Genomic DNA, 72,089 nt, shown 5'->3' on the forward strand with positions numbered 1-72,089 from the left:
GGGCCCCTGTAAGCAGTCCGTGGACAGTTAAATTTTAGGCTAATAATACATCATTAATAGCTGTAATGTACATCAGTGTGTTGTATTGTGGCCCCTGTGTGGTGTACAATAGTTTTTACCTCATAAAACCACTGTAAATATGAAATATGACCCATTAATAGATCATCCACAGACATCCTACAGGAACCCTGTAGAATAAGTTACAACCGGGACTTCACCAACTTTGGTGAGAATCCGGAAACGTTACGGCAATTCAACAGCTGAAAATTTAGAAGTCGAAAACAGCATCCCACCTGTAACTTTTCTGACAGGGCCCATGTAAACAGTCCGTGGACAGTTCAATTTTAGGCTAATAATACATAATTAATAGCTGTAATGTACATCATTGTGTTGTATTGTGTCCCCTGTGTGGTGTACAGTAGTCTTTACCTCATAAAACTGTAAAACTGTAATTATGAAATATGACCCATTAATGTATTGTCCACAGACAGCCTACTGGGACCCTGTCAAATAATTTACAGGTGGGACTTCACCAACTGGATCTCACCTGTAACTTATCTGACAGGGCCCCTGTAAGCAGTCCGCGGACAGTTCAATTAGAGCCTTTCCCTTCAGCTTCCCACCATAACAGACAAAGTGCTGGTCCGAGGTCCTGAAACACTGCGTTCTGTCTATGTTAGCATGGAGGGCGCATACTGGACAGAGCAGTGCCAAGGTTGGGTCTGCCTCCTCCAAGGGCAGCGCTTGCAGGTTCACCACCTGGTTTAGAAAGGGAGTGGTGGGAACCTTGGGCACGTATCCAGGCCGGGGTCTCAGGATCACGTGAGAGCAGGCCGGCCCTAATTCCAGGCACGCTTCGTCAACCGAAAATGCCTGCATGTCCCCTACCCTCTTGATGGAGGCAAATGCAACCAGGAGCGCTGTCTTCATTGACAGGAACTTAAGCTCCACTGTTTGTAAAGGCTCAAATGGAGCACTCTGCAAGGCAGTTAGAACCACTCAGAGGTCCCAATAGGGTACGAGAGGAGGGCTAGGAGGATTCAGTTTCCCCGCTCCTCTCAGGAACCTGATGACCAGGTCGTGCTTCCCCACGGACTTACCTTCAACTGCGTCGTGATGTGCGGCGATAGTGGCAACATACACTTTGAGGTTGGAGGGAGACAGCCTTCGCTCCAACCCATCTTGCAAGAAGGAAAGCACGACACCGATCAGGCATTTTCTGGGGTCTTCTCGGCGAGAAGAGCACCAGGTGACGAAGAGGTTCCACTTCAACGCGTAGGCATGTCTTGTGGACGATGCTCTAGCGGAAGTGATGGGAGCCACCACCGCTAGTGGTAGGGTACTCAAACCAGCCTCGTCCTGTCCAGGAGCCACACGTGGAGGTTCCACAGATCGGGACGAGGGTGCCATAGGGTGCCTCGTCTCTGAGAAAGGAGGTCCTTCCTCAGAGGGATTGGCCAGGGAGGTGCTGTCGCGAGGAGTACCTGTTCGGAGAACTAGGTCCGAGTGGGCCAATGAGGTGCAACCAAAATGACCTGCTCCTCGTCCTCCCTGTGCAAGAAGGCTCACTGGGGGAAACGCATATTTGCGGAGACCACGCAGCCAGCTGTGGGCCAGTGCGTCCGTGCCGAGCATGCCCTCGGTCAGGGAGTAAAGCAGGCTGCAGTGGGAAGAGTCGTGGGAGGCAAACAGATCTGCCTGTGCGTCCCCGAACTGTTCCCAAATCAGCTGAACCAACTGGGGATGGAGTCTCCTTTCTCCAGGAAGAGGCTGAAACCGTGAGAGCTCGTCGGCTAGTCTCGACCGCAGTGTCGCGATGGTCATGTTCCCACAGTGAGAACATGATTCATCCACAAAGGCTGCCTTAGCGTGATCTACGCCCAAACACGTAAGGCAGCAATTATGCCCATCAAACTCGGAAACAGTCCGACCGCAACCAGAAGTGCACGGGCGAGACATCTTTAAAAAGACGTGCCACACGCAAGCTCTTTTGTGAGAGGGGAACTCCGCAGAGTGTTGAAGCGACCAGGGAGAAACACAAGACTGGCAGACCACTGCACAGATCAGCAGGCAATGTGAACTCGCTGGAATTCGCCATCACATCAATTATATAAGATCTTACCTCAGAGAGAAGGGCTCGTCGCCAGTGACACTGTTGCTCATGTGATGCTCATACTGGCACCAGTGGATCTAACCCGAGTGGTCCTACTCCGTCACCTCAGGCTCTGAGAATGTGAGAATGCCACAGTCGCCACTATCACAGGCCCATGCAACTTGAGGATCACAGGACAGTTTACCAGACTCTCTGTAGTAAAACTGCATCTGCCAAGAAACACATTTAACAGATATCTTTTTTTAGCACTGCAAATAAGCCATGCAAAATATTTTAAAGAATGCTTTCAAAGACTGGACCCCATTGACTTTCACTTTGTTTAAAATAAATAATAATAACTTATTTTGTGCTTCACAGTAGTGAAGGGTGAGTTCTCAGTTATGTTTAATTTCAAGTAAAATAACAGAAATAGAAAAACAAAAATTCATTACTATAGCCTGTTAACTCTCAGGGCCCTATCTTGCACCCAGCGCAATTGAATTTGTACACCGACGCATGTATCATTCCTATTTTGCACCCGACGCACAGCGGACTTTTCCCTCCACAGACGCACGTCGGTAAATTAGGGAATGAACTTGCGCTCCCGGGGACGGTTCAGCGAAAAGAGGAGGGCGTGTTCCGGCGCAAACGTTCCCTGGTGCAGTTCTAGAAAACAATTCCACCACAGACCAGGAAAAACCTAGTCTAAAGTCAGTGGCGCGTTTTCAGTGGCACGTTCAGATGCTATTTTAAGAGCGCATGCTTTACAATAATGTAGCGTGTGCACAACGCGCATACACTTTGTGTATGAGCCATATTTCATCTTTCAAAATGTATATTTTCATATTTCTACTGCGTAAATTTGATATAATAATTATTTTTGTTAATTAGTAATTTACTGTTGAATATATTTATGTGGTTTATATTTGTTCTTCAAAAATACAAAAATGGTGTGCACATCCCAAACACCCAGATTGGGCGCAGGTGCAGGACAACTGAATGATATAGACAAATAAAGAAGTGTGAAGTCCGCACACTGAAAAGTACTGCTCCCAAAAAAAAAAATTATTCAAGCAATATTTGTATTGCATATACAGTGCCCTCCACAATTATTGAACCCCCTGGTAAATATGATCAAAATTGGCTGCAAAAAATAAATCTGCATCGATTATCCTTGTGATCTTTCATTCAAAAAATTTGCAAAATTCTAACCTTTCATTGAAGTAAAAGAATTGAAAGTGGGGGGAAATCACATTATGAAATAAATGTTTTTCTCCAAAACACGTTGGCCACAATTATTGAAACCCTTTTATTAAATAGTTTTTGCAATCTCCTTTTGCCAAGATGAGCTCTGAGTCTTCTCCTATAATGCCTGATGAGTTTGGAGAACACCTGACAAGAGATCAGAGATCATTCCTCCACACAGAATCTCTCCAGATCCTTCAGATTCCCAGATCCATGTTGGTGCTTCTCCTCTTCAGTTCACTCCACTCATCAGGTCAGGGGACTGGGACGGTCATGGCAGAAGCTTCATTTTGTGCTCCACAACAAATTTTTGTGTTGATTTTGATGTTTGTTTTGGATCGTTGTCCTGAAGGAAGATCCAACCACGGCCCATTATAAGATTTCTAGCAGAAAGCATCAGGTTTTGATTTTTTATCTGTTGATATTTGATAGAATCCACAATGCCATGTATCTGAACAAGAAGTCCAGGACCTCCAGCAGAAAAATATGCCCACAACATTAAAGATCCAATGGTATATTAAATTGTACACATGGGGTACTTTTTATCCTTGTGTTCACCAAACCCATCTAGTGTGTTTGCTGCCAAAAAGCTCTGTTTTAGTCTCATCTGACCACAGAACCCTGTGTTGTTTGAAGATCCAGTCGTGTCTGACAATTAAATTTGCTGGAATTTGTTTTTGGATGAGCGAGGAGTTTTTTTTTTAAAGCCTCCCAAACAACATGTGGGGATGTAGGGGTTGTTTGATAAATTTTTTTTTAGGCTTTCTGACCCCCAAGACTCAACTAATCTCTGCAATTCTCCATCTGTGATCCTTGAAGAGTCTTTGGCCACTCAAACTTTCATACTCGCCATGCATTAAGACAGTATAGACACACGTCCTTTTCCTGGCAGATTCATAACATCTTTAGTTGGTTATAACTTCTTAATTATTGCCCTGATGGTCAAAATTGGGATTTTCAATTCTTTAGCTACTGTCTTACAGCCACTTTCTAGTTTGTGATGCTCAACAATCTTTTGCTACGCATCAGAACTATATTCTGTGGTTTTACTCATTGTGATGGATGATTAAGGGGATTTGGCCTTTGTGTTTCCTCATATTTAAACTCCTGTGAAACACGAAGTCATAGCTGGACAGTTTCATGTTCCTAGTCACCCTGGTGTACTAAAAAAGGTAAACATTAATGGGAATATACTTCAGAGATATTTTACTCGTAAAAAATTCTAGGGGTTTCAATAATTGTGGCCAACGTGTTTTGGAGAAAAACATTTATTTCATAATGTGATTTCCCCCCACTTTCAATTCTTTTACTTCAATGAAAAGTTAGAATTTTGCACATTTTTTGAATGAAAGATCACAAGGATAATCGATGCAGATTTATTTTTTACAGCCAATTTTGATCATATTTACCAGGGGGTTCAATAATTGTGGAGGGCACTGTATTTGTATTATATTTGTCCTTACCACGCATGTTCAGTGACGTCTATTTGGTAGCACATGTAAAAAAGTTTGATGCAATAAGTGCAGATGCACAGTGGGAGAACACAAAGCTTTTGACCGTTTGTTATTATATAGCATATAATATAGCAATTGTCTCACAAGTATAGTATCTCTACAAATAAGTTGTTGAGTAGACATCGCTGCGCAAGAGGATTGTGCTGTATGTAAGGAATGTGATTCTTTATTGACTTGGAAGAATAAACAGTGATAAAGGAACTATATCGATTTCGAGTGTGAATACAAGACAAGAAGATACACTTCAAAACTTGTGGAATAAATTAAAGACGTTCACATGTCCCATACACTTTGCCTCTCTCATCTACACACAGACGCAGCAGTTGACATTTTTGCAAACCATACATTTACATTTACATTTATTCATTTAGCTGACGCTTTTATACAAAGCGACTTACAATTGCTATATATGTCAGAGGTCGCACGCCTCTGGAGCAACTAGGGGTTAAGTGTCTTGCTCAGGGACACATTGGTGTCTCACAGTGGATTCGAACCCGGGTCTCTCACACCAAAGGCATGTGTCTTATCCATTGCGCTACCACCACCCCTACATAATTACAAGGAAAAATATTCCTATGGGATAATAATAATATGGGTTTCTCCCATCCCCATTCAATGTCACTTTTCTGTCTTTTACGGCCCTGACAAGAACGTCGGTCTCCTCGGCTGTGAACCGCTCCTGGTGTGCGTCTGGCAAATTCGCCGTTATAATAGCAATCCGCCATGGAACAAACACGCCTGCTCTTAAAGGGAATGTGAGATGATGCTCTGATTGGTTTATTTCACGTTACGCCCAAACCACACCTATGAATAATGAAGCTACTTCAGACCAACTCATAGATTTGTGTCGGGCGCAAGAGTCATTTATCCCGCCGGTATAAAAGCAACAGCGCCCGAGATCCGCCCACAAAGTTACTTGCGTTTCGCGTTTGATACTTGCGCTTCAGATCGTTAAAATAGGGCCCTCGATGTCAGATAAGCGAAAACTGTGAAAACTCTTCCAACTTTTTTACTTTTACATTTTTCGAAGCTGCTTTAACTTCTTCAATAGTCTGCTGGGTCTTCTTTTAAAAGAATCAACCTTAATATATATTCTAAAGCATTCATGAATTGCAACCCTTTAAGTTCAAATCCATGCTCAAAAAAGGGGGTGACAGTTAACAGATTAAAGAGATTTGAATGTATTAACCTGGACTTTCCTCCACTTTTCCACCTGGATATCTGTTTCCAGGCATGAAGGTCATCGATCCCCCATAGAAACTGAAGGCTTGACCCACAGAAATGGTCAAGCTGATCAGCAGCAGTAGCACAGCATGTGCCATAGTGTTTGATGAAATCACACTGTGAGTAATGCGGTAAACACAGATGACTACATGGACTACAGTTTGACTGGTTCTGCCAGCTGAAAACAAGCACATGAAAATGTGTCTGATCTTTCTGATCACACGTGTTAGTTTCCGTGAAATCCAAAATACACGGATATCAGCTTTCTGTAGTTGTTTCCTCGTGTGTGTGTAAATGATACTGATTAACATGGACAACATGTTCTACATACCTGTCAGGAAATTGAAACATAGTTAGTGATATACCAGATAGGTGAGTGCTTCTCAACCGATGGGTAATAACTGAAAAATGGATCACAGGTCAGGTAGTTTCTCCTTGAACTGCCACCTTACCGTGGTGGAGGGGTTTGAGTACCCGAATGAACCTAGGAGCTATGTTGTCTAGGGCTATATGCCCCTGGTAGGGTCTCCCAAGGCAAACAGGTCCTAGGCGACGGGTCAGACTAAGAGCGGTTCAAAACCCCTTATGATGCCCAAAAAAAGGAGGACCGTGACGTCGCCCGGTATGGCGCAGCCGGGGCCCCACCCTGGAGCCCGGGGTTGGGGCTCGTATGCGAGCGCCTGGTGGTCGGGCCTCCCCCCATGGGGTCCGGCCGGGCTCAGCCCGAAGGAGTGACGTGGGGCCACCCTCCCGTGGACCCACCACCTGCAGGAGGGACCGTAAGGGGCCGGTGCTAAGTGGATCGGGCGGCAGTCGAAGGCGGGAGCCTAGACAATCCGATCCCTGGACGCGGAATCTAGCTCTAGGGACATGGAATGTCACCTCTCTGGCGGGGAAGGAGCCTGAGCTTGTGCGTGAGGTTCAGAGATTCCGACTAGAGATAGTTGGGATCACCTCTACGCACGGCTTGGGCTCTGGAACCACACTCCTCGAGAGAGGATGGACTCTTCACCACTCTGGAGTTGCCCATGGTGAGAGGCGGCGGGCTGGTGTGGGTTTGCTTATAGCCCCCCAGCTCAGCCGCCATGTGTTGGAGTTCACCCCGGTGAACGAGAGGGTCGCTTCCCTACGCCTTCGGGTCGGGGATAGGTCTCTCACTGTCGTTTGTGCTTACGGGCCGAACGGCAGTGCAGAGTACCCGGCCTTCTTGGAGTCTCTGGGAGGGGTGCTGGAAAGTGCTCCGACTGGGGACTCCATCGTTTTACTGGGGGACTTCAACGCCCACGTGGGCAGCGACAGTGACACCTGGAGGGGCGTGATTGGGAGGAACGGCCCCCCTGATCTGAACCCGAGTGGTGTTCTGTTATTGGACTTCTGTGCTAGTTACAGCTTGTCCATAACGAACACCATGTTCAAGCATAAGGGTGTCCATCAGTGCACATGGCACCAGGACACCCTAGGCCGGAGGTCGATGATCGACTTTGTGGTTGTTTCATCCGACCTCCGGCCGTATGTCTTGGACACTCGGGCGAAGAGAGGGGCGGAGCTGTCAACTGATCACCACCTGGTGGTGAGTTGGATCCGATGGCGGGGGAGGAAGCTGGACAGACTCGGCAGACCCAAACATACTGTGAGGGTCTGTTGGGAACGTTTGGCCGAATCTCCTGTCAGAGAGATCTTCAACTCCCACCTCCGGCAGAGCTTCGACCAGATCCCGAGGGAGTCTGGAGATATTGAGTCCGAGTGGACCATGTTCTCCACCTCCATTGTCAACGCGGCCACTCGGAGCTGTGGCCGTAAGGTCTCCGGTGCCTGTCGAGGCGGCAATCCCCGAACCCGGTGGTGGACACCGGAAGTAAGGGATGCCGTCAAGCTGAAGAAGGAGTCCTATCGGGCCTGGCTGGCTTGTGGGACTCCTGAGGCAGCTGATGGGTACCGACGGGCCAAGCGGACTGCAGCCCGGGTGGTTGCGGAGGCAAAAACTCGGGCCTGGGAGGAGTTCGGTGAGGCCATGGAGAAGGACTATCGGTCGGCCTCGAAGAGATTCTGGCAAACCGTCCGGCGCCTCAGGAGGGGGAAGCAGTGCCCTACCAACGCTGTTTACAGTGGAGGTGGGCAGCTGTTGACCTCGACTGGGGATATCACCGGACGGTGGAAGGAATACTTCGAGGATCTCCTCAATCCCGCCGTCACGTCTTCCATTGAGGAAGCAGAGGCTGAGGGCTCGGAGGCGGACTCGTCCATCACCCAAGCTGAAGTCACCGAGGTAGTCAAGAAACTCCTCGGTGGCAAGGCACCGGGGGTGGATGAGATCCGCCCTGAGTACCTCAAGTCTCTGGATGTTGTGGGGCTGTCTTGGCTGACACGCCTCTGCAACATCGCGTGGCGGTTGGGGACAGTACCTTTGGACTGGCAGACCGGGGTGGTGGTCCCTCTTTTCAAGAAGGGGGATCGGAGGGTGTGCTCCAACTATAGGGGGATCACACTTATCAGCCTCCCTGGGAAAGTCTATGCCAGGGTACTGGAGAGGAGAATCCGGCCGATAGTAGAACCTCGGATTCAGGAGGAACAGTGTGGTTTTCGTCCCGGTCGTGGAACACTGGACCAGCTCTATCTCTACAGGGTGCTGGAGGGCTCATGGGAGTTTGCCCAACCAATCTACATGTGCTTTGTGGATTTGGAGAAGGCATTCGACTGTGTCCCTCGCGGCGGCCTGTGGAGGGTGCTCCGGGAGTATGGGGTCCGGGGCCCTTTGCTAAGGGCTATCCGGTCCCTGTACGACCGGAGCAGGAGCTTGGTTCGTATTGCCAGCAGTAAGTCAGACTTGTTCCCGGTGCGTGTTGGACTCCGGCAGGACTGCCCTTTGTCGCCGGTTCTGTTCATAATTTTTATGGACAGAATTTCTAGGCGCAGCCAGGGGCCGGAGGGGGTCGGGTTTGGGGACCACACGATTTCATCTCTGCTCTTTGCGGATGATGTTGTCGTGTTGGCCTCATCAGACCAGGACCTCCAGCATGCACTGGGACGGTTTGCAGCCGAGTGTGAAGCGGCTGGGATGAAAATCAGCACCTCCAAGTCCGAGGCCATGGTTCTCAGTCGGAAAAGGGTGGCTTGCTCGCTTCAGGTTGGTGGAGAGTTCCTGCCTCAAGTGGAGGAGTTCAAGTATCTTGGGGTCTCGTTCACGAGTGAGGGAAGGATGGAACGGGAGATTGACAGGCGGATCGGTGCAGCTTCTGCAGTAATGCGGTCCCTGTACCGGTCTGTCGTGGTAAAGAAGGAGCTGAGCCGCAAGGCGAAGCTCTCGATTTACCAGTCAATCTACGTTCCTACTCTCACCTATGGTCATGAGCTGTGGGTCATGACCGAAAGGACAAGATCCCGGATACAAGCGGCCGAAATGAGCTTTCTCCGTAGGGTGGCTGGGCGATCCCTTAGAGATAGGGTGAGAAGCTCGGTCACTCGGGAGGAGCTCAGAGTAGAGCCGCTGCTCCTCCACATCGAGAGGGGTCAGTTGAGGTGGCTCGGGCATCTTTTCCGGATGCCTCCTGGACGCCTTCCCGGGAAGGTGTTCCGGGCATGTCCCACCGGGAGGAGACCCCGGGGAAGACCTAGGACACGCTGGAGAGACTATGTCTCCCGGCTGGCCTGGGAACGCCTCGGTGTCCCCCCGGAAGAGCTGGAGGAAGTGTCTAGGGAGAGGGAAGTCTGGGCATCCCTGCTTAGACTGCTGCCCCCGCGACCCGGCCCCGGATAAGCGGTAGAAGATGGATGGATGGATGGAGGTCAGGTTTGGATATATCATCAAGCATTCAAATTAATTTGTCACGTGGTAGAAGCAGCCAAAAGGACCAGAACGTGAAGAAGAAAAATACGATCTAAACTACATGTAAAATATGATAAAGTAATGGTAATGTGTGGCTTAAGAAAAACTACAGCCATATGGGGTGCTTTAACCGCCTGATTCTCTTCAGTCACGTATGACCAAAATGTTTTTGTTCATGACCAAAACAAAAAAAAACTTGATGACTTCTGATAGCACCTCTTTGTTGTTATTCTGTATCTGATTGTGTCTGTTATTCTGAGCTCAACTCTTATGAGAACCGGATCTTAATCTGAAGAAAGCTGTGGTATCTGCAGAGTGAGTGAAGTCACAAGCAAAGTTCATCTGCCAGTTTAAAAACAATGAAGCTGAGATTGAGTTCCAGATTATAGAGAAAGTCTCACCTGCTATTCTGGAAAGATCAGCCTGCACAGAGTTAGGACTGGTCCAAAGAATCTACAAGGTAGACTGAAGAAAACACTGACATTCTGAAGGACTTTGATAGTGTTCAATGGTTTGGGGTGCATACCTGGAGTGCATCATATTGAGATTGATCCGACAGTGTCTCTGATGATATATCCACCCAGAAAAGAGCAGATCACACTAAAAGACAGAATAAAAACAGAACTTAATAGAATGGAAAGTCTTGGAGTGATCTAGAAACAGACAGAACCAACAGACTGGGTATATACTGTTGTGAAGCCGAACAACCTTCAAATCTGTATTGACCCCAAAGATTTAAACAAAACTATAAAAAGAGAACACTTTCCACTCAAGACAGTTGAAGAAGTGGTGACTGAAATGCCAAATGCAAAAAAAATTCTGTATTGGATGCTAACCATGGGTTTTGGCTAATTCAATTGGATGAAGAAAGTTTCAAGCTTTGTACATTTAATACACCTTTTGGCAGATAGTGTTTCAAGAGGCTACCTTTCGGTGTATCCTCAGCACGAGAAGTCTTCCAAAAGTGCATAGCTCAAAGGCTTGAGGACCTGGAGGAAGACATACACATGAGGGGATAAAATGTTGTGCAACACGATGAAAGGCTTAGGTGACTTAAAGAAAATCAGGAGCATAACCTGAAATTAAATTGGGAAAAATGCAAGATCTGAATGTCAGAAATAAAGTACATAGGCCATGTACTGAGTGCAGAAGGTTTGAAGTCAGACCAAGATTAAATTAATAAACTAAAGGAAGAAAGGAGCTGAAGAGCCGTATAGGACCAGCATAGCTGACACTGAAGAACTGGAAGGCTTATTTGGAGGAGGAGGGATTGAGAGGCTGGGCGGGACTATCAGTGACAATGAAGACTTAGAGCTGGGCGGGATCAGAGGCGATGAAGAAGACTTGAGGCTGTGAATAACCAGCGGCAATGAAGAAGACTTGAGATTGGTCTCGACCACCAGAGGAGGAAGAGGTTCATAGGTGGAAGTGGCTCTGCTGATTCCCAGTCTATCAGCCACTCTTCGTCATCCAGCTCCATGGGTTTGTCTGTTTAAGCCCTGTGGTTCTTCTGCTTATTGTGCGATATATTGTGTGATATGCTAGTGTGTTATACACCATTAAAGACTCAGTGTGGCACATGTATATCACGTGATATCTTACATGTCCTTTTCTTTTCCATGTCTATTATATTTGGTTTTTCACAAACACATAGCTGAAGACAGCAAATATGTATCAGCAAATGATACAGAGTAGGCTAACCAAGAACAAACAGGTGCATGGTAAGAATAAATCAAATGAATTACCTTCCTCACACAGGGTTGCTCTTTTATAAACTCATGGCCTGCCCTCATTGGTGGATACACAATGCTGTCGTCACTAAGCGTCTCTATGATTGACAGATAAATGAGCCAATGGAAACCACCGTCAACCTGCTGAAAGCGAAAGTAACACAAAAGGGAAAGAAAAAAACTAACACAATTAACAAGTGACGTAACTACCATTTAAAAAAAAAAAGTACAAATCAGCCACAATGAGGAAAAGCTCAAATCAATAAAGAGGTTAATTAAAATTAAAATTATTTAAAATAAAAAAATATTGTAAAAATTGTAGAAACAAATTGATCATAATTATTGCATAAATATTATTAGTACCACACGTCGGTTTCCTCAAAATTTAAAATATATATATATATGAATGACTATTGAACAAAAGTAGGCTATATTAGATTGATTTTACTGGGGGAAAAGTTACATTTGAGGTGGCCACTTATGACCTGGAAGAATATGAATATGTGAATGAGAGTAAGTAAATGTAAAGGGTGACAATGTGTATTTTTGGGTGAACTATCCCTTTAAAGTTTAAACAGTGAGAGGTTTGATCTTAATGCCCACTAGATGGCGGCAGATAATAAAATAATGCCATTGACGGATGTTTATTATCAAAGCCTCATCTTCATCCATTCACATCATGTAATATGATATTTGTGTGCAGGAAGAAAAGAGTAAGACTTTGTATGTCTTGCTAATGTGGCTTGTCTGCCTGTTTAGAGTGATTAAATCTCAGGTCTTGTAAGTTGAAGGTTAAGACGCCACTTATAGACTTCACATCATGAACACAAAGAGAAGCCATTGAAGATAAGTTGTAGTACTGTATTTATAATGTTTCAAATAATTCTAGGATTTTGCAAGCAATGTCCTGTCTGAGAGTGTCCTTATGTGGATGCACGTAGGCTTTGTAAAATATGTTCTCAACAAAAGGGGGGCCTGGCAGAAAAGGTTTGGGAACCACTGATATAGACTCATAAGATTAAGGGATCTGAGGATGGTTTAAGTTTGTTTTTTGTCTTGCTTGTAGTTTTTCCGTTCATGGTGGCTTTTTATTTGGAGGTTCTTGTTTCAGGTCGATGTTATGTCATTATTTCCTAGACCTTCCTTGATTGTTGCCAGCTGTCAGTTTGTCAAGTTACTTGTGTGTTTAAATGCCTCTTATTCTCCTATTTGTGTAGCTGTGTTCTGTGTAACCAGACTTGTGGAAAAGCTGCATGAGACTGTGCATCGTGGGACCTGTGTGCATGACAACACAAAAATACACGGACATGATTTTGTATTTTTTTTGTACATTTACACATGGCCATAAATGTGCCATAGCAGTGCTGTCTACCGAAGCCCTGCTAACACTGTCATATCCCAATTATGAGATCATACTGTGATGATTCCCTGACATTTCTGACAGACTGTTTATAGTCAGCACCAGTTCAGGCATTTCAGTGTGGGTCAACCTGGGATTTGACCATAAAGAGAATGGACACTCGACTGCCAGGCAGACGTGCATCAATAGAAACCTGAATGCTGCTCATGTGCTTATTGATCATACTTTTAGCATAATGAACAAAACATCATCAGTTCGTTAGTCTCAGCATGTTACATTATGCACAACCGTTGCCTGGACCAACTCGTTAATGATGAGCCACAAACCCTAGCGGCAACAACCCACAACCATGATGCAAGGCATAAGACACATGGAAACTGTAAAGATTAAGTAAAAGTTGACATTTTCTGTTGACATTGACAGCGGGGGCAAGTGAGCTTTAATGGTTTATAACACCCCCACTGGACCCTGCCCTTCAGACTAATGATTGTTAAGCACTGTTCACACCTGCTATAAACCATATGACTACCAGTAGATCTAGCCTATGTGCTAAAAATCAAACATATAGAAAATAACAACATACAAATAGAAAATTAAACCTTAAAGTATGCCATAACTCTGTTAAACAGTTCAGTTTAGATATGAGTTTATTATGCTATTGAATATTAATATGCATTAAAAACTATTAGTGAAGCTTTGTATAAACTGATCATTGAAGAATCAGTCAGCAGTTGCTTTTGTGTGTGTGTGTGTGTGTGTGTGTGTGTGTGTGTGTGTGTGTGTGTGTGTGTGTGTGTGTGTGTGTGTGTGTGTGTGTGTGTGTGTGTGTGTGTGTGTGTGTGTGTGTGTAGATTCATTGTCATGTTCGGTTCCATTTTTCATTCATTATTATTATGGTTTTTGAATAGTGCACACTTGTATCGTTTATGATCCTGTCCTGTGTATTTAAGACCTATATTTCCTCAGTTCATTGATCTGCATTGTCAATGTACTGTAACATCAGTGTTGTGGTAGTGCTTTCTCTTCCTGGTGTTTATTAAAAACAACTTTATCGTTCATTCTGCATCATGCATCATCTTTGTGGATTACTACACGCAACCAGTGACAGAACACAGAACCCTCAATACGAGTAGAAGAAGAATAAGGATTTACCAGCTGTCTGTGGAAGGTCCTGAGATCGCTCCCTCAAGGTCATCGAGGGAGCTTCGCTGCGTACATGAGTGGGTGCTGGTTTACTGTGGATCCCCATATCTGCCTTGCTGAACAGGACGACACCAGTCCCACTACTGACCACTTCAGCCATGTACAGCAGACTCAGAGCCCGAGCCCATCACGGAGACTATTAGTCAAGTTACTTTTGGGTGTTTGTCTCATCTGGGCTCTACATTTGCGAAGTGTTTTGCCTTTCCACACTTTTTGCATTTTTTTCCAAAAGCTGGACATTTCTGTTTATTCATTTCATGCTCTTTACCTCAGAATTTGCATGTGATCATCCTGTCGCGTTGATGTCGATCTTGACGCGCTCCTTGTCTGACTGCATGAGCCTCTTCTACCGCTGCCACAGACAGATGGATAGAGGCTTTGGGGTGGACTATTCATTTAGGCCAAGCACAACCACCCAAAACATCTAGGCATAGTAGCGTTGACTTTTGTGTTTTTCACGTGCTGTCCAGAAGATGTCAGTGTTGCTTAATGTCGTGTAATGCTTCTTTTTTGTTATTTTTTTTATGCATTTCGAAAGATCAACAAGATCAACGTGATAAAGCAAATCGAGTTTGATTCCAGATAGGGTTTTTTTAACATAGAGAACAATCTATTCTTTATAATGACACTTCATTATTTTATCATTTTTAACTTTTCCCATAGTCACATTCATCATAAATCATTTTATAATACAGTAGGCTATTTACACGTATTCACAGTGATATGAATGCACGAAGGACACTGCTTGATTCATAATGGAGCTCAGAAATCTGAAGCAGATACACACGAGACACACATAACTGGATGCAAAAGTTGTATCTACACTCACTGAAATATACATCACGGTCCCTAAATGACAAAATACACTCTTATCTGTGTTATTCTAAAATGGAAGGGATTGGGATGAATAGACGAGTCTGGAGTGTGTCTAGTTTGTTGTCCCCTTTGCCTCTTTGTTACTATAAGTATAAGAATGATCTAACTGATAGGGTTTGCTTTTGTATAAACATTTTGAGTAAAGCCATGAATATGAGCGGAAGTGAAATATGCCAGACAGCAGTTCTTTAGGAAACATGAATCTGTGCCACACGGGCACACCTTAATGTGACAGTAAATGTATAAAATTGTATTTTATAAATGTTTAGGCATGAGCTATATTTTTTTCAGCAGACACTTTGCATAGTTAGTGTTACTTTGCACCCATCTCTAGGGTAAGCATTGCCTTTGGAGTATATCTGAGGATGACTAGTTGGTTTAAACAAATGAGACATGCAGATTCCAGAGACATTTTCAAAGCCTTATTGGGCATGGTGTGTGTGACTCCCACACGCTTTGACAGTGAGTTAGTAATACTGTGGCTAAATACAGAGCACATTTAGTCTACTGAGTTATATATTTATGCATGTAAGTAAATTGGGGGGGAAAATACCAATATCCTCTTAATCCTGGAACTGTGGAGGTTCTGGCATTCTGAGACTTACAGAAATGCGACCGAGACACTTTGACCCACTTTCCTCTCAGCTGAGTCGACTGCAGCTGTTAAACATACCAAAGTAAGACCTCTAAACCACTGCGTCCACACACAGCTGCACTGATCCGGCCAATAACCATTTCATATTTCAAAATATCACGCACATGGACCTTTTTATGTTGCACTTTTTTTGTGTAGGGACAGTATCACTCCTTTGGCCTTGTTAGCGAGTTAAAAGTATGGGGGACAAGGAGAGAGACTGTAAAAATATGCGGCAATTATTTAAAATATAAATAAATCCCTTTACAAACTGACAATAAAATGCATGTATACAATACAAACTTTTTATTTAATAATTAAAATTGTGCAATTGTACTTGTTCAATAATTAAATAAAAATATACTGTATATTAAAATAAAAATTAAGTGTCCTTGTTAGGCTACATGTTACATGAATTACTGTAGTGATAAGAGTAAATGATGCATTATTACATGCAACTAACCCTAAACCAAACCATAACACTAACTATAAGAAGCCCCAGTTCCACAGACACGGCTTAGATTAAGCCAGGATTTAACCTTAGTACAATTAGGATATTTAAGTAGCTTTTATAAACGTGTCTTAGAAAAAAGATGTGAAAAAAGACTTGAGACAAAACAATGGCACTGACATATTTTAAGAAATCTCAGTGCAAATTGCTTTCAGTTAAAACTGCTCAAACATGCATTTTGGACGAGACTTAATGCCTTGTCTGTGAAACCGGGGGGAGTCAATTAATATTACTCAGTATTTCAATGTGTTATTACACTGTAACAAGGACACCTTAAAATAAACCCTGTTTTTTGTTCATTTATTAAAAATGAATTTAATGTTAATTATTTTGCATGTTAACTTTATACAATTATTTAGCAAACATAAATTGCAAAAATGTGAAAATGTAAATTAATCATTTGAAAATAAAAATATAAATAAAGCCCTTTGCAAAATGAAGTACATTTTTTTAATTAAATAATTAATTATAAAATATAATACATAAATAATTAAATAGTTACAAATTAATTAGCCATTTATTACATTTACATTTTTTTTATTTGCCATTTCCTTTGTGATATTTACATTTATTCATTTTGTGTATTTATGGAGGACACATTTATTAAACAATTACGTATTGTGTTTTCCATATTGCTTCTCGACTTTTTCAGAATGTGCTCCGTGTGCCAATGAACATAATATTTATATGTAATGGTTTGGAGCAATGAACCTCCATAAGAGATTAGTTTTACATTTAGAAATTTGAAAAGCTGCTATGACAGAATTTGATCCATGATTTCCAGCTGAAAGCCCTTTGTGTTTGTTAATGCTGTGGCTCTAAACAGTGGTGTCGAGCCTGGACCTCCTCTATTGTTAGCTACACGCTGCTAAGTGTAGAACGGCTGGCTCAGCAGCTGTTGAGAATAATAGAAGGTCGAGTGAGCGGGATTTGCGTCCAAGGCTGGAACAAGAGCCTTTGTGTTGCGGACATGAAAGCCTGTGTTATTCAGAATGACTGGCTTTAACCTCACCTATCCGACAGGATTTTAGTTCAACTTGAACTTGGCAAGTACACGTCAAATCTCTCGGACTATCCACCTTTTTACTAACAGGGCACTTTCGATTTCACCAAAGAAGACTTTAGAATCCACACAAAAGGACTGAAAGAAATAATTTTCTTTGCACTACAAATAATCCGTATCCGTCTCAGCTTGGCTGAATTTTCAGACGTCAGAAGAATAACGTTACGCTTGGTATTTTAATGTGGCATGGTATAACAAGCTCTTTTCAGCCGCTGAATTCTTTTCCTCCTGATTATTTTCTTGTTTCCCTTTGTATTCCGCTGTATGAAAAAGGACAGCATTTACTGAAAATCGTCATGAAAGTGTACTCTCTTTAAGTGGTCTTTTATTTCGTTAATAGCCTATCTGCTAGTACAGCTTTTTTAAATATAAAGTTTAGGACTTGAAGTACACTAAAAGTGCACACTCAATACAATTAGCACACTTCTTTTTTCACAAGGGAATGTTAAATCATTAACTGGATTTTAATTTAAATGTTATTTATTTACATTTTTGGAAGAAATTTTGAGTGGTAATTTAGTAAGCACTATCAATAAATTATTCCAGTCCAAGTGTATTAAATTATAAAAAACAAAAATATTCTCTGAGACAGTATAATGTATATGGTCCTCAAAATGCATTTATTGCAAACACGCTTTGACTTCAGTCATCCACATACAAAACATAAAAATCACAGCTTAAAAAATACTCAAAAGCACACCAAAAAAAAAAATGCATCTGCTGTTCACTCGTTCACCTCTTCCTCGTCATCCTCAAATGCTTCCTCGCCATCATTGGCTGTAGCCTCCTGGTACTGCTGATACTCTGACACAAGGTCGTTCATATTGCTCTCGGCCTCGGTGAACTCCATCTCATCCATTCCCTCTCCGGTGAACCAGTGCAGGAAGGCCTTGCGTTTAAACATGGCCGAAAACTGCTCGGAAATGCGCTTGAAGAGCTCCTGGATGGCCGTGCTGTTGCCGATAAAAGTGGAGGCCATCTTAAGTCCTCTGGGTGGTATGTCACACACTGCGACTTTAACGTTGTTGGGGATCCACTCTACGAAATAGCTGCTGTTCTTGTTCTGAATGGCCAACATCTGCTCGTCGACTTCCTTCATGGACATTGGCCCGCGGAAAACGGTAGCCACCGTGAGGTATCGCCCGTGCCGCGGGTCGCAGGCGGCCATCATGTTCTTGGCGTCGAACATCTGCTGTGTGAGTTCAGGCACCGTGAGCGCGCGATACTGCTGACTTCCTCGCGCGGTCAGTGGCGCGAATCCGGGCATGAAGAAGTGAAGGCGAGGGAACGGCACCATGTTGACCGCTAGCTTGCGCAGGTCTGCGTTCAGTTGGCCGGGGAAGCGTAACGAAGTGGTGACTCCACTCATAGTGGCAGACACTAAATGATTGAGATCCCCGTACGTGGGAGTGGTGAGTTTTAGCGTGCGGAAGCAGATATCGTACAGCGCCTCATTGTCGATACAGTACGTTTCGTCTGTGTTTTCCACCAGCTGATGCACCGAGAGCGTGGCGTTGTACGGCTCCACCACCGTATCGGACACTTTGGGTGAAGGCATGACGCTGAAGGTGTTCATGATGCGGTCGGGATACTCCTCTCGGATCTTACTGATCAGAAGTGTCCCCATTCCGGATCCGGTTCCTCCACCGAGGGAGTGTGTGAGCTGGAAGCCTTGCAGGCAGTCGCAATGCTCACACTCCTTTCTGACCACATCCAGGACTGAGTCCACGAGCTCAGCTCCTTCCGTGTAGTGGCCCTTGGCCCAGTTGTTTCCGGCACCTGTCTGTCCTGCAAAAGCAATACAATAAGGGAAGATTGGTTGGTAACACTTTATTTCGATAGTCCACTTTAGACTTTCTACTAACTGTAAGTAACTTTGCAACTACATGTCAACTAACTGTCAATAGAGTATTAGTAGACTGTCTGCTTAATATCTGCTAACACTTTATTTTGATACTCCCCCAACAGATATTCTACTGACTAGAAGTAACTTGGCAACTACAAGTCAACTTATTCTACTAACCGAAACCCTAACACCTAACCATACTCTAATGAGAGTTAGTTGACATGTAGCTGCAAAGTTACTTATAGTTAGTAGAATGTCTAAAGTGGACTATTGAAATAAAGTGGAACCAGTTGGTTTGCAATGAAAACGAAATACAATATTCTTAGCCGCTGACTACAGCGAACCGTGTGGAGCATTCATCATAGCCTATGTGCTGTTTATGTTCATTCTTGGGATGCATTCCAGCTGCATTGATGTATTTTTATTAGTGAACGTCATTTATTTCCTCATGTCAAAATAAAATTTGTCCACACTTAGTATACATAGTATATTGTGCCTCTTTTATATACACTGTGACCACCTGCCATATATGTAGGCATTAAATGTATAGTTCCTCGTGATCTATGTATGAATTTCATAACAAAAGTAAACATTGTTGAAGAAACTATAATTTAAACATTAGATTTGTTTAGATTTTCACTGTCATAACTGAAAATCATTACATTCAAGTGCAATTTTAAAGTCACCCACAGTTTCATTTCTCAACAATACATATAAGGTCTGTCTGTAGTCTGTATTAATCAGTAAATTGTTTCCGAAAATGCAACAAAAAAAATGTTATAGGAGTTTTATAGGAAAGGAACATATATGTATCACTATACTACATAATTCCCCATACTTCCATTTGAGTTATTTTGTAGTTAAAATGTTTAACTATTATTAAAAAATAGTAACAATAAAGAATGTGTAAATGTATCCAAACATTTCACTGGTAGTGTATGTCACAGAAATTCACAAAATAACCTTTTTCCACTTTAAAGGCACAATGAAGTGCCTTGAAACGCTCATCATTATTCTGTTCTGATGCGATTTCTACTGAAACAGGAAGACAGGGCGGGACATATCAATCAGCTCCTCCCCTTTTTAAAATAGCCAATAGCGTTTAGTTTGTATCACAGCTTGACCAGAGCCGTAGAGCTCGGAAAAGCCACAGTTTCCTTCTAATCTCTAATCATTTCTCCTCCTTATCTCCTCCATATCGCTTTAAAATAAACATTCCCTACATTGTTCCCTATCCCCTATATAGTGCACTATGTGCCATTCACCATGTAGAAAAAAGTAAACGTGTGAACAAGTGACCGATTTCAGCCGCAGCTTTGGTGTCTAATTATAATGTAGGGGGCGGAGCTTCAGATTCTAGAGAGCATTTGATTGGACAGAAAATCTGATGAGAAGCTGAAGTGCAGAGTGATGTTATCAAAATCATTTATCCATATTGGCGGAGGTTTTAAGTATATTCATACTTGAAGCCAACTTTAAATAACCTTTTGTGGAATGGAAAGTTTCCACGGATGTTAAAGGTTTCTTCATGGAACCATCGGTGCCAATAAAGAAACTTCATTTTTGTGCAATATTGTAACTAATTTTGAAGGAATAAGAGCACATGTTCTAAGAACATATAAAAACAAATGTTACAATTATGTGTTCTTTGTGGCCTACATTCTTTGGCTTGAAGCTGAAAGACCTACAAATAAAAAAAACGTTTGGCATGTTGACACGGTACCAAAGATGAAGTTGTCTGGTCGAAAAAGCTGTCCAAATGCCCCAGAACGAACACTGTCCATAGTTCCAGGCTCCAGGTCCACCAGCACGGATCTGGGAACATACTTGTGAGCTAAACACACACACACACACACACAGCTATAAATCTTGTTTGCTGTAAAAGATATTCTGTGAAACTTTATCACTAAAACAGATGACAAATGACTTAAATGATTATAAATGAATTGATAAAACAATGCAACATTTTGTATATTAATAATGAATTCATATGTGTTTTTATCAATTTATGTAAATCCTTTAATAAAACATTATGCTTGTGCAGTCAGATCAGCCCAGGAAATTCCTCTGAGCTGACTACACTGCTCAAAGTTTAAGGTCATTGTGAGTTTGTGAGGGGGAGCAACAAGCGCACTGATACAGTCTCGCACACACTGATGCACATACTTACAGGACGCCTCGTTGTAGTACACATTAATTCTGTCAAGCTGCAGCCCTGAATCACCCACATAGTTGCCGGCTGGGTCAATGCCATGCTCGTCGCTGATGACTTCCCAGAACTAGATGTGACACAGTTGTTTTGTGTTAGTTCGGATGTGATTTCAGATAGATTTCAAAGCACGAGATTCTTTGAGTGCTGAGATTCTTTGCATACTCGCGCACAGTAGGACACATCTTGCCACACCCAAGGCAACTGATGTGCCCTTAAAATATAACGGGTTGTTGCCTACCATGACTCAAGCATTGATCACATTTAAGTAGGCCTACAGTAAATATGATAAAACCACACATTGACAAACTGTAATCAGCTGTAGAGAGAGAGAGAGAGAGTCGTATTGTAGATTCCAGATGCGATTCATTTGAACGGGTATTAAACAGTTTATTTTGATAACGTTTTTAGTACACTAGAGTAAGAAATACCTAGAAAAAGATATTCACGAAAAAGAACCGGATCTTAAAGGGATAGTTCACCCCAAAAAATAAAAATGTTGTCATAATTTACTCACCCTCAAGTTGTTCCAAACCTGTATGAGTTTCTTTCTTCTGTTTGACACAAAAGAACATATTTTAAAGAATTTTGGTAACTAGACAGTTGACGGCACCCATTGACTTCCCTAGTAGAAAAAAAATTAAAAATACTATGGAAGTCAATGGGGCACATACATTTTAATTTTGGGGTTAACTATCCCTTTAGGAGTCGGGAATCCTATTTTAATCACTGAAAATTAACGTTCAGGGATCGAATCACACTGGTCGTGCAGTACGTTTTTATTCATTGAAAAGAATCGGATCATACGAGTCATTTGTTAAAGAATCGAACTACACTGTTTGCACTGCAGCTGTTTTGCATTCAATATGTCTGTAATCAGTAGCGATGTTGCGCTGTAAAAGTCTATTAGAGAATTGTCATGACTGAAAATCATCAGCTTCAGCTGTACTTTGTTAAAGTTTCCCAAAAACGTTTTTCCCTAAAAAACCCCCCTAAGTTTCAGTTTCCATATGTCTGTATTAATCAGTAAATTGTTTATGAAAGTGCAAAATATAGTTTAAAACCGACACAGTGTGATAGGAAAATAAAATACATTTGACTAACCTTTGTTCCAATCTGATTGCCGCACTGTCCGGCTTGAATGTGAACGATTTCCCTCATTGTTGTAGTTGTGTGAAGATGCTCCTCAGAATCTGAGCTCTGGTCTACTGCAGGGTAACTGTGAGTTCACTGAGACACACGCGCTTCAGCTTCCACACGATTGGTCGGAATTTGAATGACACATCAGCTGCACAATCACACAAGTGTGCTGTCATTGCTCTCTTCTAGTCAGATTCTGCAATACGTTGCAAAATAATATATCAGGCTACAATACATCAGTTTGTTCAGAGTAGCCTAACTTTCAACTAAAGAAAGTCTAGACATTTATACTTATGTAGCCTACTTGTCTTTTCCGAGCAGTCTCTTTACGACAACAGCTTATTTATCACAAGTCTACCTGATGATAATCTGCTGCCTTTTCCATTATAGTCTTTTTATATAGCCTACCAGATAGATGTCCTCAAAAAATACATTTGAGGCATTTGTTACACAATAAATGTGTAGTCCCGACAAAATCAACCTGGTCACCCAGAAACACATCGGGGAAGAAGGGGATCTTTGGGAACTTTCTGGAGTTTCATTTCAAGTAAATCAGATAAAGTCTTTTTAAAATGCAGTCATAAAACAAGTCAAACTAGAGATCATTTTTCAGCACAAGCCTGATAAAAGATGACAATGATAAGATGTCCTTTAGTTCACTTTTTTTTTTTTATTCACAGTACAGATTCACACACATTTAATGTTGTTACCCTCGAAATAGGCAGTTCTTCCATGTAAAACATACTGTAATATACCAGTCATATTAAATACTGATGTTTGTCTAAGCATGCAAGCAAAAGCGAAACATAAGTGCAGTATTCATGTTTCCCCCTCTATCTGATGTGACGTTTAGCTACAGCATTCCTCTTCCCCAATATACCGCAACACATAGGAGGATCCGCACAGGAGAACCTGACCCGCCAGTTTGGCCACGTACATGAAACATCGCAGTAAAGACCTGAAGAAGGAAAAAGGGAGTAATATTAATATACATGGTCACTTTCAGACAGACTTTTTAGACTTCATAACAACAAGGTAGAATTTTGCACCATGGTAATCAGATTCTGATTGTTCTTGGAAGTACAGCATTTTCAATGGTAAAAGTTCTGTGTTAAATTAGATGATAAAACGATAGAATCATGTTCACTAGTAGTGTCCGACTTTTGGATCCAACTGTATGTGTCAAGAAAATTATTTATTTACCTGCATCAAATCAAAATGGACAATTCTTATTTTTAAATGGAATATTGCAGTATTTATTACAAGTGATTTATCTTTGCACATTATTTTTCTAAATTCACATGCCTCATAATCTTTAATCAGAATACCTTCCCCTCCCTCTTGCAGCATCTCTTCTCTGATGACAGGGGCGGGGCAACCTGTCACTCACATGAGATCAGCCAATAGCAAACCACAACCATCCAATCAATTCCCAATGGACAAAATCAAGCCCCGCCCTACATCTGTTCTTGTTCCAGAAGCGTTTCATTCGTATATACATCACAATAGGGAAGAAAAGACTATCGCAACTTATGTCTCATGCTGACATTAAGATTGCAGATTTATATCCTGGCATTAGGAAATTCATTGTGTGTGTGTGTGTGTGTGTGTGTGTGTGTGTGTGTGTGTGTGTGTGTGTGTGTGTGTGTGTGTGTGTGTGTGTGTGTGTGTGTGTGTGTGTGTGTGTGTGTGTGTGTGTGTGTGTGTGTGTGTGTGAGAATCTCTTACATCAGAAAGAACTTGGCTCTGGTACACTTGATGTCGTATGAGAGTGAGTATATTTCATAGAGTGTGGCTTTAACAGTGAGGCAGCCCAGAAAATCCTTTGGGTTCAGCTTGTACAGGTCAAAGCTCAATTTGGCAATTCCACTTCTTCTCGGCTGTCGGAAACTTGGCAGAACCTGGGAAATATGAATTGAGGGCAAAACAAATATGTTGTGAGACAAAATCACTGACTGAAAGCAGTTACGTCATCGGAGTTCTGGGTAAATACAAGCCTGCGCCCTAGTGGAACAAAAACACAAAGATGGGTTAGCTAAAATAACTCTTGTAATAATGAAATGAATACTCTTTAAATAACAAATGCTGAAGATCATTTTAAATCTTCTTGTTAAGAAAATAAAACTGATAAATGAACAGCTGCAAATAAAGCAACACTTGGGATCTGGTTAATCCGGCTTTAGGGAACGCAATCCTGATTAGACCGGTTCAAATATGTCTTCATTGTTTGCTTAAGCACAGCTTATGAAACACACAAAAAGGGAAAATGTCTTGTAAAATATGCAGTAAAGAAAATAATATCCTGTTATATTTACTGTAAGAACTGTCAGATGTGGTTTGCAAAAATTCTCTAAAAAACAAATTTTCTGGCTTTTTTTCAGGGATTGCATTTTGGTCACAATATATTTTAAAATTCACACAGTATTACAGATATGCTGTATACAGAATAATTATAATTCATCAAAATTATAGCTTTTTCATGGAACGTGGCATAATTAATAACTTCATAACAAAAATAAGAAATAAGTAGAAATTTAAATAGAAATAACATAAAATGTTATGTGTATGCATCACTTCTGGGACCATAATTTTACATTTACATTTACATTTAGTCATTTAGCAGACGCCTTTGTCCAAAGCGACTTACAAATTAGGACAAAATTCAGCGAGTCATCATAAAGAGGCAAAAGCAACAACAACGCAAGAAGTGCTCAAAATACGAAGTTCAGGTATTATTCAGAGTAGCATAAGCCTGATAAGTGATGTTTCAAAGGGAAAGGACCTTTTTTTTTTTTTCTCTATAAGGTTAAGTGCTCACGGAAGAGATTGGTTTTCAGCTGTCTTTTGAATGTTGTCAGGGATTCTGCATTCCGGATGAGGGTGGGGAGAGCGTTCCACCAGCATGGAACTGTGAATGAGAATGTTCTGGAAAGTGATTTTGTGGCTTTCTGTGATGGAACCACGAGACGTCGCTCGTTGACCAATCGTAGGTGTCTGGTAGGGATGTAGACTCGTAGGAGTGAGTGAAAGTAGGAGGGAGCTGAGCCTGTGATAGTTCTGTAAGCAAGCGTCAGTGCCTTGAACTTGATGCGAGCAGCGAGAGGTAGCCAGTGCAGAGAGATGAACAGAGGAGTGACGTGGGCCCTCTTGGGCTCGTTGAAGACAAGACGAGCTGCAGCATTCTGGATCATCTGTAGGGGTTTGGTTGCACATGCTGGAAGTCCAGCCAGAAGAGCATTGCAGTAGTCAAGCCTAGAGATGACCAGGGCCTGGACGATGAGTTGTGTTGCATGCTCAGTTAGGAAAGGCCTGATTTTCCTGATGTTGTGCAGTGCAAACCTGCATGATCGAGCTGTCTTTGAAATGTGATCTGTGAAGGTCAGCTGGTCATCAAACGTTACTCCAAGATTTCTGACCGATCTTGATGGGGTGATTAATGATGATTCTAGCTGGATGGTGAAGTCGTGCTGTAGAGACGGATTGGCAGGGAGGACGAGAAGCTCAGTCTTTGCCAGGTTGAGCTGCAGGTGATGTTCCTTCATCCATGTGGAGATGTCCGCCAGACAGCTTGAGACCCGTGCAGCTACTGTGGGATCATCTGGTTGAAAGGAGAGGAAGAGCTGCGTGTCATCAGCATAGCAGTGGTAGGAAAAACCGTGTGCCTGTATGATGTGTCCCAGTGATGTGGTGTAGATGGAGAAGAGGAGGGGACCAAGAACTGAACCCTGGGGAACACCTGTGGTCAGCTGATGTGCTCTGGATACCTCACCTCTCCATGCGACCTTGAAGGACCTACCTGTGAGATAGGACTCAAACCAGTGGAGTGAAGTTCCTGTGATGCCCAGTGATGAGAGGGTGGACATAAGGATCTGATGATTCACCGTGTCGAAGGCAGCAGACAGATCCAGGAGAATGAGGACTGAAGATTTGGAAGCAGCTTTTGCGATCCGTAGGGCTTCTGTGACTGACAGTAATGCAGTCTCAGTTGAATATCCTTTCTTGAAGCCAGATTGGTTGACATCCAGCTGGTTGTTTAGAGACAAGGAGGATGTTAGTTGGTTGAAGACAGCTCTTTCAAGTGTCTTCGCAATGAATGGTAGGAGAGAGATAGGTCTGTAATTCTCTACAAATGATGTGTTTAGCGTGGGTTTTTTGAGCAGTGGAGTAACCCGAGCCTGCTTGAATGCTGTAGGGAAGGTGCCAGTATGGAGGGATGAGTTGATGATGTGTGTGAGTGATGGTAGAAGTGTGGGAGAGATGGCTTGTAGAAGGTGTGAGGGGATGGGGTCAAGCGGGCAGGTGGTAGGGTGACTGGAGAGGAGAAGTGTAGATACTTCTTCCTCGGTTAGCGAAGAAAAGGAGGACAGAGGGATATTGGCTGTGGAAGGGGTCGGTCTGGGTTCCTGTGTGTGTGGAGCTGAGAACTGACTGCTGATAGCTGTTGTTTTGTTGGTGAAGAAGTGCGCAAAATCGTCAGCAGTTAAGGAGGAGGCGGGTGGTGGTGGAGGTGGACAGAGGAGAGAGTTGAATGTCTTGAAGAGTAATCGTGTGTTGGAGGAGCTGTTGATCTTGTTGTGGAAGTATGAAGATTTTGCAGCATGAACATCAACAGAAAAGGAGGAGAGGAGAGATTGATACATACTCAGGTCAGATGCGTCTTTTGATTTGTGCCATTTCCTCTCCGCTGCCCTGAGTTCGGTCCGGTGTTCCCGAAGAACCTCAAATAACCAGGGGTTAGAGGGAGTAGCGCGTGCTGGCCTGGAGGAGAGAGGGCAGATAATGTCTAGAGAAGAGATTAGAGTGGAGCATAAGGTGTCCGTTGCGGTATTCACATCCAGAGATGAGAATTGTGAGGGTGGGGGAAGAGAGGATGATACGGCAGAGGAAAGATGGGAGGGGGAAAGTGAGCGCAGGTTTCGTCTGAAAGTGACTGGTGGTGGGGGTGGTGGTGCAGGGGTAGAGAGTTGTAGACTGAAAGTAATGAGGAAATGATCTGAAACGTGGAGAGGTGTCACCAGGATGTTTTCTGTGGTGCAGTTGCGTGTGTAAACCAGGTCCAGTTGGTTGCCTGATTTGTGAGTACCTGTGGTGATGAGTCGTTTGAGATCGAAAGAGGCTAGGAGAGAGGTGAAGTCTGTTGCATGTGGCTTTTCGAGATGAATGTTGAAGTCACCGAAGACTAGTAGTGGGGTGCCGTCCTCAGGGAAAGTGGACAGCAGCACATCCAGCTCATCTACAAAGTTACCCAGCTGACCTGGGGGGCGATAAATGACTACAATATGGATTTTAATGGGAGTTGTAAGTGTAATAGCATGATATTCAAATGAGTTGTTGTTGCATAGAGAAGAGAGCGTGGAGTATTTGCAATTGTTAGAAACGAGAAGCCCTGTACCCCCACCTCTCCCAGACTGGCGAGGGGAGTGGGAGGAGGAGAAATTGCTAGAGAGAGCAGCAGGGGTTGCTGAGTCTTCTGGACGAATCCAGGTCTCAGTCAGGCCCAAGATACTAAGAGTAGAATGAGATGCAAAGGCTGGAATGAAGTCAGCTTTATTGACTGCTGACTGACAATTCCATAGACCCACGGAAAGAGAGAGAGGAGTATGTGAGGATGTGAGGATGGGACGCCGATTAGCCATATTGCGCTGTCTATTGCGCGTGATGAAAGGACGTTGCCGAGAGATAACAGGAATGTATTGAAAGCACATGTTGATTAAGGTGAACAATAAGATAAGTAGAGGGAAGAAAAAGGGAAGAGGTGATACGTAAGTGCCTTTCTGGTGTCCTTGCTCGGTGGAGTCGCGCAGGTAGAGTCGCTGGTCTTTACCCGAGTCGGTCTTCACACGAGGAGGCTGAACACGAGAGCTGAATGCTTCCGCTGTCGCTTCCGCGGCAGCGTTCAAATTACACAGATATACAGATAATGCTCTCACCGCTTGAGTGAGTACAGCTGTTTCGTTCGGGCAATTAAGTCAATAACGGCAAAATGTGTCAAATCTAAAGTGCTAGGAGCAAGGGCTTAAGTTACGTGCAAATTAGATTGCTATAAACATTTACATGTGTTTCGTTCGCGGCTATTTCTCTAAAGTGCCAATGCGTCTAACTGAAATACAGGATTATGTGAAATTAAAATTACAAAAGAACAAGAGAATCGAAGATGGCCTTACCTTGACTAAAATACAGCACTGAAATATCTTATTTTACTGTTTATTAATGTAAAAGCGGGATTCCCAAACTCTGAATCACTTCACTTCAAAATTTAAATATAATATTTACTTGATATTTACTTTACCCCTGAGTTTTTAAGTTATTATTTGAATAATTTAACAACACATTTGCATGTTCACGGTTCAGTGATGTCGGTTAATGTCAGGCAGGTAAATACATTTATTATTATTATATATATATTTTTTTTAATTCATTTTAATTTTACATTTTTATGATTTTATTTATCCCTGGTGTAAATGAAAAACTATTTGTAAAAAAAAAAAGAAGCATATTTTACTGTAAAAGTAGTAGTACAATAAGGCAGATTTGCACTGTATTTTGTCATTTATACGTTTTACTTCCCAAAACAAATTTTATAATATTTTACAGTGAAAATGACACTTTTTGTAAATTGACTTACAGTTAACCAATAACAGATTTTGTTCAGTTAAAATGATACATATATATATGTTACGTCCATAGGGACATAAGTTATTTTGTCTTGTATGATTTAATTAACAATATTGTGTTTCCTGTGTGTATGTGTGTGTGTAGACTGTGATCTTGTCTCTTTTACTCCTCCTGCTCTCTCTGCTTGGCAGGCTAATGAGTGCCACCTGACTCCTGTTTTGAGCTTTAGCTGGAGTATAAAGGAACCTTCTGAGCTGCAGTCCGGGGAGAGAGGCTGGGGTTTTCCATCCTTACAACTGCCATATTCCAGTGCCAGCGTTGTGATCTAAGCTCTTGTTTAAACTCTTGTCTACCTAAGTGACTGTTGATTGCTTTACCTATAGTGCTAAGGTGAAGTTATTGAGAGTAGCAGAGTGTCTCAGTTTTATTTTTTTTAACTGCTTAAGTAAAAGTGGAATATTTGTTTTGTAAGGGAGGTGGATGCCATTTATTTTAGAAATTACCCTTTTTCTCCTGTGTTTGAGTTAGAGAGGAAGTCATGGAAGTATCTCTGTGTTTTCTTTTCTTTTTTCTTTTCGTTTGATAGGCGAGTTATTTTTTAAAACCTTAGTCAGAGGAACTTTTTGTTTATTGTTTGACCTTTCCCCTCCTGAAGCCTTAAGTATTTTTTCCACATTCTGTTAAATAAATTACCTCTGTTTGTTTGCTCAAACTGGTGTTACTGAGCTTTCTTGTGTATCAGCCCTGGGACTGGGACTTGGGGTTTATTTGTTACACCCCTTTCACCCCTAGATCTTTTTTAAAAGGGGTACATAACATATGTAAGTGCTGTACCAGTTTGCTAGGGGTCCAAACTTCCCCTTTCTCCAGGACCATGAACAGAGTATTAGTTGGCAGAGACTGGAAAAAAGCCTCAGAGTCCACCGCTGTCCCATCATCCTCCAGCACCAGTGTGAGCAACTGACACGTCATCAAGAAAGAACTGGCCACCTGCACAGAGAGAGAGAGAGAGAGAGAGAGAGAGAGAGAGGCTTAACACGACTTTATTATTACATTAACTTTTTCCAAATACCAGACTTCCTATCTGATCATATAATACAAAAAAAAAAATCACCTATAATAAATATACAATACACATATAAGATTTATACTTCAAACATCTTTAAAATTTGAAATACAACATGTCATCCAAAACCTCACACAAAACTCCTTCCACGGACCATATTTCAGTAAACTTTTGAATATCATTAATCAATTTAAAATATGTATATTCAATTTTAATTCTAGCAGTCACCATGCCTTTAAAAGCATTTTCTGCATCTACTGTACCTATACCCAATAACTTATTCTTTCGAGTCTTCCAAATTGCCATTTTGGCCATACCCAACAAAAGATTTAATAAGCATATTCTTCTTCTCTCATGAGATGTATATTTAGGACCACTTATAAAACACTGATTGGAAAAATCTTTACCAAAACCTTCAAACAAACTTTTTAAAATAATAAAAAGACTGCCTAACCTCACACAATTAATAAATAAGTGATCAACTGTCTCTTCAATTCCACAAAAAGGACATTCCCTCCCCACTGCTGGATTCAGGTGTGCCACGTGTCTGTTTGTAGCTATAGCACCATGAATAAGTCTCCACTGTAGGTCTGCTGTACGCTTCTCAATGGGAGGTTTGTACAGAGACCTCCAGGATCCTTTAAAGTCTGGTCCAAACACTTCTGTCCACCTCCCTGCTCGTACTCGTTTTAAAACAGTCTGATGGGCAACTTTAACGCAAGTAAAGTAGATAGCTTTTTTAGTTGTTTCACGAAACTGTCCCATCTCCGGGGTCTTAAAAGTTAATATTGTGTCAGCATCTTCATAATTATCTTTTGCAGCTGCAGATACACTGATAGATGGAAACTGATAGTTTCTCCTCCACTCTTGAGCTGGTTGAGTTTCCAGTGCCTCCCTGCAGATTCCAGGCAATGCTCTCTGCACCTCCTCTAACACCTGCTGCAGAAGACGGAGAGATCGAACACCCGTCTCACGCTGTAGTACTGCAGCCGTCTTCCATCCGTTGAGGTCTCTTAGGTCTCCTATCCTCTTGAGGCCAGCTCCCGCCAGGCAGTTCATCAAGCTTCCCGATGACAGAGTTCTCATTTGTATCAGTGGGTTATAAAACAATGGCTCTCCCATTATCCACTCCTTTGGTTCTGAAAGATCTCTGTTGATATTAAAATTATCAAGCCAGGCTCTCAACATTGACTGATAAACAGGGTTAAATTACTCAAGTCCAGCTCTTTAAGGCTCAGTAAAAACAATTGTTTCTCATAACCAAGACCAGATGCTGTCCTTAAAATAGCACAAGCAACACGAATCCATCCCAGATCTTCTTCATATAATATTCTTTGTGCTGTTTGCAGTCTAAAAGTCATAATCCTGCTTCTGATGTCTATCAGAGCTTGTCCTCCTTCTTGTAAAGGCAAATATAATGCGGATCCAGGAACCCAGTGTTGCCCCGACCAAAAAAAGTCCACAAATTTCTTCTGTATAACTTTTATCAGTTCATTTGGAGGATCCAGCACATTTAGTCTGTGCCATAGCATGGAGGCGGCCAGGTTATTTGTAACCAAGACTCTACCCCTGTAGGATAGTTCAGGTAATAGCCAATTCCATTTAGACAACTTGGCTGACACCTTCTCCAGCATACCCTCCCAGTTTTTTTGTCTATAATTTTCTTTACCCAGAAATACTCCAAGAATTTTAATTCCCTCCGTATTCCACTGTAATCCCCCTGGAAGCTTAGGTGGCCCACCATTTTTCCAAGGACCCACAACAAAACCCTCACTCTTTGCCCAATTTACTTTTGATGAGGAGGCTCTCTCATATAAAGCTAAACTTTTAGACAGTATCTGAATGTCCCCTTATCCAGTAATAAACACAGTGACATCATCAGCATAAGCTGAAACAGAAACACTTGAACCATTAAAATCCCCTGGTATGTGAAAACCTTTCAAATGATTTCTTAGTTTAATAAGCAAGGGCTCAATAACTAAGCTATATAGTTGTCCGGAAATTGGACACCCCTGCCTAATTCCCCTCTTCACAGGTATTGGACAACTCAGCCCCCCTCCAACCTTAAGCATTACTGAAGCCCCTCTATACAGTAATTTGATCCAAGAAATGAAAGTCTCCCCGAACCCAAATGCCTTCAAAACATTTAAAAGGTATTCATGACCCACACGATCAAACGCTTTTTCTTGGTCAATCGATAAGAAACCAATATTAAAATCCTCATTCATAGAAAGGTCCATAACATCTCTTATTAGAAATAAATTATCCATTATTGTACGTCCTGGAACACAGTACGTTTGCTCATTCCTCACAATAATGCTCAAAAACTTCTTTAATCTATTTGCTAAACATTTAGACAATATTTTGTAGTCTTGGCACATTAAAGAGACAGGGCGCCAGTTTTTCAACAACCCTAAATCACCAGCCTTTGGTAGAAGGGATAGTACTGCTCTTTGACAACTGCTGGGTAAAACACCTTTTTGAAAACATTCACAGATTACATTATAAAAGTCCTCTCCCAAAATGTCCCAAAATGATTTATAAAATTCAGCAGGCAGACCATCTACTCCCGGGGAACGCCCTGTGGACAGTTGCTTTACGGCCTCTGAAAGTTCCTCATATGAAATTAATTTATCCAGGGTTTTTCTGTCCTCAGGTTTCAAAATAGGCAGTCCTTTTAATAACTGATCCATACTCTCAGGATCACAGTCTTTTGACCCAAAAAGTTCAGCATAAAAGTCCACTGCGATTTTCCTCATTTCGATAGGATTTGAAGTTAATGTGCCATTGTCCTTCCGAAGGTAAAGCATATTTTTTTGTTTTACTACTTTACGTTCCAAGTTAAAAAAGAACTTTGTTGGAGCGTCCATCTCCTTAATGGAAGATATCCTTGCTCTGATTAAGGCACCTTTTGCTCTTTCCTCTAACAGTGCTTTCAACTCCAATCTCTTTTTCTTTAAATCCTTAGTCATACCCGAAACATTCAAATCAATTACATTTTCTATTTCATTAATATCTTTCTCCAAACTCTCAATATTTCTCTTTACAATCACAGTGTTATTATAAGAAAACTGCTGACAAAAAATCTTGATTTGGACTTTTCCTACCTCCCACCATTGAATTACATTTTCAAAGCTTTCTTTTTCTACTTTCCAACTCTCCCAAAAACATTTAAATTTTTCACAAAATAGCTTATCCTGCACCAGTTTGACATTAAAATGCCAATAAGATTTTGAATGTGACATGCTTTTAGTATTAAAATCAATAGTCACTATATGATGATCAGAAAACCCACAAGGAGATATACCAACATTCATGACTCTATTATTGTCTGATTTATTTACATATATTCTATCCAGTCGTGCTCCCTTCACAATAGAATCCAAAATTTTAACCCATGTGTATTGTTTTGTTAACTGATTCTTATTCCTCCACACATCATCCAGTTCTAGTTCCTGAGTTATCCTGAGGAGCATATTACTAGACTGTAAGTGAGGTTCTTGCCCATTCCTATCCAATACAAAATCAGTAGTACAATTCCAATCCCCTCCCATTATTACACACATTTTTCCATCATCATATTTTCTTATTGCAATGCTTAACTTTTCAAATAATTCTAATCTTTGTGGACCTAAATTTGGAGCATATACATTAATGAAAAGAAATTTTAACTCTTTAATTTCTACTATTGCTATTAAAACTCTACCTTTTTCTAGTTCAATAGTGGATAGGATCTTTAGATCCAAATGTTTGGAAAAGATAATCGCTACTCCTGCGCTTAAATTTGTTCCATGACTCAGAATACATTCACCTTCCCACCATCTATACAATTCAATTTCATTTTGATTATCTGAATGCGTTTCCTGTAAAAACATAACATTGATGTCTTTCAGATGAACATATTCTGATATCACTGCTCTCTTATTCCTATCTCTCCCTCCATTAATGTTTAAAGATCCTATTCTCAAAATATCCATAAAGAGATATAAAGAGAGGAAAAAAAGAGGCAGAAGAAACAGAAAGCACTGCAAAGACACCCTTGATGTGTATCTCATTTCGCAAAATCAATTTGATTTACTTTTAACTGGGGTTTTCCCCTTTCTAAGTTTAGTGAGAAACTTTTTCAAGCAAAACCTCTTCCGTGTGTTCAGTTTTTCTTCTCCTACCCTCTTTTGCCAGTATAAAACTGAAAATTCAAATTTCTTTACATCTGGAAAGAAATTCTTCACATCAGCAACCTTTCCAAAAGTCTCATCCAAAAACGAATTTATCTCATCCAATGAGTAAATCTGATCACAGCCTATCTGAGAAATATCTGACAGATCCGAAGTATCAGATAGAAAACCACCCTCCTCATCATCAGCCTCATTTATTCCTTCCTCACCTAATTTTTGTATTTTTTCTTTAGGCTCACATGAATTTACCTCTCTGACACTTCTTTGATCCTCATTTCTTCCAGACTTGGTCACTACACAATCTCTGCTTCTCTGACCTTCAATCCTCGAATCGACATTTGTTTCAGACATCTGTACTTCAACATCACCGTCATCCATTTGTTCATTCTCAACAGACGACTCATTGTCCTTCCTCACACTCTCAGTTGAGACCACCTCATCATTTATTACTTTCTCAGTAGGAACTTCCTCATCATTCTCAACATTAACAACAACAACCTGATCTTCATGTGGATCTATTCGCACGGCAGTTTCACTTCCACTCGGGCCTGCCTCGGTTTTATTAGGACATGATAACCTTACGTGCCCAAAACCACCGCATTCAAAACAACGCATCTCACCTGCGCTCGCATATAACATGTACGATTTGCCTTCATACATGCATCGAAACGACACATTAAGAGTCTGCGAGTTCAAAAACATGAATACGTGCCGCCTAAACGACAGCACATGTTTCAAAGCTGCATTTTTGCAGCCAAGTGGAACCATTTTGATTCCACTAGCAAGTTTACCAAACCGCAAAAGCTCGCGCTCAATATCAGCATTAGAAATGAACGGAGGAACATTGGAAATGGTTACTTTACTTGTTGGTGTTGCTAACGGTTGAACATGAATAAAAGCACCACTTACCGAAATCCCGCTTTCGATCAAACGAGTCACTAGTTGTTCATCCTTGAGAAAAACCACCACCGCTTTGTTCATTCGGGACGCAGAAACAATGTTGTCGTGACCGACGCGTTCAGCTACATCCAACAACACGTCTTCCACAGACTCGCCGGCGTTCGTGACACACCTGATACCGTGACGGAGTGACAGAGACGACGCCTGCACACTCCCGTGCGACGCCATCTCTGTCCCCGACACGATCAATACTCGACTATTACACGTAGAAAAAAATCCGAGAAGGTAACAGGCTAAAACCAAACTAGTTTTGCGAAATTACATAGAAATCCTCCCAATAGGCTCCCAAAACAATAGTCAAGAAACCGTGTTCAAATTTCCCTCTCACCGTGATCACCCTCCCACACACTTCCACTTCCCAGCATGCACTGAGAGAGAGAGAGAGAGAGAGGGGGAGACTTCACATACTATGAATGGTGCAAATATTAGTATATATACAGGCCCGCATTAATAACACATAGGGCCCTGGGGCTATAGCCAACCCAAGGGCCCCCTTCATAGTAGCCTATATTGGTGCCACAACGTTTTCTACTGCAGAAATAATTAGTATAGATATATTAGTTGAAAAGTCATACGTTTTTGACACGACCTGCAAATTACTTTATTGCTAAACTATTGACCTCCGCTAGGAAACAACCGAACTAAGCGCCACGGCTGGAACGGATTTTATATATATATTTTTTTGCAAAACATACAGGGATTACTTGTTTATGATATACAACTTTGTATACAATATACAAAAGGAACGTTAAATTGTGCTAATGAGAGAGAGAGAGAGAGAGTCATTCTCCACAATGATTGGCCGAGAATGACGTTCACATTCTCCTCCCAATCATGACGGTAGATGTTGAATCCAATGTGCATAGAAACTCAAAAATTTCCATGACTTTTATTATTTTATTTTTTTAGTATTACTAAGTATTACTAAAAACTTTTTGCACATTTTAAAAATAAATAAATAAATAATAATAATTAATAATTAAAACGAAATAATCAGAAAAAAAGTCCGGGTCAGTAAGATAAAAAAAAAAAAGAAGAAATTAATACTTTTGATGACTTTTGATGATTAATTAAAAGCAAAAGTATAGACTTTTATGGAAGCTCACAATTCTGCAAGAAAAAAAAAGTCCGAATTTTGCGATAATTTTTATTTTATTTTACTTTTACTTTTTTAAGGTTATTTTAAATATAATATTTCACAATATTACTGTATTATATGGAAGCCCGTTTCCGTCACGTTGAGTAAAATAAAAAGATTCTTTAAGTCATAATAATGAGAAACTTTCTCATAATAATGACTTAACATCTCATATCATAATAATGAGAAACTTTCTCGGAATAATGACTTAACATCTCAAAATAATGAGAAACTTTCTCGTAATTATGACTTAAACATCTCGTAATAATGAGAAACTTTCTCGTAATGACTTAACATCTCGTAATAATGACTTAACATCTCGTAATAATGAGAAACTTTCTTGTAATAATGAGAAACTTTCTCGTAATAATGACTTAACATCTCGTAATAATGACTTAACATCTCGTAATAATGACTTAACATCTCGTAATAATGACTTAACATCTCGTAATAATGACTTAACATCTCGTAATAATGACTTAACATCTCGTAATAATGACTTAACATCTCGTAATAATGAGAAACTTTCTCGAAATAATAACTTAACATCTCGTAATAATGAGAAACTTTCTCGAAACAATGACTTAACATCTCGTAATAATGAGAAACTTTCTCGAAATAATGAGAAACTTTCTCGTAATAATGACTTATTTTCTCGCACTTCTACGCATGCGCAGAGCAGAAGGGCGTGCCACACTAGCGACATCCGCTGGTCAAAGCCGTGTAAATGCATCACAGCAAACATGGCACGCTCTGTAAAACAGTTGATTTCATTAAAGTCAGTGTGATCTACTAAGTGCAATCTGTAGTATCATTAAATAACATCATCAGTAGGCCTATATCTTCCATACTTTTCCATGCGCACGATAAGGTGTGAAAGTGGAATGCAGAAGCAGGACGGTTACCATGGTAACGAAGGACGCCTGCTTTTGCACACAGATGGAAATTGTTACATGAATTTACAAAACTATCAGATTAAAGTTGGAATATTACATTTATTCGTCAAGTTTAAGTGTAACATCTTCATAAAATATATGGGTATGTGTGTTAATATAACACGTATTTTGCAGATATTGCGGATATTTGATGTGCAGGTTCATCTGGAAGATATCAATAGGCCTACAGAAATCACCTTTAAGATGTTTATGACTTTGGGGACATTTACACATAAGTGGGCAGTGGAATGGGGGAAAACGCAAGGTCGAGACGTGTTTTTAAAAGCTGAACTTCTTTTGAATTGAGCGCCGCGTTTTTAGAACGCCGTGTCATGCGCGAGACGCTGCAAAAGAGCGAGCGAGCGTCCGTCTAGTGCGCATATGCCTAGAAAAGCAACGAAAAAGCGCGTTCTGTATGAATGGACCCCTACACAGATTTCCAGATGAAGTGTTCTTAAACAGATTTGGATGTGCTGTCTTATCATTCCTCCATCTATTTGAAATCCATGGATCACCCTTCTGTATTGCTACTTGTTCATACACAAAAATACAAATGAATATTACAAATGAATAAAAGACTATCTAGTATGGAAGCCCGTCTCATATACTGATCATTTATCATTAATGTTATTCACTGCAGAGCGTGCCATGTTTGCTGTGATCATAGACAGTATAAGAAATGGACAGAGTCATCTCATTGGAACTCAATTGAGGCAAGTGAAGCCCATTTTCAGCGATTTTTTAGGACTTCCGTTCCTGACGCGCAGACTCAAACTGAGCTTGACGACGTAGATGTGACGTGAGCAACCCGTCTGTCTTCTAGTGGCTGTGGCATGAGAAATCTGAATCATTCCCTTCCGAATCTTGCAGAGACGGAGATCGTGAGTAGGAGGTGTCCACGAGCTAGGAGCAGGAGAAACTTTTGCTAGGTATTCTGATTAATTATTTTGTCATTTTGCCTCCACGTCTCCCCGATTGCCCGTGAGCTCCTCCTCCTGTCAATACGGTAATCTCTGTGCGACAGAGAGTCGCGTGGTTATGACGCAATCGTTAGCCTACTTTTACAAAAACTGTTTTTACGGGGCCATAACGTAAGCTACAAGGTAATGGAGCATTTTATACATTGTCGTGTTTCTTTAGAAATAAATAATGGACAAATGGAGTCTTCAAACGCCTCAGATGTAAAGTTATTCGCTGTCAAAGTGACGCCAAAATGAATGGGAGTCAATGGGATGCTAACAGCAGGTGAAGTTCTGCTACAAGATGGTGGCACGCGGCCGGCTTCAACTTCCCGCTTGGCTGTGATGCATTTACATGGCTTTAACCAGGGGAAGGGGATGTCGCTATAGCGTGGCACGCCCTTCTGCCCCGCTGCTATGCTCATGCGTAGAAGTGCGAGAAAATAAGTCATTATTATGAGAAAGTTTCTCATTATTACTAGAAAGTTTCTCATTATTACGAGAAAGTTTCTCATTATTACGAGAAAGTTTCTCATTATTACGAGAAAGTTTCTCATTATTACGAGATGTTAAGTCATTATTTTGAGAAAGTTTCTCATTATTACGAGATGTTAGGTCATAATTATGAGAAAGTTTCTCATTATTACGAGATGTTAAGTCATTATTTCGAGAAAGTTTCTCATTATTACGAGATGTTAAGTCATTATTATGAGAAAGTTTCTCATTATTACGAGATGTTAAGTCATTATTTCGAGAAAGTTTCTCATTATTACGAGATGTTAAGTCATTATTATGAGAAAGTTTCTCATTATTACGAGATGTTAAGTCATTATTATGAGAAAGTTTCTCATTATTACGAGATGTTAAGTCATTATTTCGAGAAAGTTTCTCATTATTACGAGATGTTAAGTCATTATTATGAGAAAGTTTCTCATTATTACGAGATGTTAAGTCATTATTATGAGAAAGTTTCTCATTATTACGAGATGTTAAGTCATTATTATGAGAAAGTTTCTCATTATTACGAGATGTTAAGTCATTATTTCGAGAAAGTTTCTCATTATTACGAGATGTTAAGTCATTATTATGAGAAAGTTTCTCATTATTACGAGATGTTAAGTCATTATTATGAGAAAGTTTCTCATTATTACGAGATGTTAAGTCATTATTTCGAGAAAGTTTCTCATTATTACGAGATGTTAAGTCATTATTATGAGAAAGTTTCTCATTATTACGAGATGTTAAGTCATTATTATGAGAAAGTTTCTCATTATTACGAGATGTTAAGTCATTATTTCGAGAAAGTTTCTCATTATTACGAGATGTTAAGTCATTATTATGAGAAAGTTTCTCATTATTACGAGATGTTAAGTCATTATTATGAGAAAGTTTCTCATTATTACGAGATGTTAAGTCATTATTTCGAGAAAGTTTCTCATTATTACGAGATGTTAAGTCATTATTTCGAGAAAGTTTCTCATTATTATGACTTAAAGAATCTTTTTTTTTTTTACTCAATGTGGCGGAAACGGGCTTCCATAGTATTAAATGAAGAGCAGAAGAGACTTCTCCTTGAATGTTAGTATAATCTGACCTGCTCCCTGAGGTCTGCTAGAGAGGTGCTCGTGAAGCCCGTCCTCCTGCGCCGGTTCTGCGAGCACACCCTGTACGGACGGGCCTGAGGAGGAGGCAGCATTCGCTGGGCAAGAGACGTCATCGACGACACAGACCTGGGGAGGTTTAGTACAGTTAGATCAGACACTTTGAATATGACAAGAGTTTGAGGTATAGAAATAATTGTTATAACTTCAGAACTAGCCCTGCAACCTCAGGACAGTCTATAGTTTCTGGACTCAGGCTGACTACAGCTTGTCTGAATTCCAGAAATAACAGCTTTCTGAAAGGATTTAACGGACATTGGTGACCTAGGCAATTTGCCATTGATCAAATAGTTTGGTTTGTTAAAGGGATAGTTCACTTTGAAATTAATTTTTGGTATGTTTTAGCTTACCTCACGGGCATCCAAGATGTAAGTGTCTTTTTTTCCGCAGTAGTTTCAATTTTGATATTTTTAGGTCAAACCGTTCTTGTCTGTCAGTCATATATATCTTATACGCAGCCATGTCCAAGTGATCTGATCTGACGTGTACGCAGACTGGTGCATAGATATATACACTAGATGTCGCCTTAAAAGACATTCGTTCCAATGAACTGCCGTAGACAAGGCGACATCTAGTGTGTATATACCTATGCACCAGTCTGCGTACACGTCAGATCAGATCACTTGGACATGTCTGCGTATAAGAGGTAAAAATGATATAAATACTTTTCGTTTTCTCACACAAACCGCTCGTTTCGTGTCTTAGGCCATCAATGTGTACTTACGATGGGGAATTGTTTAATTTGGACTACGGGGAATTGTTTTAATTTGGACTCTGTGCTTGTGTTTTGAGACCGTGACCATCGACCTGCATTATATGACTGACAGACAAGAACGGTTTGACCTAAAAATATCAAAATTGAAACTACTGCGGAAAAAAAGACACCTACATCTTGGATGCCCTTGAGGTAAGCTAAAACATACCAAAAATGAATTTCAAAGTGAACTATCCCTTTAAGAGTGAGTTATGGTTATATAAACAGGACGTGAAATGTTTACTGTCTGTTATCGTGCCTATAATGCAATGCTTGATAAAACACAGCAGATAATAGTAGTACAGATCACTTACACTATTGTGAAATAAAACAGCTCTTAATATAAAATGTGGTCACATTTTACAGGCGTTTAATTATTTGATTTGTGCATTTGAGAATTGCATGCAATAGTTTGTTTCAAAGCAGCTTTAGAGATAAACAGGAAAGTAATGACATTTCATGCAAACAGAAACTAATTCTGCTGTAAAGCAGCTCTAAAAAAAACAATAGTGTCATTATTCAGCTAGTTAGTTAATACTATTAAAAAGATAATACTTCACAACAAGGGGCAATTTGTTACAGTACATATAAACTAACAATGAATAATAAATATTTAACAGCATTTATTAATTTAGCTTAATGTTAATTTAGAAATATAGTTATTCTGTTCATTTGTTTTTAAAACATTTTTAATGTATACAAATTTAAAATTTAAAAATACCATGTTGAACTTAATATGGCCAAGATTAATAAATGCTGTAGCCTAAATATATGATGTAACTAACGCATTAACTAATGTTAACAAATTGATCCTTAAAGTGTTACTATAGGATTTAAAATAAAACAGAGAATATGTTCATAAATGACCAAAAATCCTGTTGCTCGCCAACATTAAAGCCTAAAAACTATTATTTATAAAGCCTAAATAGTGTCTTACCTCATTACAGATGTAGGAACTAATGTTTTAGCGTAGTCCATACTTCCCAGAAGCACTGGAGATGTTAGGAAACACATGCACTGAGCTGTGGCTGGAAGAGTCTCTAAGCTGAGCAGAACGTGTGACACAGGAGGAGTTTGTGTTGCTGGACTGATGTAATGGTCAAGTGTGCACCGTACTCGACTCCAGGGGGCACTGCTCAAATTAAAACAAACATCAAATTCACATAATTAATTTTGTAATGAATGAGTACAAGTGACCTATTTCAGGTCTTTTCCTCACACTAAGCTATAAAGGCTGTTCTGTTCTATAAGCTGTGAGTGTATAATGAATTGCAGGTCTGTAAACCACAGCTGGGATGAACCATGCAGTTCTCTATGAATTTGATATGAGTCAGTCTGACTTATAATACCATTATGAAATTTGATACGTTTAAAAATACCTGCTGGCCATTTGTGCTCTGCTGAAGATGAGTAACGGCTCACTGCACAGTTTGTGTTTGCATTTCAGGACTGGAGTCCTGAAAAACTAAATAATTATAAAATAACTACATTTATTGGTGATTTTCCGACATGAAATTCACGGAGCAGAGCAATTTTCGACATTTTTCAAAATATCTTCTTTTGTGTTCAGCAGAAAAAAGAAATTCATACAGGTTTGAAACAACTTGAGGGTGAGGAAATTACAGAATTTTCATTTTTGGGTGAACTATCCCTTTAATGTATGTTGCCCTAACAAATCAGCTGAAAACACCCTTGATTAATACTGGAGCCTTTGACAGTCAAGATATGTCAAGTAAACTGTAACAAACTAACAACATAACTTACCGATGGTCTCAGAAGGCTAGGTTCTTTGGAGGCAGCATGGACACTGGTGATCCGTACCATTTTAGTTGTTGCAGCAGGCTCCACCAATTGCCAAAAGGCCTGGAAATGCTTGTATGATGTAAATCTGCAATGAAATTATAATCACTTTAGAACTTTGTTCATAATAATACAACATGATGACTGACATGTTATTGACTACTGGCTTTTGTTGACAGAACTATGCTACGTAGGTATGGAGCTGTATATGAGGCTTGGGCTAGTGTTGCTTTAAACAAGGGGGACTAGGAGCAATTTGCGCCCTTGGAGACAGCCTTCACAACCCAGCAGGGGTTGGTAATAACGCAACTAATTGTAACGCACATGAGTTAAAAAATAGTTTTTTTCAAGGAACGTGTACCCTCATATTCCGCTGTTTTAAACCGTATTAACTATTTTACACTTTCCAGCACATCATAAACATATTTTAAAAAATGAAACCACGTACTTTTTTTACTTAAGTATGTTTCTCAAAAAGGAAATTTTACTTTTACTCGAGTACATTTTTAAGGGAGTAATTGTACTTGAGTATAGATTTTCAGTACTATAACCCCCACTGCAACCCAGAAACACATAGAGTTAGGCTGCTACATACAATTGCATAATAGCATGGACCAACCTTGTGTAAAAACGAATATCCTCATCGGATCCTTGGAGGTGTTGGAGTCCAAACCGAGACTGCAGTTGCAGTGATTGGACTTCTTGTTGGAGCTCCTCTACCTTCCTCCTCAGGGCTTCGTTTTCATCTGCCAGCTGATGTGTGACAAGTGCAGTAGTGGGGGTGACAAAGTAGGCGCGATCACAATGTAATACTTCCTTCTCTGTGACCATCTCGTTGTCAGACGCCATCGGTAGGTCAGGGGAAGGAGGCCTTGGCCGACGTTGCCAGACATTAAGCAGAGGTGCCGGTACGCTGAATTCATTCCAGGCAAACAAACAAGGGACACTGCCTTTCTTCAGTCGTTTCTCCCCCCCAGTCGTCATTACAAAATCCTCAAAAAGGAAATGACAACTGCAGACACGAGTGCATTCAGTTGGAGTGAAGCTATCCCTGCGGATCTTGACTAGCCACTTTGATCTCACCTCAAGATCCACAGGGAAGCGATGAAAACTAATCGTTCCATTGTATTTCGACGAATTTCCACACATTGCCACACAGCAGTGTAAAGACGTTCGTCTGGATTGACGCTGAAATTTAATTCGTTTTTCTTTCACTTTTAAGAAACTCATAACTAAACTATTGCGCTCTCTCTCTCTGACAGGAGATAACGTCAACGTAACCGGAAGTCGTGCAGCCTACCGTAACAACCCGGAAATATAGAACGTTCTATTTATGCAACAAGCCCATTGCACCTGCCATACAGATTACACTGAGTGGAGCGGGTGACCGGTCTAAGATGGCGGCCCCACAGCTCACCCGCGCCAGTAGGCAGTAGCGGTCGATAGGGCGTCTATCTATATGATCTATATGGGCGTCTACAAAGCGTCAACAAGCTTCCCCGTACTTTTTGACAAGCGTCCTTGACAGGGCGGCCAGAGCTTCTTTGCAGCTCAAGTCGGCGGCGGTGTGAACGTACAGTTAGCTCTCCAGTTAGAATACTGGCTTCTTACTGACCCTTTAAAGGGATACTCCACCGAAAAATGAAAATTCTGTCATCATATACTCACCCTCATGTTGTTTCAAACCTGTATGAATTTATTTCTTTAGCTGAACAGAAAGGAAGATATCTAGAAGAATGTGAGTAACCAGACAGTTTTAGATACCATTGACTTCCATAGTATATTTTTTTCCTACTATGGATGTCAATGGTATCTAAAACTGTCTGGTTACTGACATTCTTCTAGATATCTTCCTTTCTGTTCAGCAAAAGAAAGAAATTCATACAGGTTTGAAACAACATGAGGGTGAGTATATGATGCGCAGAATTTTCATTTTTCGGTGGAGTATCCCTTTAAGAAACACAGAACTCACTCTTGCACTCACACTTACAATCTCACACACACACACTCACACTTACAATCTCTCACACACACACACACTCTCTCAGATATGTGAGTCTATGAGGACTCTCCATAGGCGTAATGGTTTTTCTAATGTACAAACTGTATAATCTATCCCCCTACACTAACCCTACCCCTAAACCTACCAATCACAGATTTAGTATGTTTTTTAAGCCGTTTGGTTTAGAAGGACACATATGTCCTCATAAACCATGTTTACGTTGTAATACCCATGTCATTATACACATTTGTGTCCTCATAAACCATATACAAGAACACACACGTCACACACACACACACACACACACACACACACACACACACACACACACACACACACACACACACACACATGCTCTGACAGGAGGAGGACAGAGTAAAGGTACACAGGACCTACAATTCCCACACTTTTATTAGCCCCGGGTCTAGCCGGACAGCCTGTGTGTGTGTGTGGTGTGGTCATTGAAAATGTGTTCAGATATATATTCTTCACAGAAAATGCGCCAAGGCCAATGAGTCTGAGTTTGAAAAAATAATGAATCGTATAATTTTTCTCTTGATAAAAAATGAAACCGGGTCCTACAGACCCGAACACCATACAAGGGTTAAAACGACACTAACAACACAGCGTACAAAACAAACATTTTATATAGATATCATATTCTAATTAAATGAATACTTACAATCACAGAAATAATGTCCTTGGCGATGGTCAATTTGCTGCCGCCGCAACTGCTGCTCGTGTCCGAAAGCTGAATCATACGTGTAACAGCTGTTCTAAATAAGCTACATCTGATTGGTTAATAATAATCCTATTTCAGTATCTTGCCGCACTATTGGCTCGACTGATATAGTAGGCAACCGCGTTTGCCTGCATATTTACGGGTCGTGCAATATAATTTCGGGGGAACATGTGCAATAAATGGGAGTGGCAACACTTTTCATATCGTTGAGAATAAAACAACCGTCCCAACTTTACAAATCCAGGTTCTCCCTCCATGGGGATCATCCATTTCGAAAAGTAAAGCAGATATGGAACCTCGGCCCACGCGAGATGCAATGCGATTGGTTGCTGGACCAGCCAATGGAATTAATATGTGTAATATTAATATTTAAAATTGTCTAGTCATTAGATTTGTGAATTCTTTTTCTAAAAAACAAAATTATATCATTAATCTTTTAATTATTTTGGCGAAGTTTTATATCCATAAGACAAAAATAACTCAAAAGAAACCCTCCTATATTACCTTTTATAACACTGATCTCACAATATACTTAGAATATCTTTTAAACATGAGATCACAAAACAAAAAGCTTATAAAAACAATACAAATTTTAAAGCTTTTCAAATACATATAACTGCCCTGATATTATAAACTTTCATTTCTGTATTTATTATTTATTATTTATTTTATTATTATTATGTACATTTATACTTTAGTTGTTGTTGTTATTCTTTGGTTTATACATTTTGAATTGTATTTACAGTGCCTTGTATTCATTTAGTTTTTTGTTGCATTGTAGGCTACTTGAAATGTTTGTAATTTAACTAAATAAATAAAAAGCACAATATGTTATGTATACCATACGTAATAAGATATATTTCTAAAATCAATACTTTCAATATTATAATATTATATATTATATGACGTTACTGTCACAAAAATAGCTTTAATGGTTCTGTTTTTTTGTTTTTTTTTAAGCAAGTCTGGAGGCTAATGAAATGAAACAGATGAGAATCATTTTCCCATCTAAATACAGTTGATTTTATTGTAATGTGATGAATCAGAAAAATAAACAAATATAACATTCGCTTAGGCTGTTTTTTAAATGGACCAAAACAAAGTGAAACCAACGTAACAATTTGAAGTGACCAGACCACTGACATTGATAATAAATATTATTAAAAAAATATATAAGATGGCACCACAAGACGACGTTCACTTGCAGAGCAAATTTAGCACGTTTATAGTTAACTCAACTGGGTAGAAATTGTGAACAATTTTAATAGAGAATTCAAAAATAATTTGGATTTCTTCACCACTACTACTAACCGGTTGGATGGTGTATTAGTGATATTGAAAGCTGATTGGCCTTGATATATATGCGGAAAAGGGCCAATTTAATTATTTATTTATGTGATGTCCGATTTATTCTCTCTTGTGCCTTTTTGCGCGCATTTTCCACGGGTTTTAATAATAAAACTGGTCTTAAAGAATGAAAATCATATTAAAGAAAACGTCAACATTAAGGTTGCAATTATTTAATAAATCAGAGTCGATGTGCGCGTGCATGCGTGGTTCGATTTTAGTTGCTATGTAGGTTATGAATTCTGACTGCATATATATTTACACTCGAACCGGTCCTGTCTGGGCGTGCGTGCATGTTATGATTCGAATGTTAGTTGTTATGGCGACGCGTTTTATGAATTCTGCGATCTGCATGTATCTCTCTGCTCAACGATCGACCGCTGTCTGTTGGTTGAGAGACGAGGCGAATTAACAGACTGACTTTTGCGGAGAATTTTCTGGCCGAAACTTGCTAATTTGAAGCTTTTCTGGATTGCTGAGAGGAGACCTATATTCTTGAAGGACATCGGAGGATATATACTTTTTGAAAGCGTCATATAATTTCTTATAATACTTTTATTTGATAGTTCTTTTCTTATTTTAGAAGTAACGTTAGTTTGTTTGATATTTTTTTTCAGGGGAGTAACGTTAACGCTATTTCTGAGGATATTTCTATTGTATTGTATTGTCTTGTCTTGTGTTTTGTACGTTACTGATTTTCTTGCAGGTTGTCGATGGCTCGTAATCGAATGATGGGTGGAAGAGGAAGTGAGTGCTTTAATTTTTAATACATTTTTTATGGTGTGTTGTACAATGACTGACTGATCCCATTTGATCCCATTTATTTGATTCATTGCATGTGAAATAAACTTGAATTGAATTTGAGTAACTTAACTGAAGTAAAAATCTGTAATTGACCACAGACATTGATTATTGATTATGATTAAACTAACGTTATGTGATATGTGAAATATTCCATCCTTAGAGCACTCCAGATCCAGGAGAGCTGCTTTCTGCCAGACGGCTGGTCGGGAGGTTTGGAGGCCCGATTCTGATGACCGTGATCAGGATCCGCTGCCCAGAGATGGACAAAGTAAGTTACAGATACTTCTGGTCAAATATTACTCAGTTACAAGTAAAAGTTGAAAAGACTGATTTTTACTTGAGTAAAAGTACAGAAGTACTTGTTTTTAAAAGTACTTAAGTATCAAAAGTAAAAAGTAAATGTCAATGCATTGTTTTATTATTGTTTGTAATACTTACAGTACCTTATGCCTCTGAATCTATGCCTGCCTACCTACCCACCCTCATATCAATATATCATTTATTTCTAGAACACAGTTCCTGTAGTGGGATTGAATGTGAGATTGAATAAGTGCTCTCAATAACGTCCACAATAGTTTCGGGCTGTTCCCTCAAATAGTGCCCTATTTAAAGATTTTTGGCTTTTAGGATGAATATGTCAGCCACTGTTATAAGCTAGTGTGCTCCAAAACAATGACAAAATGAGCATTTAAAAGACCAAACCCAACATTGAAAATGAAAGTCAGATTGATGTCAGAATCCAACTACTTTCTACTCAAGGACCTTGACAGAAATGTAACGTTAGTGGAGTAAAAAGTTTGATACTTGTCTTTCAAGTGTAGTGAAGTTAAAGTAAAATGTTTCCAGAAAAAATAGTACTCAAGTAAAGTACAGATACTCAAAAAGTGTACTTAAGTACAGTACTCAAATAAATGTACTTTGTTACTGTCCACCTCTGCTGCTGCCAGACCCGACCCAGACACAGAGCCAGGATCGTCCTGGATATTTACCATCTCTGTCTTCTGAGTTTTCTGTTTCTGTGTCCACAGGTCAGGCTCACGGGACGAGGGCGAAGCAGATCCCAGATGTTGGACGTCAGTCCACTTCATCTAACCACTCTCGCAGAGGTCAGAATAGGCTTTTAATAAAGATGTAATGGCTTAGTTTCTATTTCTATTTTCAATGGCTGATTTGTCAACTAAACCAACTAAAGTAACGATAACACTTTATTTTGATGGTCCCTTTTGAACATTCTGTCGACTATACGTAACTTTGCAACTACATGTCGACTAACTCTCATTAGAGCATCAGTAGACTCTCTCCTTAATATGAACTATGATGATATTTTAATCATTGTTTTAACTATGTACGAGGCACTGCGAGTGCGAGCTGACATCGCGTTTGTCTCTCAGGCTTGCTTTCACTGCGTGATGTGTCAGTGCAGTTATAGATGTCCCCAAATTAGTTTTTGTCTTATATTTATATCATATTATGTTGTTATATTAGAATATCACATGATCAAGAGTGCCGTTTTCTTTTGCACAATTGCAAATGTGCTATTTATTTTATACAACAGTTAAATTAACAATAAAGTTAACATTGTGAGTTACTTTTTGGACACAATATTGTCAATTTTCACTTTATATCGCCGACGAGAATTTCATAATGAAGCCGTGGTCCAACAGACAGATTTGTTTTTTACTGAAATCCGCGTTTTGAACGAATCATTTTAACGATTCAATGAACAATCACTTGTTTTCTGAATGAATCAGCCGTTTGAACTATAGACTTCATATAGATAGACGCCCTATCGACCGCTACTGCCTACTGGCGCGGGTGAGCCGTGGGGCCGCCATCTTAGACCGGTCACCCGCTCCACTCAGTGTAATCTGTATGGCAGGTGCAATGAGCTGTCAGCGCATTTAATTCATCATACCTCACTGAATACCGAACTGATTTCCACGCGGGTTTGTTTGCTGCAAAGGTCATTCATGTAGCTATTATACAGGACACATGGTTCGGCGTATTTTAATATTCATAGTAGGCTTAACAGTAATATAATATTCTGATATAAGATATAAAGTGACCAGACGTCCAAAATCAAAATATGTGATGTAGGATATAAGCTATTTTATAAATCACACACTGTAAATATGATAAAGAAGCAGAAACAGATAGTTGCAGTAAAGTAAGATATTTTAATAAGTTGAAGAAACGTGTGTGTTTTACATTTACATTGCTTCCTGATATCACGTGCGCAAACACAAATAACCTATATTTATATATATATATAAAACAGTTATGTCCGGTCGAACAATGTATGAATTAACTTAAGATTGGATTGCGGTAAAAGTAAGTTTCGTGCCTCTTACAAGTGCTTTCGAACTTCTTTCTGATCTGAATGGTATGTGGAAAACACTTGAGTTGAGGGAGGGAGAAAACACGCAACTGAATGCCTTTTCAAGCGTCTCAATACTTGAAAAACCACAGGAAACTACTTTTAAACACGAAATTACTTGATTTACAGAGGGTCTATTGGCACGTTTATAAACGTTAACGTTACCTGAGGTAATTTTCCTGGACCTTTTTACAGAAGGTAAAAGTCGCCGTAATCTTTACTGACATTGTCCGAAATGATTACTGAGATGGCACATTCGGACGGGACTAAAATAACCGAGAAGCTCTTGTAATTATTACTTTACCCCACCTCTCCATGTCAGGTGAACACCGGCTGGTGCAGTAAACATTGCCTAGCTAACGTTAGCTGGCTACGATTTCAGTACAGTAATATCAAAGATCCTTGCTCCTTCTCAATTATCTGGTAATATTCTATTCACAAATTACAACCAATAGTACGGTAATGTTAAAAGTAATCCCCCGGGCCCTATTTGCGATGGTCCGCCGATTAGAACAGGAAAATACTCCACAGTGCTCTAGCATCTTCACTGCTGCCACACAACGAAACTAGGAACACGACCGGTTTAAGATGGCGGCCGCATTTCTCAGTGCCCAGCGGCCAATAGGGCATCTAGTCTCTATATAATATCTATGGTTTGAACAAATCGGTTGAATAAATGACTCCAACAACTCGCTTATTAAGACAGTGACTTGCCGCCACCTACTGGTGGTTTTAGTTTCATATTTAAAGTATTCTTTAATTAAAACATTAAAAAACTGTACAGTAAATCATTAAATAATTTTAAAATATCATCTAATTATTATCGACAAAACGTTGAAAATATCAAGACATATTTTTGTCAATATTGCGCACCCCTAATGTACGGTATTCATTTTGATTTCTTCAGGTCTTAAAAAGGTCTTAAAAAGCCTTAAATTTGACTTTAAAAATTGTGCAGGTACCCTGTAATACTCTAATGAGAGTTAGTAGACATGTAGGTGCAATTTTACTTGTAGACAACTGAATGTCTGTTGGGAGGAGCATTTTACTATTAAGATTTGAATAGTAAAATGTAAGTTATATCATTATGTCATTGCTTAATTTGACGTCAGAGATGGGTCTAATAGTTGTTTTCATTCGTTTTTTCTTCATTTCAGAGAAAGCTCCAGAACGTCTTTGGCTCAGGATCTGGAAGGCTACGAAGGGACTTTTCAGCTGCTGTTCCGGTAGTGCTGTGACTGAACCATCGTCACCTTCTCCAGATCACTCCGGCGTCAAGCCAAATAATGGTAAATCATTATTTCTCCAACATTATTTTAAACAGTATTACAGGGTGTCCGCGGATCCTTAAAAAGTCTTAAATTCGATTTTTTTAATTTAAGGCCTTAAAAAGTCTTTAAAAGTCTTATTTTTACTTATGAAAGGTCTTAAATTTTCGATGGCAATTTGACTTACACATATCTAAATGTTTTCCAAATTAGAACCATCTAATTAGGGTACTTTTTTATTTATTATTCTATCTTTGTGGATTTGCTTGTTCACGTGTATATACTTGTTCATATTGTCAATATTGTTGTTATCCCTTTATTTCGCTGACGAAATTGCGAAACATTATTGGATAATTCTTATCATTTACATTTCTCTGGGCCAATCGGAATCTTAGCACTTTTTCTCTTGGCCAATCGGAATCTTAGCACTTGCGTCATAATCTTGAAGCACACACACCATGACACACACAGCGTCAACAACAGCTGAGCTCGCCATTTGCCTGGCTACCGTGCGAGTCTAATGGAAACTCACGCATGAATTTTCCTGCATTGAACTTGTTTTAGCGCCCGCCAAAGTGAATTTTTGTCCCGCCAAAGTCTTATTTGATCGGTGAGTAATGTAGATGAACGGCTGCGTTTGTGACAGGGCGCATGTTTTAACTAAAAGAACGACCAGAGAGAGAGAGAGAGCCGGTCGCGCGCGCGCACTCTCTGTGTAAACGACTTCACCGTCTCCAAACTAGGCGCTGTGTTGCTCTCTCTCCCTCGCACATATTAATCAAAATAAATCGACACGGTGGTAAAAGGTCGGAAGACCAAAGTTTTGTGTGGAGCATTCGGAGATTTTTTTTCCCTGAATTATACTGCTGGGTGTGAATTGTGCTAAATAAGTTTCCTTATCTTCTCAGAAAAGCGTTCCGGACATTCAGCTGACATAAAACAACACTTTAATTAAACGAAATAAAACTATACAGTGATGAAATGTTTTCTATGTTGACAACTTGACACAAATCTTGGATGTCCATGTCCTAACTGCTGGGATAATCACACAACGCGCACGACACGTCCAATTCGCGAACTAATAATGACTCCTTTGAACCGATTCATTTTAATGAATCGTTAAAACAACTGATCTTTCCAACAGTGAACTCAGGAGACGTCTGAATCGGTGTATAACTAATCAGTAACACTTTACAATAAGGTTCTATTTATTACATACATTATATAAAAAGTACAGTTTGCTAACTCAAGCTTAAACTTTAAAATAAAATTTTTCCACACAGTGCTATCAAGAATCGATAAGAGAATCGTTAAAGAATTGGATCGATAATCAGAATCGTCAGTGGCATTATTATTGATAAAATCTTATCAAATCCCATCCCTATGTGAAGACAGTAAAATTATAATCAAACGTTAAAGAACATACATGTTTTTTTATATTTTTTTTTTAAGAGTAAAAAGATGCTAACATGAGGTCTTATTGTGTCACTGTCAGTCTTGTTAAATGTACATATTCACTGGAATGATTATTGTAAACAAGATTTAATTTTGATATATTTATTTACCTACCCACCTCTCTCTCTCTCACACACACACACACACTAACCCGACCCCTAAACCTACCCATCACACACATACACACAAGTCAAGCGTCTATAAAACGCCGATAGCAGGCCGGGTGAAACCCGTAGTTGTTGGGACATCAGAGACCGGTTTGTCCAAGAGGGCAACATGTTTATTAGCAATAGCTAACGTTAGCTCCGTAGTGTCCGACGTTTTGAGCCATTCCTATGCTTGATTTTTTCCCACCGGACTTCAGTAAAGGGCTGCGGACCTTTCCCACCATCTTTTCCGACATGAAGAATACACTTTACGGGTGTTAATCGAGCTTGATCGCCGCTATCAGATGAAGATGCGCTGCTTACGTCCTCCTCCATGTTTACATGTGCGTAGTGATATTGGCTTGATTTCGGCTGTGACCTACTTACATTTTCGATGCTGATTGGTTGAAAATCTAGCTCAACAGTTTTACATGTCTCAATACGTAGTCAATATAGTGCGCCAATAAATTACAATTTCTCATTAACTGCAGGATAATGCGTGGAGAACTTTTTGCTTGGATACCTTTAATTAACGTTGAACATATTGAGCAAAAGAAAAATTAGTGCCCCGTTTGTCGGAACGAAACTGAACGATACAGCTCACGTACAGCGGCCTATTAACCAAGATAAAACATTTTTGAAACGTTGAAAAAACTGGACGTTTTGAACGTTCAGGGAACATTTAGAAATAATGTTTTCTTAATTGAATGGGAATGTTAGCAAAACGTTCTCAATAAGGCATGAGCTCGATGGCTGTCTGACACACACCAGAAACACGTGCGCACAGAAAGCCGCTTCACAGACAGCATACGATCCAGAAAAGAATTCAATTTCACCACTTATTTCTCTTGAATTGTCAAACACATGCAAAATTGTCAAAATGGCTGTCGTGCCGAGTATAACAGAGTCAGTTATGTCATAAATAAGACATTGCTATGCATTTAATAAATGTGTTTAATAAAATATATCTATATTTAGATATGGCCCATATGATCTTTACCATTACAAGAACTGAGCCACATGTGCCAGAGTTGGCCAAATGAAGCCTGGAAATTTATGTTTTCTTTTTAATTAAAGATCAGATAAAATAAGAAAAATAACTTTAGCGTTGAATCGGAATCACCTCGTAATCGTGATAATAGTGAAATAAAATTACTATTAATATTGTGAAATAATATGTTGGGACATTTATGCAGGCATTAAGCAGAAGTCAGGTGGATAGCGTGAACAATTCCCATTACTTTAGATTTGTAACTTTACAGATAAGATTTGAATAGTAAAATGTAAGTTATATCATTATGTCATTGCTTAATTTGACGTCAGAGATGGGTTTAATAGTTGTTTTCATTTGTTTTTTCTTCATTTCAGAAAAAGCTCCAGAACGTATGAAGAAACCTGGTCGTTTCCAGAAGCGCTGGAAGGGTTTTTTCAGCAGCTCAAGAAATGTTGTGGAGCCTTTTATTCCTCCAGCAGATCCTGTTCCTGAACCATCATCGTCACCTGGTTCAGATCACTCCGGCGTCAAGCCAAATAATGGTAAATCATTATTTCTCCATCATTATTTTAAACAGTATTATCTTGTTTTCCACTCAAAATAAGGCTTGTTTTTACAGAATATTAAAATTATTTCCCCCATTATAAAATTATTTTCTCGACCAGCGCTGACATTTTTTAAATAAAACAATGGATCTAGCAACAGAAACTCTACTGACTATAACTTTTCAACTACATGTCAACTTATTCTAACCCTACTAGGGCTGGGATAAACGATTATTTTTTAAACGATTAATCTAGCGATTATTTTTTCGATGCATCGATTAATCTAACGATTCATTTTTCCAGTCCGATTCGATTTCGATTCGATTCGATTATCGATTATCTCCCCAATCCCCATTAATTGACTAATAGCAATTTATACATGTTAATTTACATATCTGAATGAAAAAAACATGAATTCCTTAACATTGCAATATATGTTTATTGCTCTTAAAATTCCAAAATAAAAGACTATACAAGTGCATAGTAATGCATTCTTAGTCAGAAGTAGCATTCAATAAAACCTTAAAGCCTTGAAAACACATAGCTTACTGAAACAAGCTTACTGAACACATGAGGGCCTAGCTTACTGAAACAAGCTTACTGAACACATAGGGCCTAGCTTACTGAAACAAGCTTACTGAACACATAGGGCCTAGCTTACTGAAACAAGCTTACTGAACACATAGGGCCTAGCTTACTGAAACAAGCTTACTGAACACATAGGGCCTAGCTTACTGAAAAAAAAGTTCTTCTTTCAGATGAAAATAACAACAACTTGATGTCTAGCATTCAATAAAAAAATAAAAAGGTCACCCAAAATACTTGTTTAGAGCAATTGAAAGAATACAGTAACCAATGTAAACTTGGGGGCTTTAAGCTAATACAGAGAGTGCTTTTCCAACAAAAAATAAATAAAAATGAACAGTGGGAGCCAGCAGCCTGTCATGGCGTCCTTCCTGAACCAACAGAATTGAACATTTATGTTGAAAACGCATAGTCCTAGCTTACTGAAAAAAGTGCATATTTTAATTCTTCATTCACATAAAAATAACAACAACGTATAGTAATACACTCTGCCACTCACCTTTTTCTTAAAAAAATAAATAAAATACTAATAAAAAAAAGTACTTAACTAGAATTTAATAAATGGAACATTATTGTAAAGTGTTACCGATTTGTTATACACCGATTCAGACGCCTCGTGAGTTCAGTGTTGGACAGATCAGTTGTTTTAACCATTCATTAAAGTGAATCGGTTCAAATGAGTCATTAGTAAGGGTGTCACGATTTCGATTTTAAATCGAAATCGATCGAAATTAATGCTAAATCTCGATTATCGAATCAAAAAATGGAATTGTCGATGCTGCCACGCCCCATATGTCACGTCAGCTCGGCTTGCCTGTAATAGGTAAAACTCCTTTTCTCGAGAATATTGAAGCCTTTATTTTAAAACGCAATGCAGCTGCACAGCGAGAGCATCATAGCTCGTCTGAGCGAGCTGATTGGCTGTGCTGCGGCAACTGCACGAACCTATGGCGAGTAGGAGCGCTTGGCGCCCTGCCAACCTCGAGCGCGCCAATTTGGACGCGGCTGAAGTGTATAAATTCAGAGAAAACTCGCCAAAGGACTTTAGGTTTAAATCGACTGAAGCGAAGTACCTGATATGAGCGAAATAGCACGGCAAGGCAACGCAGTACTCGTTCCCTTATCTCTAAGGGAACCGAGGTTACGCAAGTAACCAAGTACGTTCCCTTATGAGAACGTTCTCTCGTACTGCGTTGCAAACGCTGTGGGAACCCAATTTAAAACGCCGTGCTATTCGCCTGTGACTGATCTGAGGAGTCCAGGGAGCCCCGGGACTATAATAGGTAATAGGTTATATTGTTTAAGTTTCCAATTGACTGAAGATATAAGTTATTGTTACATTATGTTGTTAATAAACGTTTAAAATTTGACAATGTAGTGTGTGGTACATTGCGAACAAAGGTCAGATATTATTATATTGCATAAAAGTCTAAAAATGGCATAGCTTGTGCTTTCAAAAAAAAAAAATTTTTAAATCGAGAATCGAATCGAACCGTCACTTTAGAATCGAAAATGTAATCGAATCGAGGATTTGGAGAATCGTGACACCCTTAGTCATTAGTTTGCGAATCGGACGTGTCATTAGTGGACGTGTAGCCTACGGCAAGCGTTGTGGGATTATCCCGGCAGTTTATTTTTTACCACAATTCACACTCCGCGGTAATTCAAGAGAAAAAAATCTCCGAATGCTCCACGTGAAACTTTGGTCTTCCGCCCTTTTTCTATCGTGTCTAATGATTTTGATTAATATGCACGAGGGAGAGAGAGAGAGCAAGACAGCGCTCGTGTTGTTTGAAGACGGTGAGCGCGCGCGCGGCCGGGACTCTCTCTCGTACTTATATGAACCCTGTCAAGCGCAGTCAGTCATTCTATTCTACATCACTCACCGATCAAATAAGGCTTTGGCGGCCGCCCCCAAAAAAATTCAATGCAGGAAAACCCCTGGATGGATAGAATGATGGCCATCGCGTATCAGCGCACTTAAGGTACACACTGTGAAGTCATTTGCACACGTTTTTTAGAGAAATGAAAACAGGTCGACGAATCGACACGCATATTTTGCGTCGACGTATTTTTTGCGTCGACATCATCGATGACTTCGACGCGTTGTCCCAGCCCTAAACCCTACCAGTCTACTAATACTCTACTAATACTCTAATGAGAGTTAGTCGACATGTAGGTGCAATGTTACTTATAGACAACTGAATGTCTGTTGGAGGAGCATCACAATAAAGAGTTTGCAGATATTAAGCAGAGACTTTGTTACACTATTAAGATTTGAATAGTAAAATGTAAGTTATATCATTATGTCATTGCTTAATTTGACATCAGAGATGGGTCTAATAGTTGTTTTCATTAGTTTTTTCTTCATTTCAGAAAAAGCTCCAGAATGTGTGAAGAAACCTGGTCGTTCTCTCAAGTTCTTGGAGGATACGAAGGGTGTTTTCAGAAGCTCTTCCAGTGATTCTGTGACTGTTGTGGAGCCTTTTATACCTGAACCATCATCGTCACCTGCTTCAGATCACTCCGGCGTCAAGCCAAATAATGGTAAATCATTATTTCTCCATCATTATTTTAAACAGTATTATCTTGTTTTCCACTCAAAATAAGGCTTGTTTTTACAGAATATTAAAATTATTTCCCCCATTATAATATTATTTTCTCGACCAGCACTGACATTTTTTAAATAAAACAATGGATCTAGCAACATACACTCTACTGACTATAAGTCTACTAATACTCTACTAATACTCTAATGAGAGTTAGTCGACATGTAGGTGCAGTGTTACTGATAGACTTATAGAATGTCTTAAAGGGACCAAAATAAAGTGAAACCAAGGTACAATTTGATGTGACCACTGACATAGATAATTAATATAATTTTTAAAAAAAAATAATAAAAACAGTTTTTGATATCTGAAATGTTCCATCCTCAGGCCGCTCCAGAACTGTTTCCACAGATTCCTCTCCGGGCATCACGCCATCCTCAGCTTGGTCCTCACCCTGGTCCTCACCCCCCCCTGAGGCCCATGTCGAGAGAGGAAGTAGAGAGTCGTTGAATCTGTGCAGCCGAGGCTCGGACAGCGTCGAGGGGAGCTGGAGTGGCGATGGATCGGAGAGCCCAAGCGAAAAGGGTTTGTCCAGGTCCAACAGCCTCGAAGGGTTTCTGTGTCCTCCGCTGCCGGGTCAAGTTCCTGTCGAGCCAACAGAGACATCAACTGGCCGAACTGCTCAGGGTGCCGTGGAGGCTTCTCCTGTGAACGAGAGCTCAACAGGTGAGACTGAAATAAGGCTTGGCAGTGCAAAGTCTACAGATAGAGATTTAGCTATTTCATGCATAACTGAGTCAAGTTTTTAACACGTCCGATCACATTTACTGTTGCTCGACCAGCACTGATATTTTTAAAATAAAACAATGAATCTAGCAAGCTAATAATTGTCTCATATTTTTCTGTTTGTTTTTCAGAGTCCTTTGAGTCTCTCTATAACGTGGAACAGTTAATTGGATCCGGAGGATTTGGCAGAGTGTTCCTGGGAACACGCAAATTTGATGGCAAAAAGGTAAATCTTACTGAATTGCACAAACATTTTGCTCTTGCATGCATCAAAACACATTTAAAACAATTTACAGATGGTTTAATACTTAATACAAAGCCAGGTGCTTGAAAACTGTTACTGTTATTGAAACTGTTTTTTTTGTGTTTTTTTGTGCAGGTTGCCATCAAGCGGATGCTCAAGAATGACAATTATCGTTATCTTTATATTGTAAGTTGGCCAAAACCTGAATGTGTATTGAGTTGTTTAAGTGCAGATTACTGTAGTTAATACACCCGTAGGAAGCATTAGGTATAAATGTGATCAACAAATAAGCCTAGAGGCACCAAATAACTTTGAGCTGAAAAGGCTCTTTTGAACGCATCTAAAAAGATCAAAGAATAGTACATTTCAAAATGATGTTTTCTTCAGATTTTTACCCAGCTAACCTTCTGTCTGCTTCTTCTCTCTAGCCTGGGAATCCCAAACCTCTCGTCACAGAAGTGGCGCTGCTGATGATGATGAGGCTAGAACCCATAAGCCCCTTCGTCATACAACTGTACGAGTGGTTTGAACATCCTAAAGAATTCACTCTGGTTATGGAGTATCCGGGGCACTGCGAGAGCTTGTTTGACATAATCTATCGTCAACCTTGGAGTGACTGGTTCTCACGGGTCGTCATGAGACAGGCTGTGCGGGCAGTGCTACACTGCATCCATCATGGTGTTTTCCATAGTGACATTCATTCACAGAATGTCCTGTTTGAGAAAGACACGCTAGATCTCAAGCTGATAGACTTTGGCTGCGGTCAGCTATTTAGTAGCGAAGGCTACGAGAGCAACAGATACAGGGGTGAGCATTTTGGGAGTGTGGAAACCTGAAGGTAGTGACTTACAAATTTTTTGATGATGCTTTAAAAAAAAAGCTCAACAATGTGCAAATGTCTTCCTTACAGGAGTTCTGGATTACTGCCCACCTGAAGTCTTTACAGAACCTCGATTCCACGCCGTCCCTGCAAACGTCTGGTCTCTAGGAGTGGTGCTGTACGAGTTGTCGAACACATGTCTTCCTTTTCGTAATAGAACGGAAATCACACAAGCCGAAGTTACATTTCAGAACCCCAACTTATCCAAACGTGAGTGAATAATGATGATAACATGGATAAACACACATAAAGCAAACGAGTTGTACAGAAAGTTAAAGGTTGTAGTGTGTCAGAATTTTTATATATACTGTAGCTCAACGTACACCGAGAGCATCGCTGTTTTCAAAATGCCGGGTCACATGGTCATGACTAACCAGCTCTCTCCTTATTAAAATGTGTACAGACTGCAGGGATCTGATTGGACAGTGTCTAGCTCGCGATCCAGCTGAACGCCCCAGCTTAGAGCAGATGTTACAACATCCATGGTTTGTTCGTACACTACGCTAGATTGGAGAAGCTGAGGAGATTCACTCGATCAGTTTCAGGTGTGTGGAAGTGTAACAAGCAGAGTAGGATTATTATCTTTTGTCTTAAATTCTGGATTATTTGTAGTGAGATTTTCAAATTTGTGTTCATTGTAATGTTCTTGTTATAGTCAAATCACCTTCATTTATATAGCGCTTGATACTATATAATAATGGTAAATCATTATTTCTCCAACATTATTTTAAAAAGTATTATCTTGTTTTCCACTAAAAAATAAGGCTTGTTTTTACAGAATATTAAAATTATTTCCCCCATTATAATATTATTTTCTCGACCAGCGCTGACATTTTTTGAATAAAACAATGGATCTAGCAACAGACACTCTACTGACTATAAGTAACTTTTCAACTACATGTCAACTTATTCTAACCCTCTACTAATACTCTACTAATACTCTAATGAGAGTTAGTCGACATGTAGGTGCAATGTTTCTTATAGACTTATAGAATGTCTTAAAGGGACCAAAATAAAGTGAAACCAAAGTAACAATTTGATGTGACCACTGACATTGATAATTAATATAATAAAAATAAAAAAATAATAAAAACAGTTTTTGATATCTGAAATGTTCCATCATCAGGCTGCTCCAGATCCTGGAGAACTGTTTCCACAGATTCCTCTCCGGGCATCACGTCATCCTCAGCTTGGTCCTCACCCTGGTCCTCACCCCCCCCTGTTTGTCCAGGTCCAACAGCTTCGAAGGGTTTCTGTGTCCTCTGTGTCGAGCCAACAGAGACATCAACTGGCCGAACTGCTCAGGGTGCCGTGGAGGCTTCTCCTGTGAACGAGAGCTCAACAGGTGAGACTGAAATAAGGCTTGGCAGTGCAAAGTCTACAGATAGAGATTTAGCTATTTCATGCATAACTGAGTCAAGTTTTTAACACGTCCGATCACATTTACTGTTGCTCGACCAGCACTGATATTTTTAAAATAAAACAATGAATCTAGCAAGCTAATAATTGTCTCACATTTTTCTGTTTGTTTTTCAGAGTCCTTTGAGTCTCTCTATAACGTGGAAAAGTTCATTGGATCCGGAGTATTTGGCAGAGTGTTTCTGGGAACACGCAAATTTGATGGCAAAAAGGTAAATCTTACTGAATTGTACAAACATTTTGCTCTTGCATGCATCAAAACACATTTAAAACAATTTACAGATGGTTTAATACTTAATACAAAGCCGGGTGTATTGATTGATACGCAAGATTGACAATGATCGTTATCTTTATATTGTAAGTTGGCCAAAACCTGAATGTGTATTGAGTTGTTTAAGTGCAGATTACTGTAGTTAATACACCCGTAGGAAGCATTAGGTATAAATGTGATCAACAAATAAGCCTAGAGGCACCAAATAATACTCACTAATAAATAATAAATAAAACACCTAATACTCTACTAATACTCTAATGAGAGTTAGTAGACATGTGCAGTGTTACTTATAGACTTATAGAATGTCTTAAAGGGACCAAAATAAAGTGAAACCAAAGTAACAATTTGATGTGACCACTGACATTGATCATTAATATTATAAAAAAATAAATAAACAGTTTTTGATATCTGAAATGTTCCATCCTCAGGCTGCTCCAGATCCTGGAAAACTGCTTCCACAGATGTTTCTCCGGGCATCACATCCGCCATCGCTGCACTGACGAGAATGTCTCCCAAGCGTTGGGCTGGATGTAATAATCCACATAGCCTCTCTCTATTTACTCCCGAAATCTGAACCGCTGAAGACGAGGTGGATTAAGTTTGTTTTTGAAGAAAATGCTCCCTCAACTCTACCAAAATTCGTTTATGTCTGCTCCAATCATTTTACACCGGACAGCTTTTTGAATGAGGCTCAGTATAAAGCAGGTTTTGCAAAAAAATGGCTCCTGAAGGATGTAGCAGTGCCAACTGTTCGTGATCCAGCTACACATCTAGAAGTATGTATTACGCGTTGGTTTTCCAAATTGCCTTTGAATTTGTCCATAATAACATGTTAGACTTATAAAGTTTGTGATAGCATGTGATAGCACCATGAGTCCAGCTATGTTGTTATTTTTTTATCGCGCTGATAGTGGAATCTTTATTTGTTAAGGACAGCACATCAGAACAGAGCAGCCAAACCAGAGATGTTGCTTGCCAGACAGACGCAAAACCGCTGACCAAGTCTGTTGGCACTCAGTCATCAATGAAGACGTTTCATGTTCGCTACAGGAGTTCAGGTATGTTTATGTATTATATGATACTGCTTATACAGAGGACCTATAACTAGTCTTGTTACACAATAAGTGTCACATAACAGTAACACACAACTACTTTGTATATTACAGGTGTCCAGACGACAGATACAGTTTCAGACATTGACAGTTTGTCACCAGCAGCTGGTTTAATATTTAGGACCTCTACACCTATAAAGTGGCCATCAAAGAGACCTCGTGTGGAACTGGAGGAAGAGGATGACGAAGAAACCCTAATGGACACATCATCTGTAGTAGCACCTGAAGAGCAAGATTATACATTTGATCCAGCAGAGACGGACACAACTTTAACAGAGACAGCAGACATGTCGTAAGTTTCAAAACTGTGCATTTGTTTTAGAACAGGGGTGTCAAACTGAGTTCCTTGTTGGCCACAGCACTGCAGAGTTTACCTCTAATCATTATTAAACACACCTGAGGCAGCTAATCAACTCTCTAAGGCTCATTAAAAAAGTTCAAGTATGCCTGTTGATCCTTCTGGAACTGAGTTTAACACCCCTGGTTCAGAATTTTATTATTATTATATTTTGTTACTTTTGTATTTAATATTTGTTAACCAGTACGAGTTTTTGTTTCTTAGTGCTCAAGCAAAATGGCAAAATGAGACGCTAGATCGCCTGAGTGAAAGGGAAAGGGTCATCGTTGGAGGTGACATGAGGGCTGACTCACCAGGTACATAGTTGTAAATAAGAAGGATGCATGGATGCTCGGGTATTTTCCGGATCATGAAGCATAACATGCATAGGTAGTATCTAATAGGGGTGTAACGATACATCGATATGGATCGATGCATCGATATAACGTCTAACGATACGATGCATCGATTCCACTCTTAAAATATCGATATACACCTTTATTTTGACACTCCACATTCTCACGTAACATCCTTCCGCCAAAGCGCACATTTTCGTTTACTCACCAACCGCCTGCCGGTGTGTCTTTATAACATTAATCTCCTCATCTGAAATAGACGCCTGACAAGACTGACTAAACCCTACGTTTTTTCACAAAAGCCGGTTGTCCGCTGTCAAGGCATCGCGAGTTCATGTTTTACAGAGCAGAGACAAGCACTCGCACCCTTGTTGGTGAACGCGAGTCCGTTTTAGCTACTCAGTGCGCAGTATTCAGGTCAGATGTCACTTTGAAAAGACGCGCTGGCTAAGAGGAGTTTCGTCAAAGCTGACTAAGTGATCGAGGGTGGATAATTTCAATGAACTCGTGATATCTTCTTCAGGGCGTAAAAGGAAAATAAAACCGGAAACATTTTCACAGAACCTTACTAAAGCAGTTCGTTTAGTGGTGAGAGAAAAGCTCTCTGTACTGCGTGTACGTTATCACAACAACAAAGTTTGTCAGGCGTCTATGTCAGCTGAGGAGATTAACGTTACGAAGATTAACCGAGTGTTGTATTATTTATCATAGCAATTACTTGATTTTGTTTGACTCAGAGAAATGTGAATCTGCTCTGCAAAAAAAACAAAAAACTTTTTAACATATTAAAGCATACTTTCAATTAACTTTTATTTTGTAATTTACCTGTATTTAAGTTATTATTATTATTATTATTAATCAAAACAACCCAGCTGCAGTTTGATTTATATTACTTGGAATGCACAATAATAATAATAAAAAACATGATTTATGAAAATGAACAAGAACGGAGTACTTGCAAATTACCTCTTCTGTTGTAAATGTCCCAATTGGGAGAGGGTGTGCAATTTTCAAAGAGTTTAATTAAACATTCATGTTATATATTTTGGTTGCATTTGTGAGTTAATAAAAACGTAACTGGTTGTGTGAACATAATATCTAAATATCGATTAATCGATCGATATAGCCCTGAATCGAATCGAATCGTATCGTAGAATTTTTTGAAGTATCGGCAAATATCGTATCGCTGGCTGAGAGAATCGATATCGTATCGTATCGTGATGAACTGTCCGATTTACACCCCTAGTATCTAACTGAATTCAATGCACTCGTGGTAATAATGCTTTGTGTAATATTACTTTCAAAGGCCACTCTGCAAAGTTTGGAAGCTATACATTGATGGACCTTCAGACCAACACCGTTGTGGACACACCAGAGCTGGTTCAGGTGGGAGAGAAGAAATATCAGTATTTAAAAAAATTACATTTTGAGAAGTTTAAAACTTCTGGTTTGTCTAAGATGATTGTTTCGTTCCCTATACTTGTCTATTTCAGAGTAACGAAGTGGGAGGAAGCTACCACATGGAAAAAGGATTACAGAGGAGCCTTGCCCTGTTGGAAGCTCGTGGTGTTACTCTGGAGTGTATTGTAACTGACCGCCGAATTACAGGGGGTACTGGGGGGTACTATACCCCCCAATGAAGACCCAGTAGGGGACAGAAATATCAGTTTTGGGGGGGTCAGATAATTTTTCTGATATTGTGAAAAAATATAATTACAGTTACAATACAAGTCAACTCCTATTTTCACTGTAGGAACATTTTAATGTAAAGCGATTTCAGACACCCCTATTGTGGACCGTACCATTTTTAACCACCGTGGCGATAGAGAACGACTTCAACTTCTCAAGCAAGTGTCAATGTTGAATGACAAAACGCTAGTTTCATAAAGTATCATTCTTTTCAACATTCCTTATTTGTATATTCAAAAATATTTAAAATAATCTAATTTAATAGTTATAATTTTTCAATGTAAATGATTTAATTTGATTGGTAACAGCCTAGTGTCTAATTATTTTAATTGAATATATTTATCAAATTTAAGAATTTGAAATGAAAGATGGAGCATACATTTAATAAAATTAGGGGGAAATGCCCTTTATAAAGGTACAAAAAATGATTCTGAGTGTTTTCAAACAGTGATGTAATGAAACATTGACAATTTAAGCTTGAAGGGAGTAAAGCCTCTGTTTAGGCTATAAAGGAAATGTAATTTTGCCAAAAGAAGAATTTTTATTTTAAATAAATGTTAATTTTAAATCAGCCTACTTCAGTGTGATGTTACCATATTATCATGCTTAACACTAAGAATTTGAATAATTGTAATGTGATGATCAGATGCAGATCTAAATCAAAGAATATAGGCGGTTTGCGGGTGGATTTTTTATTTTTAAGGTGAGACACTACAGGTGAATAGGGTAAAATGTTTAAATAATAGATATCACCATGAAACTTCCTCAGTTGATTACTTACACAAGTATTTAAAAAAAAATGTATTACAAGTTTTAGAAATGTATATGTTTAATTATGCAAATTAGGCATTATCTCATTAAATATGTACGATTTTGCATATATTTTCGGTAGATAGATCTGAACATATGATAAAGCCAGATGCAAAATTATTTTTTCATTTTGTTAGTCGAAGTGTAAATAACCTAAAATTAAAGTTATTAGTTGTAATTAATGCAATTTTTTGTATAATTTCTCATAGGAACTCAGGCATTCTACAAGCTGGAGAAAGTGATGACAAACACGCGGATTTTGAAGGACATCACCAAACTAAGTCCACATCACCAGACTTCATCTTTGGAGTCATTTCATAGTGACATTCTACGGTTTGCCCCAAAAAATGTGGTGTTTGTCACGGTTCATAGATCCAATGTCTCTCTCTAGTCTCGTGCCTTGTTGTTTACATGTGTGTGAGTGGGTGTGTCCGGATCGGTTGATCAGTATCCAGCTGCAATCACTCATCATCACCAGCTGCCACTCATCTCATCTCCTAGAAATGCTCACCACTTTCTCATCTCCTTTGTCAGATCGTTGCATGAAGTCTCTGTGTTGTCTGATCCTGTTCCCGTGCCTCGTGTCCCGTCTTGAGTTCCTGTGTTCCGGTTTCGCGTCTTGTTGGATTACGTCATCACTCATCAGAGCACGCTGCACTTCATCCATCACTCCGTGTCTGACCATCAAAGTCCCTGCGCCACCGCCTGCATCACCCGGATTATTCATCATCATCATCATCATCATTGACTATTAAATAAAAGCTTTTTACTTGCACATTGTGTCCTCGTTTCTGACGTAACAGTGTTCCCATTTCTTGGAATGTTGTGCAGGTAATTTAACTGCTGTTAAAATAACTTTACATCACTATAGGCTATTTTCCTGAATTGTGTCTGTGCACTTGCAGACTAAACCTGGCTGCATTTCATTACAATGAAAATGCTGGTCGTGCACAAGCAACATCATCAACAGGATATACATTTATAAATACATTTTGTTTTATAGCACAGAGTACCTAGATGACCTGCAGGACCTAATATTTGAGCATGTTTTTGTGGACCCTGCTCCATACATGGATGAGGTACTTAAGATACCCATACTATCAGACCTTTGTGCGGAGTATGAGCGGCCAGACGAGGAGGAGGTCATTTCCACCATGGTGTCCAGATTCAATCATCAGCTGGTAGGAAACCAACATATCTGCCCTGATCATCTGGAAACTCACGGCGAACCCTCATCATCACACAGGCTGGAATCACGACACGTACCCAACGGCCAAGGAAACCCCAGCACCAGCTCACAAAGGAGCGATGTGCCAGAAACCTGTAACGACTAAAACACAGGCACATGGTCAATGTACAGATAGTACTTTATTCTTCAGCAATGTCTTTGTTTTGTTTTTTATAGCACAGCCTATGCTTCATTTTGTGCTTTCTTATAATTCTATGAAGACTCCTGAAGTTATTTCTTACTATTGTATATAAAATGTCAAATATGCACTTGTTTGTTTACAGTATGTAGGCTATTGGTTTTGTAGAATCGGCAATGTTTATTTAATTACAGGAATAAAGTAAGATCCAAATTGTACAAATTTATACAAATTGTGAAATCATTTTCTTGTATTTGCAGAGTGTATTGTGATATTAATAAATATTAAGTTTGTTCTGCCATATGTGTTGTCAATTTCATGGTTGCAATTCAGAATATAGGTAAGTTTTTACTTTTGTGCAGTCAGTATGTGTAGGTTGATTGTAGATGTAAATATATTATTATATTATATAGCCCTGCATTAAAATTTTCAAACTTTAATAAAATATAAAAACTTGACATAACATTTAAAAACACTATCGACACTTACTGTACAATTCCACGTAGACGCAAGGCTCCATTAGCCTGGAAATCCAGACCTAAATCTAACTCGCTGAGCAAATTCAACTTGTGCTCTCGCGAGAACTCTGGAATACCAGGGTAAGGTTCCATAGTCGCCCTTATGAAAAAAAAGTATACTTCAAGTTAATTTTATGAAGTATACTTGAGTAATGTTCAAGCATATTTTTAAGTATACTTTATGTAGTAAGTATACTAATGTCAATATGTACTAGTAGTAAACTTGTAAGTGTACTATTTTAATACCGCTTGGGACTAAATTGGCCCACTTGAAGTATATAAAAGTATATGTTTAAGTGTACTATAAGTGTAACAGTAGTAAACTTTAAGTGCACAACTAGTTCATAATTATGTTTCTCATTTGTACTGCAAGTGAACTTATGAGTATACTAGTAGTTTACTATTTTAATACTTGTAGCAACTTTAAAGTATACTCTCAGTAAACTAATAGTTAAGTAGTTTTATACTACAAGGTTTATTTTAATGTACTCTCAGTAAACTACTAGTTTAGTAGTTTTATTCTACAAGTTTTCTTTAAGTGAACTTAACATTATACTTAGTTTACTATTTATATACATTTTTTGCAGTTGCAGTAGGCCTATACTACTATGTTCAAATGTTATTTTTTATACTTGAAAAATACCTTTAACTCTACTTTAATTTTAAAAACATTTTATTAGCTTCATGCATCCTTTTTTATCAACACTTGAATGTCAGTAAGTTTCATAAAGGCAACATTTTAAACAAAATAGTTGAGAAAATCACATTTTTGTCAAAGACTACGCCTTGATCAGATCCAGAACGATGATCAAAACACAGTGAATGATGATGAACTATCTCTTCAAGAGGGAAAAACTTTTTGTTTGCCTTGTCAGTTTATTTATTTGTATTTCAACCCTTAAAGAAATAAGCTACACATGTCAACAACAGCAATAGGAATAAAAATGATCAATAAATTATTTTTATTAATAATATTCAAAAAGAATAATTCCACCAAGTAATATTTCATTATGTAACTGTAGACGGTTTGCTGTTGCCAGCAATTAAGCCACTATCAGTATAAACAGGCTTTTTTAATAAAGTTATCAACACTAAATTAATAAAACATCTGAGAGATTATGATAAAGTACAATTAAGACTAGTTTATGGACTTACATGAAAAGCATTTGAACTATATCTCATGACTTTACTGTCACCTTGTGTTCAGATTTGATGGAAGTATAATGTTTGGGGTTTCTTGACAGACTTTGCCATCAAGTGGACATGTGCAGGTACTGCAGGTTTCACTGGACTCTCAGAAATGAGTCTTGTATCATAGTTTCTACTTCATCTGTGAGCTTGTTATAGTCAGCCTGACATACTTTATGTGGATGATGTCCACTGTTTCCCATGCACTTCAGCAGAGCGTCATGCATCTGCTCTCGGCCTCCAATGCTGCAGAGTTTATCCAACTGCTCAACAGGATCCGGTGGGATATCTTGACACTGAGGGCTTTTAAGACAGCCGGAGCAAACTTCCCGTGGTGTGCAGTGGAGCATATCACAAGGTGCAGTGGAGCATATCGCAGGTTTTGACATGTATACGATCGGCGACTACTTTCCCAATCGCTGTGTGAGTGTCCATTATGAAGCCTGTTGTCGCGTGCACCTCCTGTATGTCTTCTTCAGAGCACCAACCAGCTTGAAGTTCCAGATTTATCTTCTGCCGTAAAGTCTCCGACACTTTAAAGATGCGCTCTCTTTCTAGATTCAAAAACAGATCTCTGACAAGACTTCCATCCCCACCGGAAGCGTGATGGATGAACCTCTCAAGGTTGGAAGACTTCAGGATATCAATGGCAGGAGAGTTTGAAACCTGCAGCTTCCGGTTGCGGAGATCATACTTGCCACTAGCGATGAAGTCGGATATGATGCAGTTATGATTGGATGCACAGATCACCTTCCGTATGGGCATTCCCATTTGTTTGGCATACAGGGCTGACATGGCATTGCCAAAGTTTCCGGTAGGGATGCACACGTCAATGGGGTCTCCGAAAGTCAGCGTGCGATTTCTAAGCAGGTCCATGTACGCCGAGCAGTGATAGACCACCTGAGGGAGCAGTCGGGCCCAGTTTATCGAGTTTGCGGTGCTGAGAACCGTGGCATATTCCACAGCTAAATGTCCGATCAAGCTCGAGTCCCCAAACATTCGTTTAATGCTCCTCTGGCAGAAGTCAAAATTGGACAGGACGCTGATGGACTTGGCATTGCCCTCCTGAAATCCTGTCATCTGTAGCTTCTGAATCTCACTCACTCCGTTCTCAGGGAAAACCACAAGCACGCCGATCCTCTCCCGGTCACTGTCTTTAAGATTTCTGAAGCCGTTCAGCACCGCGCTTCCGGTATCTCCAGATGTGGCCACAAGAATCAGGTAGTTGCACATCTGTGGCAGGCAGTGGGCAAACAGCTGAGGCATCAACTGCAGTGCCAGGTCTTTAAACGAGGCAGTTGGGCCGTGAAAGAGTTCTAGAAGATACTGATGATCAGTGAGGTGCTTTAGAGGCACAACCGACTGATCGGCGAAGTTCTGGCCGTAAGCACGACACACCATTGTGCTCAATTCTACAGGGGACACATCCATAGGATGGATACAGTTTTCCAGTATGGCCACAGCTCTCGTGGCATGGCTGGATATTCTCAACCATTCTGAAGGTTCCAGTTTGGGGAAACCTTTTTTTGGTACGTAAAGCCCTCCATCTGGTGCAAGACCCTCTATGACGACACCACTGAAGAACTTGGGGTCACTTGACATTTGGCTCCTCGTTGAAACAAACACCTCTGATTCTGAATCCTCATATCTGAGCAGAGTCCTCAGGACTTTATCAGCCACGTCCTCTACGGAGTCTCCCGTCCCACAAAGGACTCTCGCATCTAGCCATTTCTCATAAAACTGCTTCCTGTAATGTAATATCTCTCTCATAGAAACACCAGCATCCTGACCCACAATCCTGTTCACCTTCATTCGAGAGAGTCTCTGCATGATATCTTCTGTGTCCACATCCAGGTACACGGCCAGTCCAGAGCGCTTCAGGTGCCGCATGGCGTCCGAATGCAGGGGATTGGAGCCGGTCAGAGAGATGACACTTCCTGTGGCTGCAAACCTGCACACTGCTTTACCTTCTTCTTCAATAAAACCATCACCACCAATTTCAGAGAGCTTGTCTGCCACACTCATTCCCCACGTCCTTTCGAGAACATCGTCATCTATATCAATAACAGGCATACCTAGTCTGTGTCCCAGAATCCGCCCTACACAGGTCTTCCCTGCTCCAGGAGGACCCATCAGGAGAATGTTTCTTTCATGCGGTTTGATTTGATAGCCGTGCTGTAGTGAAGTATGAAGGAGCAAATAGCAGGTGGGTCCTCAGCTTGCTCACTTTAGCCAACAGCTGGCCGAAACTTGCAGGGATCATCTTGGAAAAAAGATCAAATAATCTAGGAAGCAGAAATATGTTTCAGAATTAAAATCATGTCAGTAGATTACAGATAATTTGCAAAAATACAAAATTTAATGTTTAGGCCTGGTTTCACAGACAGGGCTTAGAGTAAGCCAGGATTAGGCCTTAGTTAAATTAGAGCATTTGAGTAGCTTTAATAAACGTGTCTTAGAAAAAAACATGACTGGTGTGCATCTTGAAACAAAACAATGGCACTGACATATTTTAAGATATGTCAGTGCAAGATGCTTTTAGTTAAAACAGCTCAAACATACATTTTAGTCTGGGACTATCTTAAGACTTGTCTGTGAAACTGAGGGATATTGTATAGGCCTTTATCGCAACACAATAGAACGCTGGAAGTAGTGGCGAAGCAGTGTACGGCGTCTTCCGGTTATTGCACTGGACTACTTCGCTCTCGCATCTGCCAAAAGTTTCTTTTTTTGTTTTGTTTTCTTGATTCCATTTTAATGGTTTGATTAAATTGTTATAACCAATTATTTAAAATGTAATGATTTAAGCCAAACTTTCTTCAAAGGTTAAACCAAACTTTTATTTTGACGGGTTGCCTTGTACACCTTTGAGTCTCTCTGTGTTTTATGATATGATCGTTTTTTCTCAAATGAAGCTAAAATGCTGCTGAAGTGACTCTCAGAGCAGCTGTGTTGATAAAGTGCATTAATGTTAATACGTTAGGCTGAAAACATAATGCGTGCCTCAGTGTGTGTGTGGTAAATGAAACCATTCATTCACAGAGATACACAGAACATGCATGATTCCTATTTAAATGGTCTTTATGTGGTTTAATATTGACAGACACTGGTCTATATCGCGATTTTATTTAAGTTTACTGACCTACTTTTCATCTAAAGGTGTAACTACTTAACCACCGGAAGTGCGAGTACACTGCTTGGTGATTTCGAACGTTCCAAAACCAGGAAATGAGATAAAGGCCTATTGGTTTAATCTATGTAAAGATTTGTTTTAATAAAGACACAGCCCGTCCCAATGGAACCCTAGGCCTTCGACGTCTTTCTCCAGTTCCACGCTTTCATGACATAAAGCTGCTTTGTCTGTCGGGTGTAAGTCTGCTTCCTTCTGAAACCTAAAATGACAAATGGGACACCCTGCAGTCTTGTGGAACACCACAGATGCACATGAAGTGTGCCGTTTAGAACAGGGCCTTAAAAGTCACAATGAAACGGAAGTATAGACAGATCTTTTCTTCTGCATTGTGATATCTTAATGTAACAAATTATTGAAAGGAAAAATAGTAGGACTTTCTTCACGCCCAGACGAAACTTACCAATTCACAAAATTAACGGAATGCATACCTGATATAAAAAATTGGATGACTAGTAATTTCCTACTACTTAATTCCGAAAAAACAGAGATTCTAATTATTGGACAAAAAACTTCCTCACGTAATAACCTGGAATACTGTCTAACACTTGATGGCTGCTCTGTTAAGTCTT

General features: G+C 39.9%; 4 protein-coding genes and 1 pseudogene across 5 annotated transcripts; 2 read left to right on the top strand and 3 right to left on the bottom strand.

Moving 5' to 3' along the window:
* Positions 1 to 17,869: 17,869 nt before the first annotated feature.
* Positions 17,870 to 22,591, bottom strand: tubb6 (tubulin, beta 6 class V). Its single transcript, XM_082184359.1, has 4 exons — positions 22,435 to 22,591; positions 21,292 to 21,400; positions 20,845 to 20,955; positions 17,870 to 19,063 (listed from the first exon to the last, which is right to left on the bottom strand). Exons 1-4 carry the CDS (start codon positions 22,489 to 22,491, stop codon positions 18,000 to 18,002), a joined length of 1,341 nt encoding a protein of 446 aa, XP_082040485.1. The 5' UTR covers positions 22,492 to 22,591; the 3' UTR covers positions 17,870 to 17,999.
* Positions 22,592 to 23,050: 459 nt separating this feature from the next.
* cidea (cell death inducing DFFA like effector a) lies at positions 23,051 to 45,314 on the bottom strand. Its single transcript, XM_082184377.1, has 9 exons — positions 45,218 to 45,314; positions 43,153 to 43,286; positions 42,498 to 42,621; positions 42,113 to 42,198; positions 41,671 to 41,865; positions 39,913 to 40,048; positions 29,920 to 30,075; positions 24,199 to 24,371; positions 23,051 to 23,428 (listed from the first exon to the last, which is right to left on the bottom strand). Exons 1-9 carry the CDS (start codon positions 45,293 to 45,295, stop codon positions 23,320 to 23,322), a joined length of 1,191 nt encoding a protein of 396 aa, XP_082040503.1. The 5' UTR covers positions 45,296 to 45,314; the 3' UTR covers positions 23,051 to 23,319.
* Positions 45,315 to 51,014: 5,700 nt separating this feature from the next.
* Positions 51,015 to 61,450, top strand: LOC309508801 (uncharacterized protein; the record flags this gene model as incomplete). The annotated part of the gene is made up of 6 exons (XM_082183272.1): positions 51,015 to 51,094; positions 54,043 to 54,210; positions 57,175 to 57,345; positions 60,384 to 60,602; positions 60,794 to 60,888; positions 61,379 to 61,450. The coding sequence occupies exons 2-6, from the start codon at positions 54,060 to 54,062 to the stop codon at positions 61,448 to 61,450; spliced, it is 708 nt and encodes a 235-aa protein (XP_082039398.1). The 5' UTR covers positions 51,015 to 51,094; positions 54,043 to 54,059.
* A 669-nt stretch (positions 61,451 to 62,119) lies between these two features.
* LOC309509935 (uncharacterized protein) lies at positions 62,120 to 64,580 on the top strand. Its single transcript, XM_082184944.1, has 4 exons — positions 62,120 to 62,354; positions 62,625 to 62,716; positions 64,062 to 64,141; positions 64,249 to 64,580. The coding sequence occupies exons 1-4, from the start codon at positions 62,260 to 62,262 to the stop codon at positions 64,393 to 64,395; spliced, it is 414 nt and encodes a 137-aa protein (XP_082041070.1). The 5' UTR covers positions 62,120 to 62,259; the 3' UTR covers positions 64,396 to 64,580.
* Positions 64,581 to 68,003: 3,423 nt separating this feature from the next.
* LOC309509562 (threonine synthase-like 1) lies at positions 68,004 to 70,472 on the bottom strand (annotated as a pseudogene). The gene has a single exon. The product of its transcript is annotated as a threonine synthase-like 1 (transcript).
* Positions 70,473 to 72,089: the final 1,617 nt, after the last annotated feature.

This window comes from Leuciscus leuciscus (genome assembly GCF_965113295.1).
Source record: "Leuciscus leuciscus genome assembly, chromosome: 11".
Taxonomy (NCBI): Eukaryota; Metazoa; Chordata; class Actinopteri; order Cypriniformes; family Leuciscidae; genus Leuciscus; species Leuciscus leuciscus.

Bases quoted from the DNA above. Each gene is read 5' to 3' on its own strand.
- cidea (XM_082184377.1), bottom strand. From the start codon at position 45,295: ATGATTCAGCTTTCGGACACGAGCAGCAGTTGCGGCGGCAGCAAATTG. The intron at 41,866-42,112 runs GTATTTTTAAAC...TAATTTGAGCAG, and splicing joins AGAGCACAAATGGCCAGCAG to TGCCCCCTGGAGTCGAGTAC. The intron at 30,076-39,912 runs GTCAGATTATAC...CTCTCTGTGCAG, and splicing joins TAGCAGACCTCAGGGAGCAG to GTGGCCAGTTCTTTCTTGAT.
- LOC309509935 (XM_082184944.1), top strand. From the start codon at position 62,260: ATGGACACATCATCTGTAGTAGCACCTGAAGAGCAAGATTATACATTT. The intron at 62,717-64,061 runs GTACATAGTTGT...TTACTTTCAAAG, and splicing joins CATGAGGGCTGACTCACCAG to GCCACTCTGCAAAGTTTGGA. The intron at 64,142-64,248 runs GTGGGAGAGAAG...TGTCTATTTCAG, and splicing joins ACACACCAGAGCTGGTTCAG to AGTAACGAAGTGGGAGGAAG.
- tubb6 (XM_082184359.1), bottom strand. From the start codon at position 22,491: ATGAGGGAAATCGTTCACATTCAAGCCGGACAGTGCGGCAATCAGATT. The intron at 21,401-22,434 runs GTTAGTCAAATG...TGTCACATCTAG, and splicing joins GCAATCAGATTGGAACAAAG to TTCTGGGAAGTCATCAGCGA. The intron at 20,956-21,291 runs GTAAGTATGTGC...GTGTGTGTTTAG, and splicing joins GTACTACAACGAGGCGTCCT to CTCACAAGTATGTTCCCAGA.